This window comes from Chiloscyllium plagiosum, unplaced genomic scaffold, assembly GCF_037043375.1.
Source record: "Chiloscyllium plagiosum isolate Xiang-an unplaced genomic scaffold, Cpla_swu_hap1 HiC_scaffold_19, whole genome shotgun sequence".
NCBI lineage: Eukaryota > Metazoa > Chordata > Chondrichthyes > Orectolobiformes > Hemiscylliidae > Chiloscyllium > Chiloscyllium plagiosum.
In genome coordinates, this window is record NW_028270157.1 from 34,736,127 (window position 1) to 34,808,215 (window position 72,089).

A 72,089-nucleotide genomic window follows, 5' to 3' on the forward strand; every position below is an offset into this window, starting at 1 on the left:
GTTATTCATAATGATTTCCCTCAAACACTCAATCCAACCCTACTCGCTATGGACTCTTGACCATCCCTCCCAATGGAAACTGACCCAATCTTCAACAACAGGTACCCAACCATTTACCCTACCATGGACACACAGACCTCTGAACCCTGTGAACTCTGACCTAAACACCCTTTCCCATTGATACTCAACCCAACCAACCAAACAACTGCCACCCATGGGTATCATTCTTGCACTCCACCAGAAACTCAAAACCCATCCCTGACATCTATCTCCCCCACCCTCTCACCCCCTAATCTGCTACCTGTACCCTTCCATCTGTGACTGTACCTGCTAAACCATCCACCTGGCACCCTACCCCTGACCTCAATAGATGCCACCTACGCATCCACTTACCTTACATCTGTACCTTCCCTCAGAAACTGTCAGGGGCTTTGGGTCCTTTACTTACTAGATTATAGCAGATACTATCATAAGGTGGGGAGTGGTTTTTGCAAGGTCCACTCTAATGTCTCTTGTGTGTTTTTCTGGACACTTATCTAACATAGGAACCTGTATCAGATACCAGATGCAAAATTCCTGTACAGGTACGTAGCAAACATTTTAGATTACATTAGATTAGATTACTTTACAGTGTGGAAACAGGCCCTTCGGCACAACAAGTCCACACCGACCCGCCGAAGCGCACCCACCCAGACCCATTCCCCTACATTTACCCCTGCACCTAACACCACAGGCAATTTAGCGTGGCCAATTCACCTAACCTGCACATTTTTGGAGTGTGGGAGGAAACCAGAGCACCCAGAGGAAACCCACGCAGACACGGGGAGAATTATCTGATCCAGGTCAAAAAAAAGATTCCATTCCAGATTGGAAGTTTCCGGACCATTTTTTTATGCACTCCAAATACATTTCACATGGTGTTCTGGTCATCCTGTCTTGACTATGGAAATATATGTATTATTTAAAAATAGACTTTGATTTTATCATTTATACATCATGAATATTTACATTTTTGCTGCTTGTCCACGCTCCATCCCTTCAATTCTATGATATTCTTAATGCAAGCTTCTTTTTACAATTGTGTGGTGATAAGTCTGCAAATTCCTCTGCATCCCCCTGTGTTGATATTTCATATTTTGTGATGCAACTTATGTTTCGCAGAGAATTATCAGAGGTCTGAAACAAAAACAGAAATTGCTGGTGAAACTCAGCAGGTCTGGCAACACCTGCGGGAAGAAAACAGAGTCGATGCTTCGAGTCCAGTGATTCTTCATTAGAATTGCTCTCCAGCATCCACAATTCTTCATTTTATAATTATCAAAGGCCTCAGTGTGATTCATTAAATCCAGACCTCAGGAGTGGAGGGATATTTCATTGTCCAGGGAATATAAAAATGATCAGCTTTCAAGCTCAGCATTTGGAACCATAAAGCCTTCAGATGGTATTGTTGACTCAGTTTTTGCTCTGATTTTCTGTAATTGTACATTATATTGTAAACCTCTGAACTGGTTTGACTGGGGTTGCAAACAAATACAGCACTTACAGGTTGATAGCTTGACTGCAAGTTATCTAATCATTATTTCAAAGCCATTATCTCATGTTGACAAGGTTTATTACCACAATAACTTTGATTTTAATTCTAATAGTAATCTATGATATAGCTTCCTCTGAGAACTTAATTTTGTCTGCCTGCAGCTGAAGGCCGCTACAACCTCTTTACCTAATTATTGGCATGCTCCCAGGTTCCTCCACCTGCCTTGCACCTTCGGAAAACCCAAACTCATCCAAACTTTCATTATTCATATCCTAACTGGGACTAAATCCTCCACATCCATTATACCTTTGTGTGCTGACTTGCACGATTCCTCACTCAGCAATGCTTAAATTTCAAATTTCTTATTTTTGTTTTCAAATCCCTCCAAGGTGCTGCCCCTTTGTATCTGTATAATCTCCTTCACCCCATCAGCTATCTGAGATTTCTGTACTCCTTCCATTCTGGCCTCTTGCTCTTCCTAATTTTCTTTTGCTTGATCAATGGTGGCTGCAACTTCAGCTGCCAAATCCCTACAGCTTGGAATTCTCTCCCAAAACCTTACTGCCTTCCTCTCCTCCTGTAAGATGTTCCATTAAACATACTTATTTGACCAAGATTACATGGCTGGGTGCAAAAATACGCTTTATAATTTGCCTGTGAACCACTTTGGAACATCAAAGGCATGACAGAAATGCAAATTTCTGTCTGTTCACGATTTTAAACTAAATTATTTCAAAAAGCAATCTTACTTTATCCTCATTGCAATTCAACTGATTAGCTTTGGTAGAGTAGGTGAAGGAGGTGCAGCACAGAGTTATGTGACAGTTAGGTATTGCTGAAACAGAAAGGAAAACAGTTCTGAGGGTAAACTAATCATAAAATCATAGAATCCCTACAGTGTGGAAGCAGGTCAGTCAACCCATTGGGCCCACACTGACCCATCCCAACCCTGTAATCCTACATTCCCAATGGCAATCCACCTAGCCCGCATATCCCTGGACACTGTGGGTCATTTAGCATGGCCAATCCACCTAACCTGCGCATATTTGGACTGTGGGAGGAATCCCACGTGGACACAGGGAGAATGTGCAAAGTCCACACAACAATCGCTGAGGATGGAATGGAACCCAGGTCTCTGGTGCTGTGAACACTCACAAACTTGGGCAGTAGGGGAAAGAGCAGTTAAGGGAGTAGATTGGCTCCTCTCTTTTTTTTTAATCTGCTCTGAACTAGTTGCAGCAAACATTTACGTTTTCTCTTTTTAGCACACTGTTGTCACACTGCATCAAAGCCTAATTAATTAAATGAAAATAAAGAGACCAATTTCATAATGTTTTGAGCAAAAATGAATACCTTTAGAACTTTTTTTTCAAAGGACAGTAAACTAAAAGTAAAGTCACCACTGTCCCAGAGGCTCTTTGGGCAGTTCTTTCATTAGACAGAGACAATTGGTGGTGAGTTTAACCTGAGGATTATCTGACAGGCAAAGGCTGGACCTTAATGTAACATGAGCCTGTGTGGGATCATGGACGCCATTTCGTCCAGCTATTAAAGTCATGTGATGAAAGTTGAGTACTAATAGAAATCTTTCATTATAATCATAAAAATACCAAGAGAAGAGAAATGTTGATCACTAATGAGACAGATGCAGAGCTGGATGTATGGAGCAATGGAAAAAGAGAAAATCAGGAACTAGCACACCACTGGGCAAGAGAAGATCATCATATCAAAAAAAGAATGTGGCCAAGAGGGGATTGATATGCTAAGATTAACTGTTGTGGAGAGAGAGAGAGAGAGACAGAGAGAGAGAGATAAAAAATGGCCAAGTGAGTGAATATGACAGCACCAGGACCAAAGAAAAGAAAACGACTAAAGAGTTAATGGAAAGAAGGCAGGTGACTTAAACATAAAGGGATTAGAAGAGGAGAAAATGACTGACAGGAGGAGATGAAGAAAGGGGATCAACCAGCGTTGTGGTAACCCCAACCAGGAATAGGAGAAGTACAAAGAACAAGATGAAGACAAAAAAATTAAGGTAAATTTGACTAATCAGGACTATAGTAATCTGGAAATTTTGATTCTATTATCTCTATCTCTGAAACATTGCCTCCTGTTGATATTATTAGTGGGTGAATGTTTAACAATTTCATCCACAGTTTCTCTCTCCCCTCACTTTAATCGATGCATTCATTCATCTAAAATAATAAACACTATCATCTCAATTTAAATAGCAATGATCCATTAATATTGATAATTATCATTCCTCATTGCATTGCCTTATAGATTAGAAATGTTGCTGCTCTTTAAAGCTATTTTACCACTTGCATGAAACTGAACTCTACTGGATCCCTCAAAATAACTGACTTTCATTTCCACTGCTTTCTTACAATTTTAGTATTAGTCACAGAGAGGTGGAGAACTACAAGACAGTAAAGGCCCTTCAGCCCATTGAGTCTGTGCCAGTCAAAAACAGGTCACTAACTATACTAATCCATTTTCCACCAAATGCTTCTTAGCTCTGTTCACCTTGGCATCCATGACTTGGAGATGCTGGTGTTGGACTGGGGTGTACAAAGTTAAAAATCACACAACACCAGGTTTTAGTCTAATAGGTTTATTTGGAAGCACTAGCTTTCAGAGCGCTGCTCCTTCATCAGGTGATTGTCTGATCACCTGATGAAGGAGCCGCACTCTGAAAGCTAGTGCTTCCAAATAAACCTGTTGGACTATAAGCTGGCGTTGTGTGATTTCAAACTTGGTACACCTTTGCATCACAAGTGCACATCGTAATACTTTTTCAATGTTAGGAGGGTTTCAGCGTCTACCATCCTTGAGTGAGTTCCAGCTCCCACCACCCTCTCAATCCCCTCTAAACCTCCTGCCCCTTACACCAGGGAAAAGTATTGTAAGTTGATTGCTAACTTAATCAACATAACTAATTTTCACATCCTGGGACCTATTTTATCTGTTTTGCCTAGTTCTCAAAGGATGGTAACAATCCAGAGATGAGGATAGTTGCTTCACTTTCAATTGATTTTAATTTGACCACCCCCATCAAAAACCAGTACTGCTTCCAACACTGTTTTGAAAGAACCCAATTTCTGGTATACAGATGGTCTGCTTGTTTCTGGTGATAAATTAATTTCAAAATGGTTATTGCATACAATTTCAGGTTTGAAATGGCCAATACCATGCACCATGCATGCTTAGTCTATTGCAAAAGCGAGTAAGCCAAATAAAACTGGCAAAAGTCTGTCAGGCACATGTGCTACCTGAACTGTTGAGCATTTTCAGCACTTGATTTGAAGTCAAGTTTGATATGATTTCCGTGGGAACACCACCCTGCCCCCAACACAAGATATGGAAACAAATGCAGGTGTGCAGACAGGTTAGCCTCAAGAAGCTGTGCATGGAAGGAATTGAATCGGAGTTTGATGGATACCTAGCCTCAAGCTATGAGTAACCAATTAGACCACTTAGAAGGCCTATTAATGTGATTCTCCTGGCACTGACAAGAACTTGAGGTGCCATGCAATGCCCCATTGATGCCAAAACATTTCTCCTCATCACCCCACAGCCACAATTGCCATAGGGCCACAACTGTAGTAGCAGGTCATCCTGTGGAAGGGACCAGGCAACTACAGTCTCTCTGTTTTCCTAAAGTTTGAAAACCAAGCACCTGCATCTTCAGCCATACCCTCTCAATTGGATTTGCCGATTGCTGGCGGTGTGCTTATTGTTCTTTGAGCTTTGGAGATCCATCTACCACCTTTAACTAGATGGTAGCAATTGGCCGTTTTCTCCTTAATTGCCTGTGTGTCAAGTGCTGACTAGATTGGGATTCTGATCCCAAAATAGAAAGTTAGTCTTGTTCTTTTCTGTTGGAGATTGTGTTATTATGTCAGGCAAATTCTGCTTACTCCTCCAAGCTACTGACTTATTGAGTCTGGCTTGATCTTATGAAATATTTTCCATCCAATTAAATATGAAAGTTTTCAACAATTTTTCCAGTTTGACAGTTGGCTATAGTGTGTAATTTCTGCTCTGACTTCAGTTGTCAGTCATTTCGCTGGGTCAAGCCTTTCATTGCATTATATTGACTTCGAGATTTAGTTTCCATAATTCATTCTGCCCATGAAGCTAAGTGTTTCCTGCTGATATCCTGTTTTCATCTGGGTTTTGACATTGATTTTGAGATTTTTCTTACGCTGTTTAATCAAGTCTTCAGAAAAAGGAATTTAATCCATTGCTTTTGCGACTGGACAAAATAAATGCCAAAATACAAAAAAAAAGCAAGTTTTTTTTTTAGCTTTTCTGTCTCCGGCACTCTGAAAAATGCAGCCTGTTGAAGTTGGTCAAAACTAATGCTTGATCACAGGAGGTACATTAAACCAATTTTGTCTTCAATCACCCAATTGCCCCATGTAATAATCACAATCCTACCCTGGAGAGTCCTTGTTGTAAATGACAACTTGCTTCGGAAAGTTCAGATTCCACTATTGTGTTGCAGCTAGTTGGTTGTCATTGTATTAAATGTGACATTGCAGCTTATTCACAAGGCTAAATTTATACACCAGTCAGATATTGAATACTCCTGTACCAATTACAAATACTCAACAATTTCTTTGAATTTTAAGTGGTTGCACATGGCTACAAAAATAAGTACAAAAGAAAATAGTGGTAATAGCCAGTGTTTTGCAAATACAAGAGGTGTTTAATCTTATTTAGTTTGAAATAGAAATATAATCTCTCAGTATGTACACAAAACTCATTTTTTAATATATTCTTCGAAGGACAGGACCCAAAGTATCCCTACTAGAACATAATTGGCTTTAAATTCAATACAGTTCATTATTTTGATGAAACAGGTCATCCAGATGAAAGCAAATAATCACCAAAATCAAAATGGATTTTTATTACCTCTCTATGGATATAATTATTCCTCAGTGAGCATTAAATATACCAAACAAAATATCGAGAAAGATCAATCTTTCGTGAATCAGTAAATGCACAACATCAAATTACAGCCATTATTTCACAATCAACTGTGTACAGTAGAATGGGAAAATCTGAGTGGTAAAAGATTGTAATTATTGGATGATTCCTTATTGTGCAAGGCCTGCCTGTCTGCCATCCCAACCTCAAACCATAATTCACTCGGTAAGCTGTTAGTAAGCACAGTTTTGAGCAGGTTTTATGAAATGGATCCTTGCAAAGGGAACTGTCACGAATTACACATATAAATAAATGAAATAAAAATTAGTCATGGATAGTGTCCTGCTGGCTCAGGCATAAAATTGCTGTGCGTAATTGATCAAGTGATTTTCAAACTTCAAGGTCAAGAGGATTCTACCTGTGCAACATTGAGATATTTCCAGGTATCTCCTGTTTGAACTTCTAAAGAATAGTGTCAGATAAGTAATTACATTTCTGCAGAAAAAATGTTCAACAAATATGAAGCAATTGGATAAATGTAATATCTTGCAAGACTGCATGTACAGCCCAGCTAGTTTGGTTTTATAAAAAAAACTTGTGAATGAAATACATTTTATCTGTATCTAGATATGTTAAACAGCTATGCAAAAATGAAGCCCCTGCTAATTACAATTAGGAAAGAAGAGAGTGCAATCACAGAGATGTCCAGCACGGAAATACAGCCTTCGCTCCATTCACGCTGACTAGATATCCCAAATTAATCTCGTCCGATTTGCAAGCATTTGGCCCATATCTCTCTAAACCCTTCCTATTCATATTCCCATCCAGATGTCTTTTAAGTGTTGTAATTATACCAACCTCCACTATTTCCTCTGGCAACTCATTCCATACACACACCACCCTCTGCATGAAAACGTTGCCCTTAGATCACTTTTAAATCTTGATCCCTCATCTTAAGCCTATTCTCTCCAATTCTGGACTCCCCCACTGCAGGGAAAAGACCTTGTCTATTTACCCGATCCATGCCCCTCCTATATAAGGCCACCCCTCAGCCTCCAACATTCTGGGGAAAACAGTCCCAACCTATTCAGCCTTTTGATACAACTCAAACCGTCCAACCCTGGCAACATCCTTGAAATTCTTTTCTGAATCCTTTCAAGTTGCACAACATCCTTCATATAGCAGGGAGACCAGAATTGCAGACATACCAATGTCCTGTACAGCCACAATGTGACTTCCAAACTCCTATAATCAATGCACTGATGTCCTTGAAACCCAGGAACTTTTGGAACACTGAGATCAAATAATAAAGACACAGTATAAATTGTGGTGGTTGATCTGTCAAGTTGCTTCAAATTCCAAAGCAGTATACTATTTTCCACATTTTCACACATCCCAAACAAAGGATTTCAATCAGAAATGCTCCAAATCTTTGGGCGGCACATGACATAGTGGTTAGCACTGCTGCCTCACAGCGCCAGAGACCCGGGTTCAATTCCCGCCTCAGGTGACTGACTGTGTGGAGTTTGCACGTTCTCCCCGTGTCTACGTGGGTTTCCTCTGGGTGCTCCGGTTTCCTCCCACAGTCCAAAGATGTGCATGTCAGGTGAATTGGCCATGCTAAATTGCCCGTAGTGTTAGGTAAGGGGTAAATGTAGGGGTATGGGTGAGTTACACTTCGGCGGGTCGGTGTGGACTTGTTGGGCCGAAGGGCCTGTTTCCACACTGTAATGTAATCTAAATCTCCAGAGTATGACCAAATCCAGAAATGATTGCTAGGTTGGCTTCAAAAACAATGGGAACAAATTTTGCTTCATCCAACTTCCAGGCAACATTGATCTTGCATTCAAAATTTAGACTTTGATTGTTCAGAAGATAGTTATATCATAAATGTTTTGTTCATTCATTTGGGGATATGGGCATCAATGGCTGACCAGCATTTATTGCCTATTTCTAGTTGTCCTGGAGTAGGAGGTGGTGAGCTGCTTTCTTGAACAGCTCCCAACCACTTGAACTATTGACTCAGCCCACCTTGCCTTTACAGAGGGAATTCCAGGATCTTGATTTAGTAACAGTGAAGAAATGGCGATATATTTCCAAGTCATGATAGTGTTTGACTTGGAAGGGAGCTTAACGTTGGTGGTGTTCCAATGTAACTGCATTTATCTAGGTGGAAGTGATCATGTGTTTGGAAGGTTATGTCTGAGGATGAATTACTGCAGTGCATCCTGTGGGTAGTACATACTGCTGTTACTGAACATTGATGATGGAGCAAGTGGATGCTTGTGGATGTAGTGCCAATCAAGTGGGCTGCTTTGTCCTGGATAGTATCATGCTTCTTGAGTGTTGTTAGAGCGGCACTCTTCCAGACAAGTGGGGAGTATTTCATCATACTCCTGACTTGTGCCTTGCAGATGGTGGACAGGCTCTGGTGAATCAGGAGGTGAATTACTTGCCACAGTATTCCTAGTCTCTGACCTGCCATTGTAGCCATGTGCTTATGTGATGAGTCCAGTTGATTTCTGGTCAATGGTAACCCATAGGACTTTGATAGTGAAGAATTCAGTGATGGTTACACCTTTGAATGTCAAGGGGTGGTAGTTAGATTCTCTCTTATTGGTGATGTTCATAGCCTGGCATTTGTGTGGCATAAATGTTACTTGCCATTTCTCAGCCCAAGCCTGGATATTGCCCAGATTTTGTTGCATTTAGATATGGACTGTTTCAGTATTTGAGGAATGGTGAATGGTGCTGAACATGGTGCAATTATCGGCAGATATCCCCACTTCTGACCTTATGCTGGAGAGAAGGTCATTAATGAAGAGCTGAAAATGGTTGGGTCAAGCACACATTACCTTGAGGAACTCTTGCACAGATGTCCTAGAGCTGAGATGACTGACCCTCAACAACCACAACCATCTTCCTTTGTGCCAGCTATGACTCCAACCAGCGAAGAGTTTGTCCCCTGATACCCATTGATTGCAATTTTGCTGGGCATCTTGATGCCATGCGTGGTCAAATGCAGCCTTGATGTCAAGGGCTGTCACTGTCACCTCAATTATTCCTGACAATACCCAAACAATATTTTCTTTGCAGCGTTTACAATATTTAGAAACTATATAAATACCTTTTCTTTATGGTCAGGGAGTGTTTTTTTTTCCCCAAAGCATTTGGAAGAATTGCCTCCTGTCTCTTTGGCATTGTGACTTTAGCTTTGGAATTAATCAGCTGTTCAGTCAAGATACAAATCAGCGTTTGCAAAAAAGTTAAGGATTCTTTAGTAACCATCTTAAGAGACCAAATTTGGGCAGGAGCTGGTCGTAATCATCAAACTTATCAGTGTTAAAGTCAATTTAAGACATTTGTTCTCTTTCTTTCTCATATGAAATATAGTTTACAATCAAATTACACAAATATCGAATGCATTCATTCCGCTATGGGTGAATAAAGCTCACCATCTTTCAGGAGACATTATAACACAGTAATGGAAACTTTAAAAGGTACTATCTCACACACTCTCATCATTGTAAGGCTGAAAGAATTTATTAATGGTCTTATAATATTTATTACATCACATAATGCGTAACCATGATCGATAAGTGACTCTGTAATGCAATGCATTACAATCCACAGATACGGTCAATATCTTGGTTCCTTGGCCATGGTACTGATGGCAGCAGTTGTAAAAGTTGGCAAATTCCCTACTTTGACACTTCTGGTACAATGGGAAAGAAGGAAAGCAAAATTAGAAAATGATTTTAAAATTTGCTATTGTGAGAATATATAAAAGAACATGGAAATTGCTAAATGAAACACATATGCAATTTCAAGGAGGAATTAAATAAACTAGTTTCCCAGATATTGTCTGTATCTAGCTGTAAGTGTAAACCAAAAATGTAATATTATCTACAGCATATGATCTTTAGCAATACTTGAATTTAAGTAACATTCCAAACAGAGTTAGAATTGCAAATGCTTATCAAAATAATGCCTCAATGGTTCATATTTAGTTATCCCTATTTTCCCAGAAAATTTGAGTAGATTACAGATGCAAGGAGCAAGTTTAGTCTATTCATTCTGACCTCCTAAAAGATGAAAGGAAACAAATGGGAACTTTTTCACAAGAAGCAGAATGCAAGGCATGATTTTGGATCTGGATTGTTAAACAAGACCAAAAATATCATGTGAAGTAATTTTCAAGTTGTGAACTTTTAATTTTGGTGTACAGCTATAAAAGTATTGGTTTTAGTCCAAATATTATCAAGTGCAAGCTGGGGAACCATAACATCAGTGCTCTGGAGATCAGTGATTGCCCTTAACTATAGCTAACTATGGTACAGTGTACAGTGCTATGGACTAAAAGTAGCTATGTACAAATTGTAGATTTTCAATTGAACATTGCAATATGGTTTATCATTGAAATCGTCAAATTGATGCCAACACTATCACTGCCCATATGTCATTCCTCTGTCAGTAAGCCCTAGCACTAATCCTTGGCCACAACTCTTTGTGAAGTCCAGCTTGGGGAATACAAAGGTCTCCTCATTTACCAGAAGCTCAACTACTTCACTCAACTCAGCTTGAAAGGCCCCCAACTCTTTTGGACCCAGGCATGTAACCAAGTAGCCTCAACCTGAAATGAAGCACAAAAGCTGAGTAAAGTTTACATGAAGCCACAATGCCACCTCATTCCTAACTTTGTTTGTCCACAGTACTCATGGACAACTCTAAAGGCCATCCTGTAAAGCCATGGCAATGCAAACCTTGATGTACAAAGAAAAAAATTAAAATACTCAGTGGGCTATTATGGTCACCCAAGACATCAAGGAAATGCGCAACAATTTCCAATTCCTATGTACAAAAGGCATCACAGTGATGTGCTTTGATATTCCTGACACGATTAACCAACTGAATATCAAATTATAGGTGGTTTACATTTAACTGAGATTAAAATGATAAGAACAAGAAAGAGAATGAAAGAACATGGCAAACAAAGTTCCACATTTCTTCTTAGTAATCAATCTATAGAAAGAAATATGGCATTAATATTTTGCATTTTTATTCTTGTTTATTAACGACCAAACATATTAATGTTCATTCTTTTGCCATGCTACTTCGGTCATTAAATGATTAGACTCTAAAGTAAGTTCAAAGATCAAATAGATAAAAATAAGCATGTTAACCTTAAGCAGTCCCATGATTATAATTTCATCGAAATACACTTAAAATGATCATAATTGTCCTCATTTTCTTTTTTATCTAAAGCCTAACTAACAGTTACTTACAAATTACTTACACAATTCAATATCATCTAGAGTAAACAGAACAGTTTTTTCTCTGATATGTAGTAAAAGCTAAAGGGGTCAGAGGAAGTAGGCCTAGAAATACTGAGGAACAGGTCAATGGTTAACAATAAAGCTTCACCCAAGTTTTTGCTTGTCCATTTAAAGGATGTAGCACCAACTGGGAAGTCTATCTTTTAGAATAATCAGTTCCTCAGCATGACATCTGTTGAGTGCAAGAGGTTACCACACAGAAAATAAATCTAGAATATTTCAGCATCCCATAGCACTACTTAAAAAATGCAACTAAGCACCAGAGAATATTTGTGTTCATTACAATCTACGGAGGAATTACCACTATCTACTAAGAATGTCCAATATTCAATAATTTACAACCCAGCCATCACATGTAGGTACCAAGATAAGCAGAAAAAAATCCAATTTTTAATCAATGTATGAATATCTTCCTTTTTCAGTTAAATTAACTGAATATAGATCAAATAGATAATAAGTTGATCAATGTACAATGATGGTTTTGAAAAGATTGATGGATTGTAATGAGTCCTTTGATACATTTTTATTTTAATCACAGCCAATTTAATTGCAGTAGGTCGCAAAGAGATATTGTTCTACTCAATTTTCTTTAATTCTAATTTACCATACAACAGCAAGCTCTACTTCATAGCTCTAATTGTCTTCACAGCTGTCCTAATCATTTTTTAAAGGTCAATATAAGGTTCCATAAACTTTCCATGTTGCATGGCAGCATCCAAGATACGTAATCATCGAGTTAAATAGTTAGATGTTAAAACTAATAAAGTAGCGTAATGAGTATGTATGTAATTTTAATGAGCAAACAAATGTCCTTATAGTCTATAAGGCATAAATACTTAATTATCTACTTCTAAATCAACCTCTTCATGGAGAATTGAACATGACATTTTTCATGCAAGAGGTATAAAATGCAGTTATATTTCAACAGTAACAAGGGGGTTTTAACCAAAGGTTATTTTTATACTTACAAAATAACAACTAGTAGTTCCTTTATTTGTACATTTTACTAAGACCCATTGTGTTTTCATTTATATTCCTTTTGCATTGCAGCAGCATTTCAACTATAATAAAAAGGTTTTAATTTTAAGAATGTTAATTGCAACCCTTTCCAATTTCACAAGGTGAATACAAAACATGACTAGGAAGACTTTAATTACAGTATAAAGTTCATAAGTGCAAATTACTTTTCATTAACATCAAAGGTGCATTATACAGATGTAAATTGTTGTGGAAGAAAAAGACTTGAGTTTTGTATTTTATGACCATACAACAATCTAGGGCATTTGTGTGATATAAACAAACTTCATCATTCAAATACAGAAGGCAGAAAAGTTATTGAAGTAACAGAAAATTAGATCTGTTTTTCAATAAAACATTTTCAATGGCATAGTTACTGAGGCATTAAACTGCTAGGTAGAACCATCTTCTTTCATGACTTCTTGCCAAGTACTACTAGTGTTGTGTAGCTAGTGTTGGTGCTAATTTTCTAACACAGCATTAAGTCATCCTCTTTTATACATTTGATGTGGTTAAACGTGAAGGATTGTGGCCTGTCATCTCGCATTATAACATAAAATGAATTTTATTTAAAATTAACTTGAAGTAGAATGAGGCATACACCTAAGACAACATTCTGCTTTTATTCACTCTACAAAAATAAGGTTTTCTCTTATTCAAAAACTATGCAGCACTCAAAGAACCAATAGCACAATATATTGTATTATTACTTATAAATACTAGAAAGGAAACCAGAAAAGTGTACTTTGGTTTCCTCTTTCTTTTATTGAGCATACCTTACTTGCTAAGGTTCAGAATAAAATTCAAATTATTAAAATAAAATCTACAATTTTTGATTAGTAGCACAATCTTGTAAAATCTGCACCTGTAGAAGTTGACTTTGAAAAACCAGAGGATCTACGTCAGATGGTGTAACGTTCATTCTGATTTCTCATGCACTAGGACTTCACAAACCAACAGACATAGATTTTATGTCACTTTTCTTTCTGAGAATTTTATATCCATCTGAGTAAATTTAAGTCCAAATATTATTGCATAAACAAAAGCATAATCTGAAGTACAACTGCACGTGTAACTGTTTTTCTGATAACAGATGTCAGCTCCATAACAACTTCAATCTGCAATAACGGATTCAGTGAATATTTGTTTGCTTCAGCAAATCTATAAACTGTGGGCTACAGAGAAGATTACTTTAAAAACACTTTCATAACGAGCAATGCAGTGTACATTCTGACAGTTGTGATTGAATCTCTTTCAAACATTTGTCTTTGCTTACCATAATAGATGTCAGTTGTTCTGAGGCAGTTCAAGTATGAGCTTCATATCAAGAATCAGACCTGACTCTTGCATTCCTAGAGATGTCATTCACTGAAGTTCTTTGTTGTTTAAAATCAAAGTTAGGCACATCAGCACCTGCAGCTTTCACATACTTTGGACAAAAACAACTCTTAATTTACTTGCATGGGACTGAAATATTTCATGTTGAGTTGTTACTGCTAAGGGGACTTACTGTCAAATAACAAAAAAGAACTTATGCCATTTTTGAGAAGACTTTTTTATTCCTGTAAAGAAAACATGGCACAAACAAACACCTTGCACAGCAGTAACGAGGATGTACTGCCAGACTGATGTCTTATTAAAAAGCTTGTGTCTGAAACATGTTAACTTGCTGACAGAATAAAAACTGTTCTCATGCGAAAATTTTCAGTTATAGAACAGTCTCCTCGGCTTTCACAATTAAAAAAAACAGCAGGAAATATAACGTGAAACGCAAACAAATTTAGCATTCTTATGTTCATCAAAAATCATCTGAATTTTCTACATCATTAAAATATTGTGCTGTGAGATTCCTTCAGGAATATGATTATATTCAGTGTTATGCTTTGATCACAGTTTTAAAATGAGACATTATAGATTTTTGTTGTGTAAATAACTTCACTCAGTAATATACAATGTTCAATATTATTTTATGATTTCTTTTATGAATGTATTCACATCTAGTCTGATGGCTATGTTTAAACCATACTACTAAACCGGGATGAATCTTTTACAAAAGTGATCAAATATGGTTATTGTCAATATTGCTTGTTTATAGATTGAATAGTTTAAAATGATGTTCTGTTTTATGGTAATGGTACATGAAACCAACCTAACTCAAATAATTTCAGTTGTCTGTGACAGTGATTGGTTTTTTGTGAACATCACCAATGCGTAACATAAAAAAGAAATCAAGTTATCGTTTTTACTTACGTCAGCTCTTACTGAGGTTCTGTATATGATGGATATGGATTTTCTTTGCTGTATTGTTCTTTGTCAGTCTTTGTAATGGGTTTAGGATACATGACAATGGTATAGTCAACCGTACAAACACTTGAAAAAGACGTGGATCAATAGTATATTTTGGTAATGTGCGAGAACAATGTTCTGCAAAGAAATAGGCACAGATTCACACAGGTGACTCAGCCTCTGACTTTTAAGTAGGATATCTGCAAAGAGCACCAGGTTTAATCACAGTATGCCCAGTTTGAAGCAGTGAGGGACGAAGGGTATGAATCAACCTGTATCTCTCTGTCACATCCCTAGCAGCAGATTAAATAGGAGCATTTAGGGAGACCAGCCAACAAATTACCCTACTTTGTCCTTTTTCTCATGGAATGATGCATGTGTATACTGAAGAGGGATGGAAGTAAAAGCATCAGCCTAAAACAGAGGCAAAGACAGCTGTTCCATTTTGCTGTGCTATCACATTGTTTACTAATCCAATTTATTAAAACCAGCCCATTTCTTTGACAGGTACCACTACAGATTTATAACAGTGATATGATATAATAATGAAATCTAATTTTGCTAAGTATAATAAAGCAAAATATAGCAAAAATTAGAAGGTAGATTTAAAAATAATATCCCATCAACACATATTTAGAAGCTGATTTTCCACTGCTGGTCTCAAATTGTTGATGAAAAGCAAGAGCAATGGAAAGGAATTATGAACCATTCCACCCCTGAAATTCCTCTTTGGCTTTTCCAGGGTCTACACCAGAGAAGATAGAGTATTGTAAATTACATGTGTCCTGCAGGTAGATATCCTCTATTAGTAAAAGGCAAAGAGGCAATCTTCTCCCCTGAAAACGTGGTGCTGTTAATTCCTGGGTTACACTAAAGGAGCAAGTGATTGATCTAGAAGATCAGGGTGGCATTATCATGATAGAGCTCTAGCTTTGTCAATTCAAACTTAAAAAAAAACTAATTCTGCTGATTAGGCCTTGTCGTAGAATGTTGTTAGTCATTCACACTTTGTGATGAATGCTCTGCTTAACGTTGTGCCAACTCTCACGTTTTTATGATAACTTTTACTGGAGGCAGTAAGAAAAAAACTATGAGACATCATTACAAACTTTGAGGCTTTTAACTAACCCTCACCTCACTAAGAATCCTTCACAATGTCTGGGAAAAGGACGATTCACAGCAACTACCTCTCAACCAGTTTTGAACAAGGAACACCTTAACTTTCATGTCCTTTCCAAATAATGAAATACTAATGAAGTAGGATCATTGTGGCAATGAAGAAAATGCAGGATCCAGTTTTTGTAGACAACAATCACAACACGTTACGTGATAATGGTTAGGTCAACTACTGCGAATATGTTGATTGAGGGATAAATATTGGTCAGAAAAGAGGTACAGCAGCAGCAATAGTGCAACTCCACATCGCCAATGTTGTATTTACTGTATGCACTTGTCAATATTAACGGCTGTCTAGGTTTATTCAACATATCATTTCATTTGCATGACATTGTCATCTTTTACTATAAATTCTGTGTCTTACGATCCTGCTCCACAGCTATCTGATGAAGGAGCAGCACTCTGAAAGCTAATACTTCCAAATAAACCTGTTGGACTAAGCTGGTGTTGTGTGATTTTTAACAATATGAACTGTGAGAAAGCATGTACATCTATACTTTTATAAAGAAGAATTACAGACAAGTCATAACAGCTATTTAAAAATGAACACTCTCTGGAACGATACATCTGTATTGATACAGAACAGGGGGCCCACTCAGTAAGTGGGCTCCGCTGAAGCCTCAGCTAAATATATGGATGGTAAACTTACAGACCTGTATATATGAATGATTAATTCCGATCTTTGTATGTAAAGAAAGGTGTGCCTATGAATGGCACCACCAATTGTACAGATCATCAAAATATTTTATGAATAAAGTATATTTTTGAAATAAAAAGAAATGTCTGTATTGATACTAAAGTCATGATAAAAAGCTTAAGATAAGAATACAAGAAATGAGGTAAAATGTATTTTCATCTCAAACATTATCTATCTGACAGTGGACTAAGTGTTGGATTTCTTGAGAGAATATTCTGCATAAATACTTTGTGATCCTCAAACATAATGGAGCAATCCATCAGCTAGTAATTGACTCCTGTCTGGCTTCCCTTCACAGAGACTGATTGGGGGTTTGGATTGGATTTACATGCAACACCTGGTAGAAACCACATGGGGAGGGAGTGCAATTTAAATTGAGAGGGTGGATTATATATCCCTTTCTGCAAAGCAGTGGCCTCCTCTTCAAATATTCACACCAAACTCTGATTAGTTCATAACGCCCAATGTGTTACTTTGACCTGAGGCCTGATCAGGGGAGAAGTATTGGCTTCCCTAACAGCAAAAAGTGCAGGACACAGCAGCCAGAGTCCCTGTCAGTTAAGTTACATTTACACTTCTTACAGACTTTCTTCTGGTCCAGGAGGAATGGAAGTGCCCGGATCCACAAAGAGGCCTTGGACTTCTCCAGGATTCCAATTTTGAAGACCTTCCTTTCGTGAGGGACTCTTCTCTTAGGTCTTGGGATTAAAATATAGCAAGTCACTGTACTATTCATCACTCCACTGCGTTCCCACTCTGGAGCTAGACTTTGGCTCCATGTCCCTCTTGTTGCACCCAATGTGTTAGGAATCATTTCATCATCTTTGGCTTCAAACATTCTTACAGTTATCAATCCAGTTTGTGTTCAGTTACCTCAGCATTGTAAAGCCATTTTCACATAAAGTTTCTTTTGATAAGGTACTATCTTCCACATAGCCATCAGTGGGGAGGAAGGGGAAGAAACTGTTCGAATCTCATCTCTCACTTGAAGCTTTTTACCTTCAAATTAATCAAGTGATTATCCATCAATTAACTGTATATTTATTTGTGGTCCCTAATATTTTACACTGTAGTCCCTCAGCATTGCACTTCGCTGAGACAGTAGCAGGGTGGTGTGATCTTGGATTATGGTTGTGCTATGTCTGAGGAAAGTTCCATGTAAAAAGAAGTGTGAAAGTATTCCACTGAAAATATTTTCATAGAATCCCTACAGTGTTGAAACAGGCCATTTGGCCCAACAGGTCCCTACCAAACTTCCGAAGAGTAACCTATTCCCCTACCCTACTACTTTACATTTCTTCTGCCTAATGCCCCTAACCTACGCATCCCTGAACACTGTGGGCAATTTAGCATGGCCAATTCACCTAACCTGCATATCTTTGGACTGTGGGAGGAAACCGGAGCACCCAAAGGAAACCCACGCAGACACAGGGAGAATGCACAAACTCCACACAGATAGTTACCTGAGGTTGAAATCAAATCTGGGTCCCTGGTTCTGTGAGGCTGCAATACTAACCACTGAGCCATTTTGCAACCAAAATCTTTTAACTATTGTTTCAACAACTTTGGGCCTTTGTAATCAGTGCATCCACGTGAAGAGTCCAAGAAAGCTTGTTGTAGATGACCACTCCCAGGAGCTTGACACTCTTTACTCATTCTACCTCTGTGCTGTTAATGTGTAGGGGGGCATGAGTAACACCCCACCAAAAGTCAATAATGAGTTCCTTGGTTTTGCAGGCATTGAGAACTAGGTTGTTCTCAATTTTTCCAGATCTTCCGCCTCCCGTCTGTAGCCTGTTTCGGCGACAGCTGAGATTTGACCGACTCTGGTGGTATCATCAACGAACTTGTAAATGGTATTAGTCTGGCATTTGGCAATGCAGTTATGGGTATACAGTGAGTAGAATAAGGGGCTGAGTATTCACCCCTGGGGGGCTCCAGTTTTGAGTGTTAGTGACGATGAAATATTGTCCCCAGTCTTCACTGATTGTGGCCTGTGGATCAGGAAACTGAGGATCCAGTTGCAGAGAGTGGGTAACTTATACCTGGAACTGAAATAAACTGTTCCTTTCTGTTTTTAACACATTACATGGAATTAAGTTTCTTACTGCAAAGAGTTCAGATGTTGCCAACTACCAGTGGGTTGTTTCCTTTTTACTTTTCCAATCAGGGAACCTCTAATCCCAGAATTCTCTTGCCCGGGAAGGTAACACTGTAGTCTTCTTCCCATACTCAAGAATATTTTCCCTGCTTAAGGTACAGTTTTAGCTGGGTTCTCTCATGTAGGGATTGGTTTGTTTAGTTGGCTGGATGATTAGTTTACAATGGAGAAAGTGAGGACTGCAGATGTTGGATATCAGAGTTCAAAAGTGTGGCACTGAAAAAGCACAGCAGGACAGGCAGCATCCGAGGAGCAGGAGAGTCAACATTTCGGACATAAGCCCTTCATCAGGAACTTCATCAGGGTATGCCAGAAACGTCAACTCTCTGCTCCTTGGATGCTGCCTGACCTGCTGTACTTTTCCAGCACCACACTTTTCGACTCGATTAGTTTGCAATGCGGAGTGACAGTCAATTCACACATTGGCTGAAGTTAAATGAAGATCCCACCTTCTCAACCTCACCCCTCACCTGAGACAGGGTTGCCTTCAGTTAAAACTCCCTGGCAATTTGAGAGAGAAGCCCTATGGTCCTCAGGGATTATGGTGACTTTATTGTCCCTTGCTGGTTATCTTTCTTGCTCTCTACTTCTGAGTTGAATATCAACTACACACAATCTAGAGACAAATTACTGCAGATGCTGGAATCGGAACTGAAAACAACAAATGCTGGAGATCACAGTAAGTCAGACAGCATCCATACTGAGAGCAAGCTAATGTTTTGAGTCTAGATGACTCTTCATCAGAGCCGAAGTGAAGTGCAGAGGGGACAGAATTTATGCTATAGTTTTGAGAGTGGTGTTGGGGTTGATGGAGACTTTCAAGTGTGGCAGGAGATACACCATTATTCTGCCATTCTCAAATTTCATCACTTAACCTGAACTATCAACATCTTTTCTCCACCAGCACCCTGTACCACTACTACCACATCCTACCCCACCCCTACCTACTATAACATAAATGCTGTCCCTTCCATACTTCACTTCAGTCATCTTGACTCGAAACGTTAACTTGCTGTTTCTCCATGGATGCTGTCTGACCTGCTGTGATCTCCAACATTTGTTGTTTTCACTGCAACTTTATCTGTCAGTCAAGAATCATAGAATCCCTACAGTGTGGAAATAGACCCTTTGGCGCAACAAGTCCACACTGACCCTCTGAAGAATAGCCCACCCACACCCATTCCCCTACCCTATTACTCTACATTTACCCCTGACGAATGCACCTAACCTACACATCCCCAGACAAAAAGGAAAATTTAGCTTAGCTAATTCACCAAACTGCACATCTTTGGATTGTGGGAGGAAACCCACACAGACACAGGGAGAATATGGAAACTCCACACAGACATTCATTTGAGGGTAGAATTGAACCCCAGTTGCTGGTGCTGTGAGGCAGCAGTGCTAACCACTGAGCCACCATGCCATCCCATATGCCTGGGTTTAAGAAACATATAATGTGATCTTAAAATGGCTTCTTTCCCACGTTAACAGGAAAGGCATTAACTTTATATCCAACCATAAAACCTAGTTAGGTATCCTTGATCTCAAATTCATTTCATCCTTAAAGTCAAGAAATAGCTTACAGTTTACAAGCTAGAGTCTACAACACCTTTCTGGGAATTTGGGAGACTTGGGGCATGATATTTACCCTTCCCTGGAGGTGATGAGAAGGGCAAGTAATTGGGGAATCAGTCCCTGAGAGGTGCTTCCCTCCTTTCCACCACCTCAGCATTTAGGTTTTGGGCAAGACAGTCCATGGGTGACTTTCTCAACCTACAGCTAACTAAGGCATTTAAGTGGTCAAATAATGGCTACTTCAGAATGTCAACCCACCACATAGCGTGAAGACATCTATTTGCCCCAATCTAAAGATAAGTCAGGGAAAGGGTGAACCTTTCAAAAACTAACCTGCCCTGATCTCCAATCCTTCTGCCTGTTCTCTCCCTGACCTCTATCACTCCAGATCACCCCCTAAAAGAGACTTATCTGCTCATTGTTGCAACTCATTATGGAACAGCACTTTGATGGTGAGGCTCCTGATTTCACGAGAAGCTCACTGGGTTGGCACTTAAGTATTTAATTAGTGCTTGATGCAATGAGCTGTCTTGGTTGTGAACATTGCTGGCTGGATCAGTATTTATTGTCCATTCCTAATCAGCGTTGAGAAGGGGGCAGTGACCTGCTTTCTAAATACTGCAGTCCACACACTGTAGGTAGACCCACAAGGTTGTTAGGGAAGGAGTCCTCACATTTTGACCCAGTGACACTGAAGGAATGGCACTATGTTTCTGAGTCAAATGGTGAATGACATAGTTGGTGTTCCAATTTATCTCCCACCTTTGTCCTTTTAGGTGGTAGTGGTCATGGGTTGGAAGATGCTAGTAAGGAGCCGTGGTAAAGTTATGCAGTGCATCTTGCAGATAGCACAAGTTGCTGCTACTGAGCAACAGTGAGAAAGGTGATGAATGTTTGGACATGGTACCAATCAAGTGAGCTGCTATGTCCTGAATGGTGTCAAGCTTCAAATGTTTTTGGAGTTGCAGTCATCTAGGCAAGGGGGGAGTGTTCCATAACACTCCTGACTTGTGCCTTGAAGATGGTAGACAGGTTTTGGGGAGCAAGGTGGTGAGGTATTTGTTGCAAAATTCTGAGACTCAACCAAATCTTGTAGCCACAGTATGTATATGGATTGTAATTGTCCTGTTCTGTGTATAGAGGATGTACCTGGGCACTTTTCCACATTGTTGAGTAAATGTCAATGTTGTAGCTGTACTGGAACAGCTTGATTCAGATTGAGGCAGTTTCTGGAACACATACCTTCAATACTATAGCTGGAATGTTGTCAAGGCCCATGCCTTTGCAGAATCCAGTGGCATCTTTATCATGTGTACTGAATCAAAGTGGCTGAAGACTGGCATCTGTGATGCTGGGGACCTCTAGAGTACTCCAGGATTGATCATCTATTGGCATTTCTGACTGAATATGTTTGCAAATATTTCAGCCTTATCTCTTGCACTGATGTACTCGACTCCCTCATCATTGAGGTTGAGATTGTTTGTGGAGCCTCCTACTCCAGTGAGTTGTTTAATTGTCCACCTGAGGCTCTCCATCTTTAAAGCCCCACAGCGATTGCATGGAGTTTATAATCCCAGCCTCAGGGTCTACTCATTGTAAATTTAGGAACTGCTGTCATTGTTCCCAAGTGTAAATATCTTGCAGCTCCCTCTGAATAAAACAATCTGAGACTTCCTCAGATCTCTAACAATTAAACCACTCAAGTGCATTGCAGCACAGCTCACAAGGCCCCTTTCATCTCCCTACACTTAAGCTACTGTCCCAAAATGCAATAATCTTATAAACAAAACGATAAAATCCTAAAATTCAATAATCTTACAAACTTGAAAATTGAAATGTTAGCTTAAATTGGCAGAGAACTAGGTTATTTGCTTAATCATTGTATTTTAAGTTCATCTTGACTGTACACTTCTTTAGGTTTCACTGTCATGGAAACCAGGCGAGAGAAATAATTACTTTTCGATAAATTGAGTTGTCTTAAACAAAGGACCTTGCCTGGTAATGTATGAAGCTGTATTTTCATTACATGTTGATTATCTGAGTTGCTTGTGTAAATACAGGTATCTGTTAATATGTGGGATCATTCGACATGTCTTCAGCGTACAATATCGCAGTTCATCAATTTAATAAGGGGGATGAAAAATTGGCAGGCTTCATGAACAGGCCTTGGCATAAATAAATGGAGAGATAAAGCTTGACTGGGATGGACAGTTGAATTGAATTGAATTGATTGTCACGTGTACCAAGGCACAGTGAAAAGCTTTGTCTTGCGAGCAGTACAGGCAGATCACATATTTAAGTAGCATAGATAGTAAATAATAGTTAAAAAGCGGCAAAAACAAAAATACAGGTATATGCGAATGTTAAGATTTTGTGAGTCCATTCAGTATTCTAAAAAAGGTTCGGGTCGAAACTGTTTCGAAACCAGCTGGTGTGTGTGTTCAGGCTTCTGTATCTTCTCCCCGATGGTAGAGGTTGTAGAAAAACTTTGCCAGGGTGGGATGGATCTTTAAGAATGCTGGCGGCCTTTCCTTGAGAGCGGGCCTGTAGATGGATTCTATAGATGGGAGGTTGCCCTTTGTGATTGTCCATTCTGAGTCCACCACTCTCTGTAACCACCTCTAATCTTGAATGGTACAGTTGCCAAACCAGGTAGTGATACATTCAGACAGAATGCTCTCTATGGCGCACCTATAAAATGTGGCAAGGGTATTCGCCATCATGCCAAATCTCCTCAGCTGTCTGAGGAAGAAGAGATGTTGTTGGGCCTTTGTAACCAGTGCATCCACATGTAGAGTCCAAGAAAGCTTATTGTGAATGACCACTCCCAGGAGCATGACATTCTCCACTCGTTCCACCTCTGTGCTGTAAATGTGTAGGGGGGAGGCATGAGTAACATTCCGCCGAAAGTCAATAATGAATTCCTTGGTTTTTGTAAGCTAGGTTGTTCTCAGTGCACCATTTTTCCAGGTCTTCCACCTTCGGTCTGTAGTCTGTTCCGTCGCCATCTGAGATTCAGCTGACTATGGTGGTGCCATCAACGAACTTGTAAATGGCATTCATCTGGTATTTGGTGACGCAGTCATGGATGCAGTGAGTACAGTAGGGGGCTGAGCACACACCTGTGGGGACTCCAGTGTTGAGTGTTAGTGGCGATAAAATATTGTCCCCAATCTTCACTGATTGTGGCCTGTGGGTCAGAAAACTGAGGATCCAGTTGCAGAGAGTGGAGTTTAGTCCAAGATCACTAAGTTTAGTAATCAGTCTCGAGGGATAATAGTGTTGAAGGCTAAACTGTAGTCAATGAGTAAGATTCTTATGTAGCTGTTCTTGGTGTCAAGAGGAGTGAAGGGCAAGTGATACGGCATCTAATTTGGATCTGTTGTTCCGATAAGCAAATTGGAGTGGGTCGAGAGTAGGGGTGAAGCTGGAGTTGATTAATGGCATGACAAGCCTTTCAAAGCACTTTGTGATCACTGAAGTTAGGGCCACAGGGTGGTAGCCATTGAGACATGCTGCATGAGCCTTCTTAGGCACAGGGATAGTTCAGAGCTGATAAGCAAAATATGAGATAAGAATATTGTCAAAATCAGTGCAAAAGTCTGAAAGAACAATGGCATCAAAGCCAGGTGGATAAGCAGGAAGCTGGAAGAACCCAGCAAGCCAGGCAGCATCAGGACGTGCAGAAGTCAATGCTTTGGAAGGGTCATACCTGAAAGGTTGGCTTCTCCATCTCCTGATGCTGCCTGGCTTACTGGGTTCTTCTAGCCTCCTGCTTGTCTACTTTGATTTCCAGTATCTGCAGTTTTTTTTAATCTTTACCAAAGCCAGGTGACCAACCTAAAGTGTAGAGAAAGAACTCGACACCCCTTAAGGTAATCTGAAAAAAGTAAATCTTACGAAGATCAAAAGGTCTCATCAATAATTTATCCAGCCATCCACCTCTGAGAAAGCCTATAAATAAGAGATTGCCGGATGGTCCACTGCAGGAGATAATGGAAAAGAGCTTTGCAAGAAAGTTCCAGTCAAACGTTTCAGACTCAGCTTGCCTGGTACCTGTTCCTTGCCAGTGTCTTACATTTTTGTTGTGTAACTAATAATGTTAACTGGTCCATTAGTGATAATTCACAATTAACTTTAAGTTTAACTCAGTCTATTCCTCAAAGGTTAATATTTTCACAGGATAAACTATAAAGTATATTATGATTTAAAGACATTTTGAATATTAATCTGTGATTCATTGTTTTTAATCTTTGAGGTACTGTTTCCGAGAAACATCAATAGGTTCCTCCAATTAGACGTGTCTTAATTTTATCTTCTACTCAGTTAATGATAAATAACTGTTAAAATTATAAATGAGTAGATCCCTTGTGACATTACTGATGAGCACACCTTACAATGTTTACAAAGTTTGCTCAGTGGTGAGCACTGCTGCCTCACAGCACCAGGCACCTGAATTCAATTCCATCTTCAGGCGACTGTCTGTGTGTGGAGTTTGCACATTCTCCCTGTGTCTGCGTGGGTTTACTCTGGTTTGTTCCCACAGTTCAAAGATATGCAGGTTAGGTGGATCGACCAAGCTTAATTGCCCTTAGTGCTCAGGCTAAGTGGGTTAGTCATGGGAAATGCAGGAAAAGGATAGGGGGTGTGATGCTCTTTGGAGGGTCAGTGTGGACTCGATAGGCCAAATGGCCTGTTTCCACTTGTGGGGATTCTAAGTAACGTGAGTTCTGATATTTCCTAAATCCCATTGAAATTGAAACACAACAACTCCGCTGAAACAAGAAATCACATGACTGGCTCAAGGTAAAAGATTTGAGCTATTTTAATTAAGCTTCATGGTACAGCAAATACCATAGCTGCTGCTTTACAAAGTTTGCTTAAGACACAAAGCTCTGCTTCTCTCCCCAAAATCTCTTCTAGTTATTTACATGGTAAAACCATTATTAGCTTTTCTAGTTTTCATTACTAGGCTACAGTGTATGATTAGGACACAAATAGAATATTTGTATCTTCTTCCCTCACTAATATATTACAATATTCTTTCTCAGTAATTACGATGTTTTCTTTCTTTAATTCCCACTTTACTGAAATAGAAAACAATCAAGCAGGAACTTTTCCCAATAACATGCACCTGAACACTTGCCTTGGTCTGACAGCATCCAAAGCAATACAGTCTGTCCATAATATTACTTAACATCATACATTGTCTAAAATTCCATAAAAAAATATTCCTTGCTCATTTTATTATTTGCTTCTTCCACTCGGTACCTTTATAAATGCCTATTTGAAGATAGCTTCTGAAAGGAATTTCTAATAATAAATAATTCTATGGAAAGTGATTCTGTACTTTGGAACTCTTTGTTAGAACACTTCTTAATTGAGTGCATGATATAAATGTTTATTTGAATCAATATAGAAACTCAAAGTCAAACCAAAGTGATCTGAGCATTTGATTTGTTGGTTTTGTTGTATGGGATTTAGGTAACACTAATTTAGGAATTTAATTTTTTAAAAATGACTGCTGCTATTTTTATTAATTTCTATGTACCCAGCAAATGCCATTATCATTATAAGTATGCTGATGTCGCATAGCTCAATCACCCTTCATTTCACCTATTTTAATATTGTAACAATCTATCAAAGCATGACTCATCATTTGCCTTCCTAATTGCTTGCTTTACCTGCATTACTTAAAAATTTTATAATCTTTTAACAAAAAAAGGGATATGAAGGCAATTAGCCAATTGTGTTTTACCTCAGTCTTGCCTCAGCACCAAAGCTTTGGTGGGATTATATCTGGAATATTGTGTGCAGTTTTTCTCTATATTTAAGGAAGGATACACTTGCCTTGGAATCATTTCACGTCTATCAACAAAGAGAAGAGATTGTGACTAGTTATTGAATGTGCAGACGAAGCTACTGGGAAGTTTGAAGTTCGGGATTAAATGCTTAACATGTTTCCCAGGAAATGAGACTCATAAATTGAGGATGGGATCAAGGAAATGAAAGTAAGAAATCACATTACAAATTCTAATAGTGAGTCTGAGTGTGACTCCTACATTAGAAAACAATCATGTTTAGAAGAAAATGTCTCCAGCTGCCTGAGAGGGAGATCTTTCAGCAATAGTCCCAAAAGATATTGATATACTGCAGCTTGAATAAATGACACAATGAAAGGTGGGCTATATAGCAATTTAAAGATAAGGCGACAAGCAGAAATCGTCCGAAGACCGAAGACCGTGAAGTTTTAGTGGTAGCCAATAAATTAGTGGATAAACTAATAAGAGAGATAAAACAAAAGGAATCATATTGTATACGAGGTATTTGAAGTTTACTGTAAAATACCAAATAGGAGACAGACAGTCAAGTTTCATTGATGAATTTGTATAGGAGAACGTCCTTGCAGGTTGATCTTATGATGCTAAAGCAATGCTAAGGGCTTGGGTTTTAAAAGTGACTGGGTGATACAGACATTAGACTGGACTGGACTGTCCCACAATGGGGAAAATAATTCTGAAAGCATCTTTCCCTCGATTAGTCACATATTGATGGGAGTGTGGATCAGTTGATATAAAAGGGTGAAATGTTTCTACAACTGCCCAGGGAGTTGAGTAATGCAGAAGGGAAACTATGAAAAGTAAATAAATGTATTTATTGTGGAAATGACACCTTGACAGTGTGGCATTTCTTCAGTATGATTTGTTTTGTTGAAAGTAGGCGTTGTTCAACTAAATTGATTGCACATGTTTTATTAGTATACAAAAGGAAATATTTCAGCTCTCTTCATGATGCTTGGTCAAGTCTTCTTATGTGGTGGTTTTATGGAATTTGAAAAATTACTAACACAATTAAAATGGAATTTAAAAATGAAGTCAGACTTCATGTGAATTTTAACATAATGATTTAACTATTAAACAGAATATGTCTGGAGTAATTTTGAATAAGAAATCCCATTCTGTTAGACTATCACAAAAAGTCAATGAAACAGCAGAGCAGTTGCAAGGCTTCCATGGTCAATGGCATTGGTTTTGCACTCAAGACAAGATAAATTCTGATTTTATTGCATTGGAAATGAGTGTTATGATGAAACACATTAAATGTGAGCATGTTTTAAGGGCAAATAAAACATTTTAAAGAAAATTAAGAGAAATGTGTAATGAAGATTCTATTCTCGGGAGAAATAATTATTTTTAATAATAATGATGTGGAGGTGCCAGTGTTGGGCTGAGATGGATGTCAGAAGCCACACAATATCTGATGAAGGAGCAGCACTCCAAGAGCTTGTGATTTCAAATAAACCTGTTGGACTCTAACCTGGTGTCATGTGGCTTCTGATTTTTAATGATGTTTCACATTCTCATGGCCATTCAATTGCAGTAGGATTCAAAATACTTTTGATGAGTGAAAATAAGAAGCTAGGAAAGTAAAAAGTGTTGTTAAAGTACTTTAACTGCAGAAACAATGGCTTTTAAGGAAGCAGCTAATGTGAAATTCTAATTGTCAAATATTTTAAGAAAAATCCTTTATAAGCAGTGTACCGAAAATATCTTGATCAATTCTTTCACAGGATGATGGATTATTTCAGTATTTGCTGCCCATCTCTAATTGTACTTGAAAGGGTGGTGGCTATACACATTATCATTCCTGTAAGATAACATTGAATTAACATATGACTAAGTGAAAATGGATTGACCTTGTTAGCATAAAATGAAATGTTAGAGAAAATGGAAATCCTGAAGATCAAATGGGTTGATGCAAGTCATCAATCATCTAATTGGTTAACATGAAGGAGTGCTTGTATCAAAAGATTACCTGGAGTCTTGGAAGTGAGCATGTTATATGTAATGCTTTGTTTTATAAGTTCATAAGAGCAGAATTAGGCCATTCGGCCCGTCGAGTCAGCTCCGCCACTCGTTCATGGCTGATATGCTCCTCACCCTCATTTTCTAGCCTTCCCTCCATGTCTCTTCAATCCATTACCAATTAAAAATCGGTCTAACTCCTCCTTAAACTTATTCAATGTCCCAACATCCACCACACTTTGGGTAAGCAAATTCCGCACATTCGTAACCCTGTGGAAGAATCAGTTTCTCCTCAACTCTATTTTAATTTTGCTACCCCTTATCCTAAGACTATAAATGCTCATCCTAGAATGCCTCACAAGAGGAAGCAGCTGCTCCACATCTATTTTATCCACACCATTTAACATCTTTAACACTGCGACTTCCCCTCATTCTTCTAAATTCCAGAAAGTATATGTCAAAAATATTCAATCTCTCTTCATACAACAAACCCCTCATCTCTGAGATGAATCGAGTGAACATCCTCTGAACTGCCTCCAATGCCACTACATCTTTCCTCAAATAAGGGGACCAAAACTAAGCATGATACTCCAGGGGCAGTCTCACCAATGCAAAAATAGTTGCAAAAATACTTCCTGACCTTTATATTGTCAAGAGAAAGAAGACGACTTCTGTTAGGATGAGACGAGAAGACTCAGCTAGGGCACTTGAGAGTTACAAGCTAGCCTGGAAAGACCTAAATAGAGAATTAAGACGTGCCAGGAAGGGATATGAGGAATTGGCAGATTGAATCAAGGAAAACCCTAAAGCTTTCTATAGGTATATCAGGAATAAAAGAATGACCAGGGTAAGATTGGGGCCAATCAACGTCAGTAGCAGGAAGTTGTACATCTAGTCCGAGGAGATAGGAGAATATGTTTTGTCAGTATTCACACTGTAAAAAGACAATGTTGTTGAGAAGAATACTGAGATACAGGCTACTAGACTAGACGGGATTGAGGTTCACAAGGAGAAGGTGTTAGCAATTCTGGAAAATGTGAAAATAGATAAGTCCCCTGGGCCAGATGGGATTTATCCTAGGATTCTCTAGGAAGCCAGGGAGGAGATCGCAAAGCCTTTGGCTTTGATCTTTATGTCGCCATTGTCTACAGGAATAGTGCCAGAAGACTGGAAAATACCAAATGTTGTCCCCTCATTCAAGAAGGGGAGTAGAGACAGCCCTGGTAATTATAGACCAGTGAGCCTTACCTTTGTTGTGGGTAGAGCATTGGAAAAGGTTATAAGAGGTAGGATTTATAATCATCTAGAAAGGAATAAGTTGATCAGGGATAGTCGACACAGTTTTGTGAAGAGTAGGTCGTGCCTCACAAACCTTATTGAGTTCTTTGAAGAGGTGACCTAATAGGTAGATGAGGGAAAAGCGGTTGATGTGGTGTATATGGATTTCAGTCAGGCGTTTCATAAGGTTCCCTGCGGTAGGTTATTGCACAAAATACTAAGGCATGAGATTGAGGGTGATTTAGTGGTTTGGATCAGAAGTTGGCTGGCTGAAAGAAGATAGAGGGTGGTGGTTGATGGGAAATGTTCATCCTGGAGTTCAGTTATTGCTGATGTACAGCAGGTTTTAGGGCCACTACCGCTTGTCATTTTTATAAATGACCTGGATGTGGGTTTTTGAATGGTGGGTTAGTAAATTTGTGGACGACACTAAAGTCGGTGGAAATGTAGATAGTACCAAAGGATGTTGCAGGTTAGAGAGGGTCATTGATAAGCTGGAGAGCTGGGCTGAGAGGTGGCAAATGGAGTTTAATGTGGAAAAGTGTGAGGAGATTCACTTTAGAAGGAGTAACAGGAATGCAGAGTATTAGGCGAATGGTAAGATTCTTTGCAGTGTAGGTGAGCAGAGAGATCTTGGTGTTTATGTACATAGATCCCTGTAGTTGCCACCCAGGTTGATAGGGTTTTTAAAAGACATATGGTGTGTTAGCGCTTATTGGTTGAGGGATTAAGTTTCAGAGCCATGAGGTCATGTTGCAGCTGTACAAAATTCTGGTGTGGTCACACTTGGAGTATTGCATCCAGTTCTGGTCACTGCATTATAGGAAGGATATGGAATCTTTTGAAAGGTTCAAAGGGGATTTACCAGGATGTTGCCTGGTATGGAGGGAAGGTCTTATTAAGAAAGGCTGAGGGACTTGAGACTGTTTTTATTCAAAAGAAGAAGGTTGAGAGGTGACTTAATTGAGACATATAAGATAATCACAGGGTTAGATAGGGTAGTCAGTGAGAGCATTTTTCCATGGATGGTGATGGCTAGCATGAGGGGACAATTTAAATTAAGAGGTGATAGCTTTAAGACAGATGTCAAAGATAGTTTCTTCAATCAGATTAGTAGGGGCATGGAACACACTGTCTGCAACAATAATAGACTCGCCAACTTTAAAGGCATTTAAATGGTCATTGGATAATCATATGGATGAAAATGGAATAATATAGGTTAGATAGGCTCAGATTGGTTCCACAGGTCAGTGTAACATCAAGGGCTGAAGGGCCTGTACTGCGCTATAATGCTCTATGTTCTATATTCTATTCCCTTAGCTATAAGAGCCAATATTCCATTCACTTTTTTTATTGTCTGCTGTACCTGTATGCTAGTTTTCTGTGACTCATGATCGAGTACACCTAGATCCCTCTGCACCAGAGCACCCTGAAGTCTCGCCCATTAAGATAACAGGTTGCCTTTCCATTTTTTTCGGCCCAAATGCATGACCTCACACTTATCCATGTTAAACTCCATCTGCCACATTTTGGTCCACTCTCCTAACCAATCTATATCCATTTGTAAGGTTCTTATTTCTGCACTGCAATTCACCACCCTGCTTATTTTTGAGTCATCCGCAAATTTAGTTTTGAACTGCTGTTTGTGAACAGCATTTATTGCATTTCTTTTAAAGAAAAACAAAAGAGAAAATCTGTTAATAGTAATCATTAAGGTTAAGTGTTGAGTTGACCTGATTGGATAATCACTTACGGAAATAAAAATAAACATTGATACCAGTCGTGGGTTGTAGACTGAGAAGCTACCTATTTGTAATGTTTCCTTTTGTGAATAACTATAAAACTGAGTTAAGATTGAATGCTGGTATTCCAGTTCACCAACAGCCTCTAAGAATGTTAACAAAAGCATCTCCCATTTATGATGTGAAGGCTGCTTAAGTACTACAGCCTCGGTGCAACTGGTGCTATCCTTACAGTTTAGGGCGTCTTGCTGAGGTGCAGTCACTTAACAGTACGGTCAGCATTGGCACCATGCTGCCATTATGTATATTAATGTGGAGTGCAACATTCATACGTTGCCTGCAGTGGAAGCATCAAGCAAATGCAATTCCTGTATTACATCGCTGTGTAGTTTTAGTCTCCAGGAGTTCCACAGAGAAAGGGCAGGCTTTCCAGCTGCAACAAAATTGGCAGAAATTTAGTAACATGGTTAGCTATCCTTCCTCTGTGCTTTTTTAAAAACTGGTTTTACCAGATAGTATTAAAATTAATGGAGGTCTAACCTCTCATATCTACTCAGGCCAAGCCCCCCTGTACATCTATGCATTCCTGAAGCAGCATGACAGAATGATTTCACAAGTGACAAAAAAAACGCACTACAACTCAGACATAAATAATAATTTAACAATACTTATTACCTGGAAATCCACCATAATGATCTATGTATTGCTGAATTTTGCAGCCTGCTTCATTTTGGTACTCTTTGTCCAAAATAATTGTAGAAGTTTTTGTAACATTTTATTTAATTATAGGCCTAACATTGCCTTAAACATTATTTTTAGTAACTACAAGGGCAGAATTTTCCAATATTATTTTTAAACGTTGGAGTTTGTATGTTAGATAGTGACCAACACGTTGCCCCCACCATCGGGATAACTCACCCAATCACTTGCCAATCACCTTGAACAATATACTTATAATGCTTGACTGATTACAACTGTCTGCAATTCTGATTATAGTAAAATCCCTGGATGAAAATCAGACAAACCCCTCAACCAACAGTGGTGGTATCTGATGAAGAGTTTATGCTCGAAACATTGACTCTCCTGCTCCTCGCATGCTCCCTAACCAGCTGTGCATTTTCCAGCACCACACGTTTTGACTCTGATCTCCAGCATCTGCAGTCCTCACTTTCTCCGAGTGGTGGTACCTCTGACTGACCACAGTCCCCTTTAACTTTCAGACATGGCCATTCAGTTGAGGCACATGAAATGTGTTTGCAGCATAAGGTGCTCATATATACTCTAAGTGAGACATTGGTGTCCCTCGGTGCCATACAGCAATATGTCCACCTTCTTGATGGTGCCATGCTCTGAATTGTGCCAAAATGCTTGCCGTTCTGTTGTCGCTATATAACTTGGATGAGACTGTATGAAGAATGGTTAGTAGGTTTACAGATGACACCAAAATTGGTGGTATCATAGACAGTGAAAAAGATTACAAAGGAATCTTGATCAATTAGGCCAATGGGCTGAGAAGTGGCAATGGAGTGTTAATTTAGATAAATATGAGATGTTACATTTTGGCAAGATGAACAAAGACAGGACTTACACAGTTAGTGGCAGTGCCATGGATAGTGCTGTAGAACAGAGAACCAAGTGTTCAGGTACATAGTTCATTGAAAGCTGTGTCACAGGTGGACAGAGTGGTAAAGAAGGTGTTTGACATGCTTACCTTCATTGCTCAGACTATGGAGTTTAGGAGTTGGGATATAATGTTGTAGTTGTACAAGAAATTGGTAAGGCCACCTTTGGAGAACTGTTACAATTCTGGTTGCCCTGCTATAGGAATTGGAGAGGGTGCAGAAAAGATTTACAAGGATGTTGCCGGGACTTGAGGGTTTGAGTTATAAGGAGAGGCTGGATAGGTTGGGACTTTTTTCACTGGAGCATAGGAGGTTGTGGGATGACCTGAGAGAGTTTTATAAAATCATGAGGGGAATAGATAAGTTAAGTATCAAAGGTCTTTTCCCCAGGTTTCAGAGTCAAAACTAGAGGGCATACTTTTAAAATGAGAGGAAAAAAATTTAGAAAGGACCTGAGGGACAATTTTTTCGCACAGATGGTGGTTCAGAAGTGGAATGAACCAGAGGAAGTGGTAGAGGCAGATACAGTTATAATATTTAAAAACATTTGGACAGCTCTATGAATAGGAAAGGTTTGGCAGGTTATGGGCCAAATGGGATTAGTTTAATTTGGGAAACTTGGTTGGCATGGATGAATTGGACTGAAGGCTGAGATGATGCTGCTGACCCAAACGTTTCTGGCTCACAGTGTCAGAAATACAGCACAGCTGGGTTTTAAATATGGTACCAGCAGTGTTAGTGCTGCAAAGTCCCGCAGTGGTGAGCACTTGCACCCCTCTGCCACATAATTCCATGAAACAAGTGCCAAAGAGGCCAGTCACATAATTAACAAGATAAAGGGAAGATTGAGAGAGATAAGTCAACATGAGCCAGTGCAGACCACCCTCCATGAATATCATTCAAACAAACTTTGCCAATATATGGGAAAATTCAGTGCAAACAGTTCATTATGACAGTATTTTGGCTTCAGGTCACTTATGGCTATCATTAAAAAGAGAGCTATCCTTCAATAACATCTAATAATTAAAGTGCTTTACGCGTGTATTTGCTTTTAGTGATCTGTTTTAAATTATCTTTAGTGCTTATGAAATTCTCAGAGAATAATATCAATGAAATAAAAGATTTTAATTTCCACTGTGTTATACATCTGTTCTATTAAGTTACTTAAGCCTAACTAAGGATTTTTCATGAAAATGTCTCATTAACAGCTTATGCCTAAACATAGATTAGATTTGTTAGCTTTGTTTCAGTAAGAATTCCATCTGAAGTACCATCCATGTTTGATAAAAAGGTTTCAGCAAAAATATTCAAAATACATAAAGCTGATAACTAACAAATGTGCACTTGAAACATGACTTGACAGAACCGAGAATGTGTGTGCTATAATAAGCACTTTTCAATAATCACAATGGCCTGGTGAAAAGAGAGAATGAAATTTTATGGTCTTGATCTGGTTTAACATCCAATTAATACAAATTATTCTATATCTTTCTTCAAACTTCATACAACATCTTCATACAATATACAAAATCTGAAACAAGATTTGCTGCCAATTTATAAAAGAGCACACAATTTGTAAGAAATAGACTTAAACATTGGTGGTTATGATGATCTGCTTCTTACAGGAATATATTGCAATTTTCCTTTTATAGGTTACAATAAGTGTTTAAGCAGAACATTGCAGTTTTAACAGAGACTCTCTTTTTATAGGTATACTGTTATAATTATGAGACTTAAACCATTTTGGGTTTGTAGCTTTAAATTCAGAGTATATGAAGGAGTCATGTGATCTTTTCTGTTGTCTACTCGACAATAAACTTGAGCAGTTGGTTAGAGATCAAAGGAAGGCTTTGACTGGTTCACTGAGAAGATGGTGCAAGGTATTCATGCTTGGACACAATGGCAGTAACTTGAGTTCACAATGAGTTGATTCTGCATTTTCCAATATCTCAAAGGTTGATATCAGTTGTAAACAGTTGTGCTGTAAATGGTTAATTTATTTTTGATATAAAATAAAGTTGTGTTTAATGATCACTAATTAACATGTCTCCCTGAATATAAGGTTAATGTGTTTCACATTGTCATGGGGAAAGAGGGCTGACAGCATCATTTTTGAAATCAGGCTATAGGCCTCCCTATAAGTCAATTAGTATCACACAATATCAGAAGTGCAATGTAGTCAGCAGAGACAAAGACTGGTTGGCTTTCTGCTTTACCATAGCTGGAGATTTATAGTCAAGAATACTCACTTTGCAGCTTTCCAAGGATTCCAAGAAATTCAGAGATTCATCCAGACTTGGCTGTTGAGAAGGTTGTGGGTTGTTGAGAGGGGAGAATCAATAGACATTTTTTGCTGGGAGATACAAGGAACTTTTTGAACACTAAGGACAGAGCCTGGAGATAAAACTACAACTCTGAAATGGGATGCAGGAATCTATTGAAAATGGAGCAATTGTGGAATACTTGCTATAATTTCACAAAGAGTGTAATGTGTGATACGCACAAAGGAAATATCCATCTTTGTAATTTAAATTATCAGTTATCCACAAAAAGAAAATAGCTTTAGTTAACAGGGTTTTAAATCATTTATTAGTGTAAAAGTCTTAAACCATGAATCTTGACATGCCATTTTTCAGCTATTAACTAGAAGTTCAAATTTACTCTTAAAAATTATGGTCTAGACAGAGATTATAACAGGACATATTTTTGAGTTTGTAGGATGTATCTTTCATATGGAAACAGATACATTTCCATCGGCAAAACCCAGTCGAAGCAACAGCATAATAGCTCTGACATTGATGATTAGCATAAATTTCCTGACAGATATTTGTTATTCTTTAGAACATATGATATATTTTTCAATTAATAAAGACTTATATTTCAATATTTGTCCCATTACTTGAAAAAATTCTAGGTATTTGGAGAAAATAATATTGAAGGTGAGATTGATAAAATCATAGAACTAGGTCTGATTGAATTTCAATATTTTCTCCAGTGACAGATTATTAAGAAATAAAATAATACACTATTTCACATTTAGTTTTATGGTATAGGCTTGGTTGAAAATGTTGTTCCACATAGCATTGATATTTTATGTCTGGGAGTCTCAAAAGTCATATTCATGCACACAAAAGAGAACTTAATGATTAGTGACAGCAAACAATGTTCTACAATTAATTGAACAGCATGCTTCCACTTCTATCCATAGCCAGAACTCCATAAAATAAACAGAATATCTCCCCCGTGACTTTAAGTTTTGGCATCCTATAGCTTATGTCACTGACCGGAGTCACCACTATGTTAATTTTAACAGCAATCGTTTTACAGAAATGAAGGATATGAGAGAACTCCTCTCCCAGTGAACTGATTACACATGAGCATGAATAAAAATTTTGCAGTGAGCGCATACAAGGGCAGCTTTCCTTATTGTGGATCATGTCAGTAACTTAAATTCAACATTGGATTTTAAAAATATTGCTGCTGAACACAATCCTTTTTCAAAGGATAGACTGTTCTACTTATATCAAGATGGGTAACTTCACTGACTGGCTATTAGCACTATTTTCTCATTTTGATTAAAAAGATGTCAGCATCCAAAAGTTTTGATCTCATTATCATACCTAGCTGCACAGTAAACTTTAATTTAATCCAAACCGACAATATGCTTTAATAATAACCTTAGAGGACCACAAATGTTAATTTTACATATCTTTCCTATTGACAAACTAGTACGAAGATGTGTCAAACTACAAAAAGAATTTAAAAAGACTTCTCAGAGAACTCTAAACTGATTTAAAGCACTTTTGAAATGCAGTCACTCTTTAACAGTGTAATAAGTAGATAAGCTGCATTGGTGATATTGATCGAGGGATAAACATTGGCCAGGACTTAAAATTACCTCACCCTGCTCCTCCTCAAATAGAATTATTTTGCACCCATTTGAGCAGGTAAATTGTGTCTCGGTCGAATATTTCATCAGATGCCAAAAATGAAAGGGAAGCAATCTAATCTACTTTATCATTAATTCACAAATATCAACAACATTATGGATACTCATAATTTCTAACAAATTTCATGCAATTTTTGATTTATGCAATATCTTTCACTGCCAACGAAATATGTTAGAAATGAAGTTACCATTATAATGTGGAAATGCAACAACAATTTGACAATTTCCAAAAAAAAAAGCTTAAGTAACTTGACAGAGGCCAGTATCCCATTGCCAAGTAACCCTTTACTTTCACGTGGGGAGTCCTTGACACTGATATAGATTCCTCATAACCAACTGTCAGAGTTAACAGAACCTCTGAGCCTCCTATTTATATTTGTCTCCCTGATTGGGGCTGTTAATCTGGTCCAATCAGGGAACTCATATTCTATGAGGTCCACCTGGTCTACTTTATTACAACCACTACATCTCTCCCCCGAGGATTCTGAGGACATGGGTTGGTTCTTTCTCTTGTAGCTCCTCCTGGGACAATTTAGCACCAGGTAAGATTTCTCCAACTCTGCCTCTGATATGGGCAATGTATAATGTGCAGTAGCTCACCTCTTCTGCCTGGAGGATTTCGGAAGAAATTAATTCTCCTCTTCAGGTGGAAATGGTGTTGAGTTGGCAACATCCTCCATGCCCATCTCAGATTCCGAGCTATCTTCAATGTTTTATGGACAGAGAGAACCCATGGGTTACGGAACAGTTAGATAGGCAGTCAAAGGAGCCCAACATGTTTTGCTCCCACATTGTTTGCGAATTTGCAGCTTTCATATGGTCCACGTGGTTGTTTAGGACCGTCACACCTACCTGAACTTTATACGTCATTGCACCTGACCTCGCATCAACCATGCCTCTAAGCCATGCCTTTAACCCATGTAGCCACTTGGATACAGAATTGGCTCAAAGGTAGATTAGATTACTTACAGTGTGGAAACAGGCCCTTCGGCCCAACAAGTCCACACCGACCCTCCGAAGAGCAACCTACCCAGACCCATTCCCCTACACCTAACACTATTGGCAATTTAGCATGGCCAATTCACCTAACCTGCACATTTTTGGACTGTAGGAGGAAACCGGAGCATCCGGAGGAAACCCACGCAGACACGGGGAGAACATGCAAACTCCACACAGACAATTGCCTGAGGCGGGAATTGAACCCCGGTCTCTGGCGCTGTGAGGCAGCAGTGCTAACCACTGTGCCACCGTGCCGCCCAAGACAGAGGGTGGTGATGGATGGTTACTCTTCAGACTGGAGGCCTGTGACCAGTGGAGTGCCACAAGATTGGTGCTGGGTTCACTACTTTCCGTCATTTATATAATTGATTTGGATGTGAGCATAAGAGGTTTAGTTAGTAAGTTTGTGGATGACACCAAAATTGGAGGTGTAGTGGACAGTGAAGAAGGTTACCTCAGATTACAACGGGATCTTGACCAGATGAGCCAATGGGCTGAGAAGTGGCAGATGGAGTTTAATTCAGATAAATGCGAGGTGCTGCATTTTGGGAAAGCAAATCTTAGCAGGACTTATGCACTTAATGGTAAGGTCCTGGGGAGTGTTGCTGAACAAAGAGACCTTGGAGTGCAGGTTCATAGCTCCTTGAAAGTGGAGTCACATTTAAATAGGATAGTGCAGAAGGTGTTTGGTATGCTTTCCTTTATTGGTCAGAGTATTGAGTAAAAGAGTTGGGAGGTCATGTTGTGGCTGTACAAGACATTGGTTAGGCCACGTTTGGAAACTTGTGTGCAAATCGGGTCTCCTTCCTATTGGAAGGATGTTGTGAAACTTGAAAGGGTTCAGAAAAGATTTACAAGGATGTTGCCAGGGTTAGAGGATTTGAGCTATAGGGAGAAGTTGAATGGGCTGGGGCTGTTTTCCCTGGAGTGTCGGAGGCTGAGGGGTGACCTCATGGAGGTTTACAAAATCATGAGGGGCATGGATAGGATAAATAGACAAAGTCTCTTTCTTGGGGTGGGGGAGTCCAGAACTAGAGGACACAGGTTTAGGGTGAGAAGGGAAAGAAACTTAAGGGGTAGCTTTTTTCATGCAGAGGGTGGTGCATGTATGGAATGAACTGCCAGAGGAAGAGGTGGAGGCTGGTATGATTGCAACATTTAAAAGTCATTTGGATGGGGATATGAATAGGAAGGGTTTGGAAGGATATGGTTCGGGTGCTGGCAGGTGGGACTAGTTTGGGTTGGGATACCTATAGATGAGTTGGACCGAAGGGTCTATTTCCATGCTGTACATCTCTATGACTCCATGCATGGCTGTTCCCATGGTTCCAACACCAAACTTCATCTTCTGAAGTAAACACTCTCTCTTGCTTGGAGGAGTCTCGTGTCTGGCGTTGGCATTCCTGCTGCAATTTTTGCACTCTTAACTCACCTCCCCCGATCCCCGCCCTGGTCAGATTGAACCCAGTGCGGAATCTTCTCATGAGCAACTCTGTTGGAGCATGAGGGGTGGTCCTATAGTCAAATAGGAACTGGGACAGTTAGGTATCTAGTGAAGCTGTAGACGGTTTCTTTAAGGTGGTAAAAACAATGACTGCAGATGCTGGAAACCAGATTCTGGATCACTGGTGCTGGAAGAGCACAGCAATTCAGGCAGCATCCGAGGACAGGCAAAATCGACGTTTCGGGCAAAAGCCCTTCAACAGGAATAAAGGCAGAGAGCCTGAAGTGTGGAGAGATAAGCTAGAGGAGGGTGGGGGTGGGGAGAGAGTAGCATAGAGTACAATAGGTCAGTGGGGAAGGAGATGAAGGTGATAGGTCAGGGAGGAGAGGGTGGAGTGGATAGGTGGAAAAGGAGCTGGGCAGGTCGGACAAGTCCGGACAAGTCAGGGGATCGTGTTGCTGGAGGTTAGAAACTAGGATGAGGTGGGGGAAGGGGAAATGAGGAAACTGTTGAAATCCACATTGATGCCCTGGGGTTGAAGTGTTCCGAGGCGGAAGATGAGGCGTTCTTCTTCCATGCGTCTGGTGGTGAGGGAGCGGCGGTGGAGGAGGCCCAGCACCTCCATATCCTCGGCAGAGTGGGAGGGGGAGTTGAAATGTTGAGCCACGGGGCGATTTGGTTGATTGGTGCGGGTGTCTCGGAGATGTTCCCTAAAGCGCTCTGCTAGGAGGCGCCCAGTCTCCCCAATGTAGAGGAGACCGCATCGGGAGCAACGGATACAATAAATGATATTAGTGGATGTGCAGGTAAAACTTTGATGGATGTGGAAGGCTCCTTTAGGGCCTTGGATGGAGGTGAGGGAGGAGGTGTGGGCACAGGTTTTACAGTTCCTGCGGTGGCAGGGGAAAGTGCCAGGATGGGAGGGTGGATCATAGGGGGGCGTGGACCTGACCAGGTAGTCACGGAGGGAACGGTCTTTGCGGAAGGCGGAGAGGGGTGGGGAGGGAAATATATCCCTGGTGGTGGGGTCTGTTTGGAGGTGGCGGAAATGTCGGCAGATGATTTGGTTTATGCGAAGGTTGGTAGGGTGGAAGGTGAGCACCAGGGGCGTTCTGTCCTTGTTGCAGTTGGAGGGGTTGGGTCTGAGGGCGGAGGTGCGGGATGTGGACGAGATGCGTTGGAGGGCATCTTTAACCACGTGGGAAGGGAAATTGCGGTCTCTAAAGAAGGAGGCCATCTGGTGTGTTCTATGGTGGAACTGCTCCTCCTGGGAGCAGATACGGCGGAGGCGGAGGAATTGGGAATACGGGATGGCATTTTTGCAAGAGGTAGGGTAGGAAGAGGTGTAATCCAGGTAGCTGTGGGAGTCGGTGGGTTTGTAGAAAATGTCAGTGTCAAGTCGGTCGTCACTGATGGAGATGGAGAGGTCCAGGAAGGGGAGGGAGGTGTCAGAAATGGTCCAGGTAAATTTAAGGTCAGGGTGGAATGTGTTGGTGAAGTTGATGAATTGCTCAACCTCCTCGCGGGAGCACGAGGTGGCGCCAATGCAGTCATCAATGTAGCGGAGGAAGAGGTGGGGAGTGGTGCCGGTGTAATTATGGAAGATCAACTGCTCTACGTAGCCAACAAAGAGACAGGCATAGCTGGGGCCCATACGTGTGCCCATGGCTACCCCTTTGGTCTGGAGGAAGTGGGAGGATTCAAAGGAGAAATTGTTAAGGGTGAGGACCAGTTCGGCCAAACGAATGAGAGTGTTGGTGGAGGGGTACTGTTGGGAACGTCTGGAGAGGAAAAAACGGAGGGCTTGGAGGCCCTGGTCATGGCGGATGGAGGTGTGGAGGGATTGGATATCCATGGTGAAGATGAGGCGTTGGGGGCCGGGGAAACGGAAGTCTTGGAGGAGGTGGAGGGCGTGGGTGGTGTCTCGAACGTATGTGGGGAGTTCCTGGACTAGGGGGGATAGGACAGTGCCGAGGTAGGTAGAGATGAGTTCAGTGGGGCAGGAGCATGCTGAGACAATGGGTCGGCCAGGGTGGTCAGGCTTGTGGATCTTGGGAAGGAGGTAGAACCGGGCAGTGCGGGGTTCCCGGACTATGAGGTTGGAAGCTGTGGGTGGGAGATCTCCTGAGGTGATGAGGTTCTGTATGGTCTGGGAGATGATGGTTTGGTGATGGGGGGTGGGGTCATGGTCAAGGGGGCGGTAGGAAGAGGTGTCCTCGAGTTGGCGTTTGGCTTCAGCGATGTAGAGGTCAGTGCGCCAGACTACCACTGCGCCCCCTTTGTCCGATGGCTTGATCGTGAGGTCAGGATTGGAGCAGAGGGATTGGAGGGCTGCGCGTTGTGAGGATGAGAGGTTGGAGTGGGGGAGGGGGGTCGACAGGTTGAGGCGGTTAATGTCCCGGCGGCAGTTGGAAATGAAGAGGTCGAGGGCAGGTAATAGGCCAGCGCGGGGTGTCCAGGTGGATGCAGTGTGTTGGAGGTGGGCGAAGGGGTCCTCGGAAGGTGGGCGGGAGTCCTGATTGTGAAAGTAAGCTCGGAGGCGGAGGCGACGGAAGAAGTGTTCGATGTCACGGCGTGTATTAAATTCATTGATGTGTGGACGGAGGGGGACGAAGGTGAGTCCTTTGCTGAGGACTGATCATTCGTCCTCAGTGAGGGGGAGGTCTGGGGGGATGGTGAAAACTCAGCAGGGCTGGGAGCTGGGAGCTGGTGTGGGTGTAGAGCTGGGAGTGGGGTCGGAGCCAGTACTTGGAGTGGGTGTGATGGTAGGGGGAATGGGGGTAGAGTCATGAGCAGGGGTAGTGTTCCCCTCGGGGTTCTGGGGGGTGGGGATAGTGACAGTGGGGTCTGTGGGGGGCGTGTCAGCAGAATGCAGGTGAGTGGCGTTGGTGGGGACGGAAGTGGTGGCAGACACGGCAGTAGGGGTGGCGGAAGTCACTGAGCGTGTGGCATCGGCGATGATGTGAGGGCCGGAAGTGGCTGTGGGAGTGGCCATGATGGGGGCAGAAGTGACATCATCAATCAGCGTGGGGGTGGTAGCTGCATCAGCCGCATGGCTAATGGTGTTTCCGAGGCCAGGGGAATCTTCTGGAATGTTCGAGGAGCGCTGGTTATGGAAGTGGGTAGATAAAAGTTTGTTGTACTTACAGTTTTTGATGTTTGAGATGGAATTGAAATACTGTTTGTTGAGAGTATGAATTCTCCTGAGGATGTAGTACAGAGTGGGTCCTTTGCAATTCTGAGAGAGTGTGGCCCTCAGCTGAGGCAGGGCAGACTGTAGAGAGGTTAGGTACCGGCGCATTGCTGCAAGCGTGGAGCGGAGGATCTTGATGGAGAACCGTTGCTGGTGTTTTTGAATCTGTTATCTGTACTGTTTGTCCTGTTCGGGTCCGAACTCTGCTGGTTTAAAGGTGGTCCGGAGTCCGTGTGGGATGAGTTGGTTACGGAGGCAGGCACTGAGGAAGCAAATGTGGCTGTGATAGCGAGTTTGTTTCAGGACATGGTTGAAGAGCTTCAGGGCTGAGGAAATGACCTGGGAGTTGCAGTGGGAGAGAGACTCCCTGAGATTCTTGTAGAGAGAGGAGGAAAACTTCTTCAAGGCAGGCATCCTTGCAAGAGGATTCGCAGTAGGGTTAAAATCAACGAGGTAAAAACAATGACTGCAGATGCTGGAAACCAGATTCTGGATCACTGGTGCTGGAAGAGCACAGCAATTCAGGCAGCATCCGAGGACAGGCAAAATCGACGTTTCGGGCAAAAGCCCTTCATCAGGAATAAAGGCAGAGAGCCTGAAGTGTGGAGAGATAAGCTAGAGGAGGGTGGGGGTGGGGAGAGAGTAGCATAGAGTACAATAGGTCAGTGGGGAAGGAGATGAAGGTGATAGGTCAGGGAGGAGAGGGTGGAGTGGATAGGTGGAAAAGGAGCTGGGCAGGTCGGACAAGTCCGGACAAGTCAGGGGATCGTGTTGCTGGAGGTTAGAAACTAGGATGAGGTGGAGGAAGGGGAAATGAGGAAACTGCTGAAATCCACATTGATGCCCTGGGGTTGAAGTGTTCCGAGGCGGAAGATGAGGCGTTCTTCTTCCATGCGTCTGGTGGTGAGGGAGCGGCGGTGGAGGAGGCCCAGCACCTCCATATCCGCGGCAGAGTGGGAGGGGGAGTTGAAATGTTGAGCCACGGGACGATTTGGTTGATTGGTGCAGGTGTCTCGGAGATGTTCCCTAAAGCGCTCTGCTAGGAGGCGCCCAGTCTCCCCAATGTAGAGGAGACCGCATCGGGAGCAACGGATACAATAAATGATATTAGTGGATGTGCAGGTAAAACTTTGATGGATGTGGAAGGCTCCTTTAGGGCCTTGGATGGAGGTGAGGGAGGAGGTGTGGGCACAGGTTTTACAGTTCCTGCGGTGGCAGGGGAAAGTGCCAGGATGGGAGGGTGGATCGTAGGGGGGCGTGGACCTGACCAGGTAGTCACGGAGGGAACGGTCTTTGCGGAAGGCGGAGAGGGGTGGGGAGGGAAATATATCCCTGGTGGTGGGGTCTGTTTGGAGGTGGCGGAAATGTCGGCAGATGATTTGGTTTATGCGAAGTTTGGTAGGGTGGAAGGTGAGCACCAGGGGCGTTCTGTCCTTGTTGCGGTTTCTTTAAGCCTGCCTTCAAAGTTTGGTTCTTCTGTTTCTGTCAGACCATTGGATGATGAATGGTTTGGAGCTGTCCTTATATGGTAAACACCATTTGACTCTCAGAAATACTTAAATTCCCTGCTGGACGATGGCCTGTTATCAGGGATAAACACTTCCGGGAGGCTGCATATTCTAAAATATGCCCAGTTTTCTATTGTCGTCCTTGTATTTGCTGAATGAACTCTATGCACATCCAGCCACTTTGAATGGGTGTCCACAATGACTAAAAACATTGAGCCCATGAAAGGACCAGCATAGTTGATGTGTAACCAAGTCCAGGGTTTACCCAGTCATTCCCACAAATGTGGGGGAAGCAGCTGGTGGTAACTTTTGTCCTTGTTGGCAGTCTGGACAATTCTCCACTAATAGAGCGATATCTGCATTCAATCTGGGCTGCTTGACATAACTTCGAGCCACCAAACCTGTGAGGATGTAAATTTGTAATCTTCATTTTGGAAACCCATGGATGACCCCAGTGGTGTTCAGTCCGAATCTGGCGACGGCCTTTGCTTGGGCCAGTCACTCTTGTTCCCAAAATAATATGCTAATCTCTACTGTAATCTGATCTCTCCGGGTCCAAAAAAGGTTTCAACTGTATTTGTGACAGCCCTCTGGTTTCCCCTCTCACCACCAGCTGTTTCATTTTGCCAGGACTGAATCTTTCTGTGTCCAAACTCTGATATTGTCAGCTGTGACTGACAATATCAGAAGAAAGTGAGGACTGCGGATGCTGAAGATCAGAATCAAGAGTGTCGTGCTGGAAAAGCACATCAAGTCAGTAGCATCTGAGGGGCAGGAGAATGGATTTTTCAGGTAAGAGCCCTTCATCTTGTGACTAGATGTGTATCCAGAAAATTTCCAACCATTACGGTTCTTCCACTGACAGTACCATTGGTTGTGTACCTGCCAGTGGGAGATAGCTCAACACATCCACATTTTCTACTTGGCCTCCCAGACTTAATGTTCGCACTTAGTATTCGAGCCCACCGCTGAATTCTACCCGAAGCTATGGGCAGCACTGCTTTGTGCTCTTTGAGTACATCTAGCAGGGTTTCGTGGTCCATTATTATTACAAATTTACATCCTCACAGGTTTGGTGGAACGTCCTGACTCCAAATATGGCCACCATCCCTTCTTTCTCTATCTGGGTATATTTACACTCTGCACTAGCCAAGGTTCTGGATGTATACACTATTGGACATTCCTCTCCAATGGGCCACTTATGAGCTAATACTACCCTGATATCTTTCGGAAGGAATTACATATCAATACCAGATCTCACTTAGCTGTATCTTCACTTCCCTGAAAGCTGTGGTTTGACTATACAAACATTTCCAAGGCTTACCATATTTTAGGAGTTGATGCAGAAGTGCCTGGATGGAGACCAATTCATGTATGAAGTTTCTGTAATAATTCACCAGCCCAAGAAAAGATCTGAGCTCCAATACAGACGTGGGACCCAGGGAACATTTGATTGTCCTCACTTTGTCTTCCAATGGGTGTAACTCAATCTTGTTGACTCTGTCAGCCAAGTAGGTCACGAGGAGTACCTGGTACATGCACTTTTCTCTAAGACATACGCTCACCTGGGAGAAACATCTGTGGACAATGTCCAAGTTCTCTAAGTGCTCCTTATTGCTCTTCCCTGTTATTAACATAACATCTGGATAAACGGTGACCTGGGGTAAACCAGATAGGTTCTCCAATGTCCAATTGCACAGGCTGTTGACACCCCAAATGGTATTCTGGATTAGTGGTGCTGGAAGAGCACAGCAGTTCAGGCAGCATCCAAGGAGCTTCGAAATCGACGTTTCGAAGCTCCTTGGATGCTGCCTGAACTGCTGTGCTCTTCCAGCACCACTAATCCAGAATCTGGTTTCCAGCATCTGCAGTCATTGTTTTTACCCCAAATGGTAGTCTCATGTATGAATCCCTTATGGGATTGTAGCATATTTTTGCAAATCCTCCTCATCTAATCGCAATTTCAAGTACGCATGGCTCATGTCCAGCTTCATGAAGGAAAGCACCCCCTGTCAGCTTTATGTATAAATCTTCTATGCAAGCCATTGGGTATTTATCCAGCTGCAAAATGCAGTTTACTTTTTGTTTAAAATCCCCACAAAGGTGAACCAAACTGTCAAGTTTCAGTTGGTACAACTGGTGCTGCCCATTCCACAAACTGGACTGGTTTGATGATTCCTTCGCTTTCCAGACTTTTGATTTCTGCCTCTACGTTTGTGCATAATGCAAACGGCACTAGGCAGGCCTAGCAGAATTGTGGAAATGCTTCCTCGTCAACATGCAAGTGGTCTTGCTTCCTCTGATAGTCCCTGGACCTTCCTGAAAAACCTTTGGCTATTTAATTAGGACCTCACTCAGGTAGCTAGTTTCTAACTGAAAAATGTCACGCCAATCTAGGTGAATCATTCTCAACCGATCTTGCCCCATCAAGCTTGGGCCTGAGCTTTTACCACAATCAATGGTAGTTGAAGCAGCTGTTTCTCATGCAAAACCAGAACTGAACTTGTATCCTTAATCTGTAAAGGCTCCCCATTATAGATTCTCAGTCTAACCAAGGTCTTGCACAAACTTCAGGGTTTGAGTCCAGAGTAAAGTTTGTTAAGGATTGGTTCTGCAATCACTGAAAAGGCCATGCCAGTATTCACCCCCATTAGAATCTGCAGAACATTTAATAGACGCTTATTTTGATTGGTTCTGATTTTAATGATGCTAAACAATTTAATAGACTTTGCTGGGTGTGCGCTCTCCTGGACACTGACCTATGAGTTATCTTAGTCAATTTAGGCATAGTGCGACTCTTCTGCTGTCTCGAGTCTGCACACCAGTAGCAACTACAATAGCTTGCTGGCCCAGATACTGAAGAAAATTTTAACGATTTGGCCAAGGGTTTTGCTGTGGGCTGACCTAGAGTCCCTCTGTTCAGAATATGTCCTGAGTGTGGCTATGCAATTGCTTTCACTTATGAGATGTTTCCCAAGCTCAGTCAGACTGGTGAGGGTGTCCAATTCTAACTAAATACTCTGCAACTCATATGCTCCACTTGCCACATTTTCCAATGATGAAGCCAGTTGTAGTGACTGTTTGAAGTCGAGATGGGCTTCAAGTAGTAAGCACTTTTCTGTGGTTACATCTTTAATCCCATATTCCAAATGGCTCTCAGCATCTCATTAAGGGTTAAACCAAAGTCATATGCCTCTGCCAGTCATCTTAAACTAGTCAAAAATCCCAATGCGGATTCCCCTGGTCCTCAAATTGCCAAGTAATACCGAAAGCATTTCAGAATTAGAGGTGGCTTGGGGTCGTAATATTCCTCAGCTAAATCTGTCACTTCTTGAAAGGTTTAAGTATCTGGTGCTTCCGGAAATGTTAGACTCCTAATAACTAAATTGCCAATTGCCTGCCCCTCCTCCGTGGCTACATCCTAGCCTGGGTGTCCCTGGAGAAGGAGCAAGTGGTATCTACCAACACCCTTAAGCTGCTCATGGAGAGGTGGCCACTGCAGGCAGTAAAATGTTTTATTTCCCCCTCCAACTCTATTTTGATTCAATCCCTGCCCTCCCTTTTACTTTTTTGATAACACAGCATTGCCCTTCGTTGAGAGGGACATTGCTTGTCACTGGCCACTCAGGTGTTTCCTTTCTTGAATTGAATAAAGGTTTGCACACCTATTGTCTTTCACTGTCTCTCACACCTGCACACACATAACGTAAGAGCTGGGGAAAACATAAGCACTACTGCAGTTAGGTATGGGTAAAAGGAAGAAAGCACTTTATATTTTTTTTCTTAAGTGTGCAACAAATGACTTTGCAGTTTGTGCCAGATATCCTATCATTAATTTGTCTCCACCAGATTATTAACCAGATGCTGATAACAAGGATTTGTCCTAGTAGACACTAACTGGAGGTAATCAAAATACAGTTCACACTTCACAAAAGAAAATAAATCCAAGTGCATGAAAACAACTGAAGATAGTAACATTCCATCCAGATATTAGCTTCATGTTTAAATCTCTATTCAACTAGGCCTAATATAAAGGAAGAGGGCTTTATCACTACTGCTGCTGACATTCACCTATCAACATGGCATGAACTAATTTTATTTTCTGTATATCGTTGGAACTAGAATTGGATGCTGAAAGATAATGTTGTTACATCCCGTACTTAGAAAATATCATACCCTAATGAAGAATGAAAAATGAAACAATTGTAGTTTTTCAGTTCTTGAAAATGCCACATTTCATCAATTTAAACTTTTAATCTGTGCATTGGAAGGATTATAGTTATTATCAATTTTTAATGAACTAGAGAACATCTCAGTAAGAGATATTTTAGGTCTAACTAATAATAATATCTGCAAAATTTAGTTAACTTACAGATTTGAAAAATCCATTTTTACATCAGTAGTTCCATCATGACCTAGAATATTTGAACAGTAACCTCCAGATTTTCCAGGAGGCAATTAAATCTCTCTATTCATTAAACACTAAAATTGAAAGCACAGGCAATTAATCAATGTAGGGGAACTGATTATTTACTAGGCCCCTTCTGCTGAATATAAGTGCAGTGTTCACGTTTATGCCAAATGTTACATGTTGAAATATTAAATTACAGCAAATAAAACAGTGAGGAAACTTAAAAGGAAGTTTGTTACTAGTGATCATGACATTAATAGTCATGTTATTAAAACTTAATTTTATTTTACCATGGTAAAATTAGAATATCTGGTTAAAAATGTAGAAGTCCTAAAGCACAATAAAACAGATATCAATAAAGTACTAAAAAATAGTCATATTGGAGTCAAAATGTCAACTTAGTTCTCTGTTCATAGATGCTGCTCGACCTGCTGAGTTTCTCCAGCGATTCCTGCATTTATTTCAGATCCCCAGCATACTTTTTTTCGTAAATAGATAAATATGATAGCTTAAAAGCAGAACATTGGTACAAAGAGAAAAGAAAAATGAAATGTTTGCTGCTTCCTCTTAGGGTGAGTAGGGAAATGTTGCCATGTAGTATGTTACAAAGTACATATTAGATCCACCAAAACCATCATATTTTCTTCTGCCATCAACACAATTTTTTCTTGGGTCTCGGTCCCCACGGCAAATAAAAGGACCGAGCTCAACATCCACAACTCCTAATTTCCAGTCATCTGTTATTTTAAATTTCTGTCCAAGTATAACTCTGATGTATTCTACACTTTTCCAATTAAACTCAATGAAAATAAAATCTCATTTTACAATTAGGCACCTTATAGCCTTCCAGATATTAAGTACAGCAATTTCAGATCATACAAATGGTTCCCAATTTCTTTTGTTTTCCTTGTGAGGTATTTTACTTTATATATGAATGGCAACTGTTAATAATGATTTTGCTTTTTTCCCCAATTTATGTCTGGTTTGGCCTCATCTCTTTTTTCCTCTACTTGCCACATTACTATGCACTTCTTCTGTCTTGACCAATCATCCTTCATATCATTTAATCTCTCCTACCTTCCACCCTATTACTGACATTGTTTTTTTCCCATCTGCCGCACCCTCTTTTCCCTGCCTCACTGTTTGCTTCAAACCTGTTACATCTCTAATTTTACTTCCATTCTGACAAATAATGATCGACCTCTACAATTAGGTCTAACTCTTTCCACAGATGTTGCCTGACCTGCTGGATATTTCCAGCATTTGCTGTTGTTATTTCATATTTGCAACATCCATAGAACTTTGCTTTCTCTGACTATTTATTTTGTAAGCACAGCTAACCACATTTCAAGGACATTTTTGCTGTAATTAAAAGCAGCATCAGTAGTAAACACTAACTGTTTTTTGGAAAGCAGTTAGAAATTGGGATTTTATAATATCAAGAAATGCTTGGATCTTTTTGAAGAACCACACAGGAGTAAATCACTTATCATATTCTTTATTTTTTAATCTATGATGCTGTGTCAATTTTAAGTGGGTTGACCATAGTTTAGACGTCACTGCATCTGACAGGTAACAGCAGCTTTAAAACAGTGGTCAAGTGTCCAGTTCTGTTTATTGAATTTTCTTTTCTCTTTTCTGACAGTTATCTTCTGCAGTAGTTCAACACCCGAATTTTTTTTTGCTATCTCAGTCTTTTTTTTAATCAAAATCACAAATTCCAAACTCTGAAGTTCAAATATTTGAAACAATATATCTTTCAAACATATTGGAAAATGCATCATAGCAATAATAAATGTTAGCAATGTTGGCTGAAATTAACTGAGTTAAATACCTATTACAACCATAGTATGTAGTTTTACAGCATAGTTTGTGTGCTGCATTGAAAGTGGCAACACTAACCAGATATCCTAATGATACAACATTCTAACAGAATTAGTGGTGAGATTGTAACAATTGTAAGTCATGCTAATGATAGTTTTCCTTTATTACTGTCACAGCCCAACAACTTCCTCCATCCACCACCAAATAGAAAAGAAATCAAATTTCAAAGCTAACCAAGTTTCTACTGCCTGTATTTTAGTCACAGAACATTTGGGAGATAAAGTGTGATTCCAAGAACTGGAATGATAGAGATCATCTGAAAAAGCATTGCTCTTTAAAACTAATTCAATATTTTTTTCTCTTTTAGATGCAAATTATATTTTGAAATCAAGCAAAGACTTTCAGAAGAATAAATGATGGGATCGTAAAATGATTGAGTTTTAGATGACTTTGACTTCACCATGCTCTTTTGTGGATATGAGCTTGAATGAGAGGGGAATAATGAAGTTAAGGCAATATGTGGTTCGGGCAGGAAATGAATAACAGTGGAGTAATAAATTAATTTGGTAGAGAAGAGCTATGGTTAGCATTAAGAATGATGGAGTAATATGAAATGCAGAAAATTTTAGGCAGAAAGATAATTTGAGGTAATTTGAGAGAATGCCACTGTCATCATGAATTGAATGAATATCAATGCTAATATTTTTTGCTGCTGCAGCACATGTATGGAATGAATTTCGAAAGGAAGTGGTGGATATGGTACAGCTACAATGTCTAAAACACATTTAGCTAAGAACATGAATAAGAAATGTTTGGAGGAATATTGGTCAAGGGCAGGCAGCTTGGTTTGGGATTTTGGTTGGCATGGACTGGTTGGACCAAAGGTTCTATTTCTCTGCTGTATAATTGTATAAATTGTCACTCCTATAAGCTGTATCTGTGGATTGTGCTACCCCATAGATTTAGGCCTGCATAATTGTCTCCTCAGTGATTCAATCTACCATTGGATGTCGGTATGACACTTTTGAAGATGCTCTATGCTATCTTTATCTTAGAAAATTCTTCTCACTCTCAAAAAGTCCTACAAACTCTTCATTAACATTCTAATATAGATTATACTGTTTATAACTCTCCAGTGCAGTGCTTCCTCTTCAAATCCCAATCACATGTCTCTGCTGATATCAGAGTACCATCACCATCTATATCATCAGCATTAATATATTTATTTCCCATTATACAACAGAGGAAATGGGAAATGAGGTGCCGAAGACTGTCATGTACATCTTTAATGCAACATGCACCAGAAAATGCAACCGGAAACCCTCAAGTTCCTTTTCTTTCAATGTCAGTCAGCAGTACGCACCTGAGAAGCAAAGAAGATAAAGACAAAGGAAACTGAAAGGACAGAAAGAGAAGCGGAAACACAATTGTGCTAAGGCAGAATTAGAGCAAGTTTTCTCACTTAATCAAATATAAATCTAGCATTGCATAAATTAAAATATAAATGTAGAGATACCTTGTAAGGATGCAAGCATGGAAGTGGAACATAAATCCCACAAAAGCATTTGTGCATTATCGTGCACTTGCTGTGTGCATTCACAATCTTTTTTAGTTTATGTCTGCTTCACCATTTTGAGAAACATCCTTTATGTCCAGAACCCAGGAGAAGAATTTTTCTGAGCAACAATCATGACAGAAGTTGTTGCCCTACTTTGTGAGTGATTGAAACCTAACTGGCCATTCACTCACACTGTAGGCAAAACATAATGAAGACTTAGTACCCATCAATTCTTATAAGTCTGATAAACCTCAGATTTGTCAATATTATTGTGGATGTCTCATTCAGAGCAACAGGTTGTTTTTTAATATGACTCTTTTTGCCCAAATTATCTATTGATTCAAATAATTATGATCACAGGGCTTTTAATATATTTTGTAATCAAGTTATCACAAATTAAAATGCAATACAAATTAGAAAATAGTATTCTATTTAGCTAAATAAGATCTAAATTAATTTCAAATTCAACTTGTTGCATGATTAAGCATTGATAAGGGATTACATTATTATATTTAACTTGAACTGAGCACACAGAAATAGAGGGTAAAGGTTCAAAATTAATGAGATTAATCAATCGAAGAAATTCCATGACCCCAGCAATGGTAAATGTATGGGAAATATTCCCAGCAAAAGCAGTTAATGTCATCCATTTGCTTCCTGAAGAGCAGCATAAATAAATGAGGAACAGAATTGGAAATTAAAGACTGAAATGACTAAATGTTCCATCGGACAAAATAGTCCCTCATGCTACCAATCTTAAGAGGGGGTCATAATTTGTTGGGTAGATCAGGGAGGTTGGTAAAGAGAAATGGGTGTGTTGGGGGACGGGGGGAAGCAGTGGGGAAGAAGACAAAAGATATAGAAAGGACGTCTGGAGTTTTGTTTGATTACCTTTGGGGAATATTTATGCAGAAGTTTTCCTCATGAGATTAATTAGATGCAGTAAAACCCACAATAGTATGGATTTGAAATTGCTGGTGGAAGGAAGGCCTTGATTAAACTGAATTCCTTTATGTTTTCTATCCTATGGGAGATGGGGAGGGGAGGAGGTTGAGAGATTCTGGTAAACTTAGTTCTTAAATCCAGCTGATGGCCACAGCACAGATCATATGTTCTGTCTGAAATTATGCTGCAGGGTTTCGACATGTGAACTCAATATTCACTATATTATTAAATATTGAAGTATTTTATTTGAAACACATACTCTGTTGTTTTAAAGAGAGTACGGAATTGAAAAAATTGTGTAAAACATTCATATACTCATTCTATTGGGTAATATACATAAAGACATCTGCAAACAAGCATCATGGAGAAACAGTTCATTTGATACAAATCAAAATAACTTCTTAAAAAATTAAAGCTTTTTCCTGAGTTCTAAAGGCCTCAAGGATTGACTCTCACTTCCTTTTCTGTTGCTTATTTAACATATTATGAACAAGTCCAAAGGGGTGAATAAATTCCTCTCTTTATGCTCCTGGGATTACTTATGGCCCGACAAGAGTTCGAATCTGTTTTAAAACTGTGACCCTTTTTCATTCAATATGTACTTGACTACATGCAATGCTATTTAGGAACATGGGAGCAGCAGCAGTCCATTTAGCTCTTTGAGCCTGGTTCACCATTCTAGATCGCAGATGATCATCTACCTCAATGTCTTATTCTCATGCTATCTCCATGACCTTTGAGGTTTTAGTAACCAGCATTTATCAATCTTGGTCTTGAAATTAATCAACAATTGAGCATCCAGAGCTCTCTGACGTAGAGAATTCCAATGATTCACGAATGACTGAGTGGAGAAATTCCTCCTTGTACAAAGAAATAAGTCAAACAGATCTCAGGTTGCCTGAAATTAAAGAATTAGTTTTATTCTAAACTCACTCAAGTAAACTCTGAAACTTATTAAAATACAAAAACTGTTCTGAATTCTATAAAATACAAGGTGGAAGTAGAGTTGAAAAGCATAAAATCTTTAAGTAAAAGACTGTTATGAGGTTTCTTTGGTGGTCTTGAAGTTCGCTGGCATTGTGCTTATGTAAGCTAATTGCAGTTTTTAACAGTCTATTTTTATGGAGACAACCATTTTCCAGAGTTGGTGCTAGTGCACTTTAAGTTCCTTTAACTTTTAAATTCTCTATCTGTGATGTATTCCAACATGTAACAAGGGATCTGAGCTTAAAACAAAACTATTGAGAGGAGGAGTTGTTTCTATTCTATCCTGCAGGATATCTTGATGTTACTCCTTTTTTTAAACAAATAGACTAAGTTATAAGCATAGATTGTTACAAAGGGGACCTTGAGTAGTGTCATTGAAAGAAACAGGGAAGTCTTCAGCACCTTTTTGCATTTTTGGTGGGTTCAGTTTTAGTGGATTTCCTCCATCTCTACGAGTGTCTCCAGATGAGATGGCTGCCACTGACTGTCTTTAAGCTTATTTTATCTGCCGCAATCAGATCAAACAATATCAAATGTGAAATGTGGAACTTCTCCTGTTAAATCAGATTACAGATTATTTTAGAAATTTGACCTTGGTTGTAGATCAGGTAACCTCTGCAGATATTGTAAGAGTGTCCTAGCTCTGTTACAGGAATTTCTTTGAAGTGGCCACCCTAGATATTAAATTAGTCAATGGGAATAGTGATTAATAGTATCTATTACAACTTCAAGACAAATGCGAGTAATTTCTTGCAATAGTGTTGAAGCATGACTTACTTTCATTGTATATGAACTCATGTGGAGTTGTACACATGAAAGAATGGGGTATTAACCTCCTGGAAAATGGTTAACAACTATTTTTTTGCTTCTTTACTAATACAAAATGTATTATATGATTAATTGCGCATTTTGTCATAATTAAAATCTCTTCTCAATCAAAACATGTCTACCATGAAGACAATAGACAGAAATTTATGGAGGGAGGGTTCTTAGCAGATAACATCTCCGCGCACACCCCCACCCTCCACACCCACGCCCCCCCTCCCCTCTATACCAGTTGAAGAAACATTTGCATTGAGCCACTAAACAAATAATGAGCCTGCCATACAGTAGACAGGTGCTGTGGGTGAGCAAAATGAGGGCAGAATGGGAATTCCGCCTTTTATTGGGAAGGGGATTCCATCGTCCGGGGCTACGAGCCAATGACATTGGCTGGGGGCTCCAACACTCCAGACAGTGCCAGATCTCCATACCAAACACTGCAAGCAATCCTCTGATGAATCCTGGATTGCAGTAAATCAGGGATTTTGCCCATCGGAAGGACAGACCTATCAGTAGTGGCAAAGAGTAGTATACAGTCAGAAGGGATTTGCTCTGGGAGTTTTCAATGTTGACTCTGAATTCCATAATATCTTATGACATTCGGTCAAACATGGGAACCTCCCACTGATTACCACGCATCATTCTCTTAGCTTCAACGTCCCCCTACTCTGTGGCACTGTCACCATGCTAAATATGATACATTTGGAATGCATCTAACAACTCAAGGCATGGCAACATGAAGCACTGAGGGCCATTGACATCGTAGAATCTCTAGAGTGTGGAAGCAGACCATTCGGCCCACCACGTCCACAATGACCCCCCCAAAGAGCATTCCACCCAGACCCATTCCCACCCTATTCCTATAACCCTGCATTTCTCGTAGCTATCACACCTAGCCTGCACATTCCTGGATAGTATGGACAATTTCCCATGGCCAATCCAGCTAACTTGCACATCTTTGGAATGTGGGAGCCACCCGAAGGAAACCCATACAGACATGGGTAGAATGTGCAAATTCGGAAAACCAACTGAGGCTGGAATCGAACCTGGGTCCCTGGCACTGTCAGGCAGCAGTTCTAACCACTGAGTTATAGTGCCACCTCAACTGCAGCAAAATTGTACTCCAACACAATCTGCAACCTCATGGTCCAACATACCCTCCCTCCTCTAACATTACAGTCAAGCCAGTCATCAATTCAACAGAGTGTAGGAGGGCATGTTAGGAGCAGCACCAGGCATACCTAAAAATAAGGTGTCGGCCTGGTGAAGTTACGAAACAGGACTACTTGTATGCCAAACAGCATAAGCATCAACTGATAGGCAGAGCTAAGCAATCCCACAATTTATGGATAAGATCTAAGCTGTTCAGTCTTGTCACACATAGTCATGCCACATGTAGTTATGAAAGGTGGTGTTTGGAGGAGGCGGGTCCACAAATATTCCCATCCACAATGATGGAGGAGCCCAGCATGTCAGTGTAAAAGGTAAGGCTGAATCATTAGCAATAATATTCAGCCAGAAGTGCTAACTACTGATCCATCTTGGCCTCCTTCAGAGATTACAGTTTCCAGTCTTCAGCTAATTCAATTCACTCCTTGTAATACAAAGACATGGTTAGAGGTACTGGATATTACAAAGGCTATGGACCTTGAGAACATTCCAGCAATAGAACTGAAGTCTTATGCTTCAGACCTTAGCCAAGCTCTTTTAGCTCTGCGATAACACTGGCATCTATCAGACAATGTAAAGAATTGTGCAGGTACATTCTGTACCCAGAAATCAAGAGAAAGCCAACCCAGATAATTATTGTCCCCATCAGTTTACTCTTGTTCATGAGTAACATGATGGAAGGGGTCATCAATAGTACTGTCAAGCCATACTTGCTTCGCAATAGCCTGCTTTCTCACACTTAGTTTTGGGGCTGCCAGGATGATTTGGCTTTTGACTTCACAACAGCCTTGGTTCAAACACTGAGAAAAAGGTCTGCATTCTAGAGATGAGCTTTGAGTCTTTACCTTTAACTTCAAGGCCACATTTGACTGAATGCAGCATTCAGGACCCCCAGTAAAATTAGAGCCAATCTAATCAGGGAACATTCTCCATTGATTGGAGACATTCCTGATGCAAAGGAAGATGGTTATAATTGTTGAAGGTCAATCATTTCAGCTCTAGGACACCTCTGCAAGAGTTCCTCAGGGTAGTGTCCAAAGTCCAAGCATCTTCAACTGCTTCATCAATAACATACCCACCATCATAAGGTCAGAAGTGGGGATGTTTGCCAATAATTGCTCAATGTTCAGCTCCATTCGTGACTCCTCAAATACTGAAAAGTCCATGTCCAAATTTAGCAAGACATGGACAATATCCAGGTTTGAGCTGACAAGTGGAAAGTAACATTTTCACCACATAAGTGCTGGCAATGCCCATCACCAATAAGACAGAATCTAACAATCACCCTTTGACATTACCATCACTGAATCCCTCACTATCCACATCCTAGGGGGTTACCACTTACCAGAAACTGAACTGAGCCAGCCACATAAATACAATGGCTATAAGAGCAGGTCAAAGTCTAGAAATCCTGCAGCAATTATATAATGCCTGACTCGTAAAGCCTGTCCAAGTCAGGAGTGTGATAGAATGCTACCTCACCCCCCACCCCTCACCCTGCTTGGATGAGTGCAGCTCCAATACTACTCAAGAAACTTGATACTATCCAGGACAAAGTAGCAATTTGCTTGACACCACATCCACAAACAGTGATTCCCTCAACCACTGACACACAGCAACAGCAGTGAGTATCATCTATAAGTTGTACTGCAGAAATTCATCAAGGCACCTCAGAAAGCACTTTGCAACCCCATGGCCATGACCATTTAAGACAATGGCAACAGATGCAAAAAAGCAGCACCACTTGCACATTTCCTTCCAAGCAACTCAACACTGACTTGGAAATATATCACCATTTCTTTAGTGTTACTGGTCAAAATCTAGGAATTCCCTCTCTAATGGCATTGTGGATTTACACACAAGACATGGAATACAGCGATTCAAGTAGCAGCCCATCACCAACACCCCCTCCTCAAAGACCCCACTAGGTTGGGCAATAAATCCTGACCCAGCTAGCAATGCCCACATACCCTGAGCAAATATATACCATTATTCTTTAGGATTCAGCAGAGTACTAATTGTATTAGAGTATATTAATGCTCTATTTGCACTTGCTCCTGAGTACTGGGCCTGAACTTTTAATCAGCGATCATAACTGGACATTTTAGTTACTTCCTGGCTATGGCCTCACTCATACATCACAATTTTCTAAGTTTCAGGCAACCAAAGGCCAGGAAGCAGAATCACCACTCAATCCAGGAAGGCAAGTGAGAGGACTAAATGGCAAACTCTCCAAGGGATGGATGGCCTAGTGCTGCAGCTATGGCCCAGTGGTTATTTACCACTACAGAAGTGGGGATTCCTTGTGTGATCAAGCACTATCCTGATGCCATCCTGTTCCGAGTCATACAGGTCAATGTGGGTTGCCTGCATTTCCATTTGGAAAGCTGATTTGATGTGAGATTGAGTCTTAATAGGCTCCTTAATTACATTCAATAAAAGGAAAATAGTTTATTAGTGGGTCACCACTCTGACACCAAACCACTGTCCCTCTGGATCAGGATCTGGATCAGACCTCTGATGGTTTTAAAAGTTCTGTCTCTGGTGTCAATGAATCTGATATGCCATCATCAAACCCAAGTTTTACAGCCACCATTCGGCTATACTGATGGTCTGCGACAAACTAGCCCTATAAATGCACACATTTTTCCAACACCTCAACCCAAAATGCTAACTGTTAACATTAAGGGAAATGTATGTGGGATTTTGGTTCACATTAAAGGATTGAGAAGAATGTTGAGGAAGTACCTCAATGCAGTAGAAGGAGTTACGTTTATTTAACTTGTCTTTAGTACACCTTGAAATCAGATAAAAGCCTGGCTTTTCCAGCAATTCCTTCACACCCCAAATCAACTGGCATTGAATGGAAAGTGAGCTTTTCACAAATAAATGCAGATTCTTTTATATTTCTATCCTTTAGTGCCCCCCAACAATAAGTGTGTATGATGTCAGAGAAAATTAAAGCTTTAGTTGAACTAACTTTTCATTAAAATACAACTCTTGCTCACTGGTATTAAATGTACCAGCAAAGTATATTTTTAAAACCACAAAGCTCAAAAAGAATGCAAATTTTATTAGGAAATTAAAGGAGATAATACTATGGAGTTCAAAGTCTGGATAAGTGCAGAGAGTCAATTGGTAATGATTTTTCCAAGTGTGAAATACGATTTATAAACACTGCAGTGCACACAAGTAAAAACAATTGTCAGAAATGAGTCAAGAATTTCTTTTTCCTCTGGCCACAATGTTTTATCTTCACAGATGAGAAACATCTTTCAGCTCTGAGTCTGTTGATTACAGATTCCTACCAGTTCTTTTGCAACACAGGAAAAGGCTGTTTAAACGACACAGCAAAGCAAAATGGTTAAATTTCGGTAAAAGAGGACATTGAAATGAGTTAATCACTGAACAATTTTTTTTAAAATCAAAAATCACATGCATGGTGGGTCAGTAGTTAGCACTGCTGCCTCACTGATCCAGAGAGGCAGGTTTGATTCCAGCCTCAAGCAACTATCTGCATGCAGTTTGCACATTTTCTGCGTGGGTTTCCTTTGGGTGCTCCAGTTTCCTCCCTTGGTCCAAAGATGTGCAGGTTAGGTGGACTGGCAAGACTAAATTGTCTATAGTGTCCAGGGATGTGTAGGTTAGCTGGATTAACCATGGGAAATATAGGGTCACAGGGATAGGGTAGGGGGTTGAGATAGATGGGATGCTCTTTGAAGGGTCAGTGTGGACTTGTTGGGCTGAATGGCCTGTTTTTACGCTGTAGGGATTCCATGATTTGTCCAAGAAAGATGAAACAAGTAAATTAAAGGAAAAAAGGTATGTTCATTAATTCCTAGCACAGGCTCAAAATAAATAGATCTCTTCCCATACTTACTAGCAAACTGATTAGCATTGGGAAGACTGGCTAAAATGTGTACCATTTAATTTCCAAACTTCACAATTGGGAATTATATTTCAGAGATTGGTGTAATTGATAAACAAAAAGATAATATTTTGTTGCCTGGTTATAGCAACAGATAAGTATGATTCATACAGTTCTTTAATTATGTCATAAGTTGGCTCAGTCAGCTTTATTCTCCATGTACTACACTGGTACAGTATTGCCAACACAGCAATTCGTGAAACAAGCAGCAAAATTACTTCTCATGAGATCTCTGTGCTCATATCTGGGTCTGTACCTTAAATAGAATAGTGTATCTTTTTGACAAAGCTTCTTGCCATATGCCCTTATCTCTTCCTAATGATGTTTGCTGTTATTATCATTATTTCCCCTGAAGTACTATACACTATTTTACTGCAAATTGACAAGACCGAGTACATACTCAAGCTAGCTAAAGCTGCTCATCAGAGACAAGTACAGAATATTATAGGAAACACACATCTACACCCACACAGTTTGTTTCTAAGCAGCTCAGTTCTCCAGAACACTAAGTCTTTCCACACTTATGCAAAGAGACTGGCTTTTTGCCAAAGCTTGGCTTCTGTTCAAGTGTTCAATCTGTTTAGAATTCCCAGGTGCAAATGTATTTTCAAGCCTATTCGTGGTTATTTGCAATTTCTCTGCTTATTGCTTTGAAATGTGAACAATCAGCTTGCTGCATGTTGTAAAGTTTTTCCACATTAGGTAATTTTTATATGGTCATGGGCTATCAATAAACCATTCACAGACACAACAATCATGCCTTCCTGGGACAATTTCAGTGGTGGCTGTGTTACTCAAATATTTCAGAAACATGCATGTGCAATGTGTATATATAAGCATTAGATGAAGTTGCACTACATTATAGGTTCTATCCAGCCTGGCTGGAAACACACAATACTATTTCTAAAATTAATAGCTATCGGTCTGTTTATAGAAAACTTGGCTCAACACTCCCAAACTGGTAAACCCCAAGATTCCACTCTTCCTTAAGCACACCATTTCCTCCTTTTCCTCATTTATAGATTGCTCTCCTTTAAAGAAATATAAGACAAAATGTATAGCTGAAGACCCTTTTACGTCCCAAGAAATTGCTTTACTATCAGTTGATTACTGATTAAATGTCGTCACTGTTCTTAAGGCAAAAGCAATATCAACTTACACAGAAGTCCTCAAACAGGAGATGTGCAACTCATTTGTTTGAATGGCACGGGTTGAAGAGTGGATGTTGACCTAAGTATGAAAGGATCTCCATGCTCGTCATCAAATAATGAAGTTAATGTTTTCTCCAGCGATCAACTGAAAAGAATAAAATTATCACTTCAGTCTCCCACTATAAACACTGCACATCTGCCACTAAATCTACTGTCATCGCATTGCCGTCCTTTCAGCTGCTCACTCAGGATAAACTACGCCATGAAAACTTTTGATTTCTGTCCAATTCTCAGCTCAACTACGATCTAATGCCCTAAGCTCAGCTATATTAAACCTGAAATTCATCCTAAAGATTAATTTCTTCACTGTTTTGCTAACTAATCTTCCATCATATACAATCTCTAACAATCTTTAAAACTCTCAGTAAACCTGTCTTGTCGAGGATCCTGCCACTTCCTGATATCCAATCTCTGCTTCCCCACAAAGGGATTTTAAAATCTTCTTCCTTATGCTCAATCCTTCCTTTCCATTTATCTCATCAACTCTTTCCAGTCTTATATTCCATGACACAGCATTGGTTTGGGCGGTGCTCTTGTGTGTTCTCCCTTCCGCTGCCTCACAGTACCAGGGTTTGATTCCATCCTCAGGCAACTGTCTGTGTGGAGTTTACACATTCTCCCTGCATCTGTGTGAGTTTCCTCCATGTGCTCCGCTTTCCTCCCACAGTCCAAAGATGTACAGGTTAGGTGGATTGACCATGCTGAATTGCCCAGAGTGTCCTGTGACGTGTGGGCTAGGTGTGTTAAACATGGGAAATGCAGAGTTACAGGGATAGGGTGAGGGGGGGATGGGTCTGGGTGGGATGTTCTTCACAGGTTGGTATGGACTCGAAGGGCCAAATGGCCTCTTTCCACACTGTAGGGATTCTATGATCTTATTTGGCAATATGAACTTCAGCTGTCTTAGCCTTATTTTCTCAATATCACTGTCCACTCCTTGTCTCTTCACCCATAAAAGTTTTGTAAAATTAATCTTTTTGACAATGCCTTCAGTCATCCCTTTCATATTCTCTCTGTTGTCCTTTTAGGATGTCTGTCCCTTCGGGCATTTTAACCCGAAGGCACTGCAACGTATTTTCCTGCAAAAATACAACATTACTGCTATTGTTTACGTAGAATATCTGATAAAAATAACAAGGTGGGAACAATGACCCAAGGTTTAGGGTTGATCTCTGCAATGCAAGAAATCTGCTCATTTGTTCATAGTTGAATGACTACTGAAACTTCAATGCCTGAGATGAGTACATCCTACTTTTGCACTAACTATCTCTTCACATCAGGCCCTTTCTGGTATGACAACTGTATTCTGTAAGAGGCAGTGGTGGTGGAGTGGGCGGGGGTGTGAGAGAGCTAGGGGTTGGGTAGGTAGATTTCAGCTCATTTGGCTGGATGAGCACTTTGCAATGCATGGTTCAATTCCTGCATTGGTTGAGGTTACCATGAAGGACTCTCCTGCTCAACTTCTCTCCTCACCTGAGGCATGGTGACCCTCAGGTTAAACCACCACTAGTTGTCTCTCTCTAATGAGAGAGTAGCCCTATGGTCTTGTAAGACTATGGTGACTTTACTTTCCCTTATTAGACAATAGAAGAGAAGCTGCTAAGAATCTTTTTTGTTAAAGTTGATTGTTGATGAGAGATATGACTGTTATCTTTTGATTTTCTGAGGAAGTAGCAGAAATAACAATGTTCCTTTCAGTGAGGAATGAATAAATTTTGGCTGGCTAGTCTGGGAATAAATTCTGGATGAAATGGGCTCAATGGATCAAATGATGTATTATCACTTTTAATCATGGTTTTAAATTCTCCCCAATCTCACTCTTCCCTATGTCTGTAATTGTCTCCAGCTTTCTAACCTTCGAAAATAGCAGTTCCTTTAATTTTGGTCTCTTGAGTACTCCTTATTTTAATTGCTCTATTGTTGGTACTTAGCTGCTGGTACTTACCATTGTCTACCTAGCTGTCTAATGTCCTCTCTAAAACCCTCTAGCTTCTTTCAGTTACTCCTTAAAACCTGCCTTTTTGACCAAGCTGTTGGTGACTTGTCCTCCAGCTGAATGTAGCATAGTGTCATATTGTTGATTGTCAATGCTCCTGTAAAGTTCAGCTGAAGGTTTTACTCCAATAAAGATGCTATTTAAATACACATTGTTATTTTCAGTAGTGAGTTCTCCTCTTTGAGTCAGAAAGTCGTAGATTCAACTCCGAATCAAGAGACTTGAGCACAAATAAAAGCTGACAGTCCAATGCAAAACTGAACTTTCAAACCATATATTAATTTATGTCCTTAATTGCCTTCCCATATAAAAGGTCCCACAATACTATCTTGGAAAATTGCAAGGATATTCCTGCTGGTTTCCTCATCAATAGTTATCAATAAAATAAATTATTTGATCACCACATTGCTCTTTGGTAGAACTTTTGATGTGTGAAGGTTTACACCTCTTTGATCCAAACAGTACTACATTGATGAGAGTGGCTTCAAATCATCTGGATTTTGTGTATGATGCCATAAAAATTGAAGTTTTTCTTTATTTTACAGACTTGTAGTTTTTACATTTTGGGTCAGATGTCTGCATCATCAACTGTCAGGATTCAAAAAAGATCAAAGTCAAAGGGATGTTCTCAGAAGCATTGGATATGTTATTAATGAACTTACAATTCAAATGAAATATGCTAATGATTATTGCTTTCAAATGCTTCACTTGCCAAAAAAGCAACTTAATGTGGTTGAAAGCACTTTTTCCACATTTCTTTTAACAGCCTCAACATTTCAAATTCCACTTGTTTCAATATTTCAAATCTTCCACCTTCTAGTTTCACTCCTCCTTGAAAATTTGCAAATATATATCATGAAGACAATAAATAATTTCCTATTCCATTTAAATGCCAACCTAGTAGTGTCCCAATAAGTTAAGAACATTGTATTTATGATTCTCAGTTCTTGAAATAGGGCCAGAAGGCATTTACCTTTTCAGACAATTTGTATATAACTTGCTTGTTTAATGAAGAGTGCAGACAGAATTCCACTCCAATCACTTGTAGATTAATGCAAAATGTTTCATTCGGAAGAACACTGAATTATAATTGTGCATCAAGATTCATCTGATGCTTGAAAGCTTATTAGTGGACTTAAATTCATTTGAGAAAATACTTCGCACACAGAGTTACACAGCACGGAAACAGACCCTTAGGTCCAACAAGTCCACGCCCACCATTTTCCAAAACTAAACTAGCCCCACTTGCCTATGCATGTACTTCTCCAAATGTGTTTTAAACGTTGTAACTGTACATAAACTCACCACTTCCTCTGGAATTTCATTCCACAAACGAACCACTCTCTGTGTAAAAGAATTCCCCTTCATGTCTTTTTTCAATCTTTCTTGATCTTGTTGGATTTTGTTCTAAATCCAAGTTTCACACAGCCCTAAATATTTTAACTATCTATCAAACTATACACCCTCCCCCCCCCCATTTATATTTTTTTTTTGCCTTAACTCATCCTTTTTGTGCTTTGCTGTTCATTAATAATGGACGCGCACTTCCCTCTCTCGTTATCCCCCATTTTGTCCATTAATCCTGGTTCATTTGTCTTCAACTATCACATTCCTCTACATGTTCCTCTTTGCCACATCTTTTCTTATCATTTGTGTACCTCCTTTACCTTCATTTCTTACTTGCCCTCTCCTTCATCCACTCTGTCTTATGAATTTGCTTTCCTGATCACCTTTTGCTCACTCAAGTACCAAAAATACTTCTTCTACTAGCCTCCTGCTCAGAGGGACACAAATGATAATCATGAAGAAAAGTAAACTATGATTGCATTTTCTTTGAGAACCATAATACTAAATAAGGAAGCAATCCGGGTTTACCAAACAAGGGTCCAAATGCACGATTTATATCCAGGAAATTGCTTAAAATTAGTACAAAATGGTATCAAAAGTATTTTCTGCAGAAACACTAAATTAGCCATTCAGCAAGAATATAGTCCATCTTCTGTCACTAGTGTAAAAGGATATTTAAATAGAAAATAAAAACTCTTGTTATATTTATCTGCAGAGAACCAAATGCTTTCATGGAAAGAAATAGTTCAGTCCCGGCAAATTAAACTCTGCATTTACCATTGAGTAATATTTTTAAAAAGAGAGGCTTTTGATTCCACATCTTAAAATATAATCATATAGAATTTTATTTAAAAATAAAACAAAATAAAAGCTAGGTGGAGTAGAGCCAATTGCTTCTTAATAAATCCACTTTAATCACTAGTGAATGTACAGTGACATTTGCACTCAAATGTTGCATTGATCTGCTGCTAAACGTAGGTTAATTTTAAATCATGTTTAATTCTCTCAATGACTGATACAAGAGAAATCATTTATGGGAATGACTGAGTCAGTCAATTGAGTTGTTTGAGTCTTGTGCCTCCAATGTGTAAGATAGCTGTAGTCATTAGTTCAAAACCTCTTGGGTGGACTTGACACAGGACCCTCACAGCTGATAAATCTCATCTGTCAGGTTATGTTTTCTCTGAGTTGGTTCTCTGACAAGAATATGCTGACCTTTTTAAGGCACTATCTTGTGAGACTATAATATGGATTTCATCAAACTCATTAGGAGTTCTAACTATATAAAAGTTTGCACAGCCTCTAAGTTACCCTCTTGGACTGTGCCAAGAGTGCAGCTATGAATAAGTCAAACTCCTTGACAAAATTGCATTTGTAGCTTTTTGCATTGGGTGTATAAACATTACTGGTTGATAACAGGTTTTCAAATTGATGTAAATAGAAAGGCCACAGAAAAAACACTACATCAGCAAAATATACCTACTATCTCATGGTTCGGCACCTTTATTGAGGAATATGAAATCTTTAAATTCTAAATAAATGCACAGTACAGAAGTCTCAATGTGTTAGAATTTCATCTTTCCAATTTGTTGATATTTTATTGTAAGTGCAATTTCTGACTATTTTCTATTGCAATCATTATAGCGGGCATGTTGAAGTTAATCAGCATGTAAGAGGGAATATGACAGAACATAGGATATAGGTATAATGTAAAATCACACAAATGTTACAAGTATTAGTGCTAATCTAATTCATGAAGGATGGAAGCATAAGCAAACAGCTGTTTGTCTTTGTTTTTGGGTGCCTCACATCTCCATTACTTCTCCAATCACCCATGCATGGAGATTTTCTCCGCTGCCTAAAGTCCCTTACTTTATATTCTGTTTCATGTGGACCTGTATGGAGTACTAACATTGCATTAGAAAAATTTCCTCTATTACAAAATATCATTTAAAGTTCTTTTTCTAAGCCATGGAGTAAAAGCTCACATAAATATTATCCATTTGCTCCTAACTTCTTGAGCCTTAACACATTCATTAATAATGAATAATGCTTTCACATTGTCTCTGTAATCTTATCTCATTTCCCATCTCATTACTGATGCAAATTTGATAGGTTGAATTGCCCCTTCAGTTTCCTGTTTCTATAGTTCTCCAGCTGCCTAAGCAGAAATAAATATCTCTGAACCATTGAACTAATAATGAATTTTGTGATGTCAAAACGATGCCTGAATATCCCAGTTATTTCACTGCTAAGGTTATCTTGGCTTTGTGCACCTTGTTCTGGTGGCATTCCTTTGTATTCCATTTGAACTGATACTATTTGTGGGATATCATGTCTATTCAAAAAAATTATCATCAAATGACAGATAGGTAAGAGTTGTGTGGATGTTTCATATTGTCAATTGTGAAAATTAATGTAGTTTATAACATACCTCACCAAGTCTTTGAGGAGGTGTGATTTAGCTTTTAAAGCACAATGAAGGTGTTAGATTTTGTCTGGATCTATAAGTTACTTGAACTGTAACAATGAAGGAGCAGGAGGCATCAGTACAAAGAACAAAAATATAAGTTAGATGATAGCTAGGCTCCCCCCACCCCCCACCCCACCTTCCCCCAACAGAGAATCAGCAAACTCTGGGATGATAAACCTAAAATTGTGCGAAGTATGGATTCACTATAAATGAAAGGAAAATACATTCTTGAGAGTTAAAACAATATCCAGTTTTATAAGCTAGGTTGGGGATCATTATAATTGGTGTTACACCTATATGTTATTTAATTGCCAATGTTGGATAAAAATCTCCCTGAATCCTGTTCCATAATAGGTCTGAGGGTTTTATTCTGCCTTATCTACCTCTCCAGGATACTGTATGTTCGGGAAGGAAGACGATGATTCATGTTGTCTTAAAGGGACATTGGTTGGCCTCTTATCTATTACTTAATTTCATTTGAATCTAAAGATGCATATGTCCTTCTCCCTAAGAAATAAGCTACTTTGAGATGGCATTTCCTTCAATGTTCATAATTTCAGAGACATCATTGTTACCAGAATAGGATGCAATTTTATTTAAAACTTAAACATTTTCTACTAAGCATTTCCCCAGCAACGTTAATACCTTTCAGTAGCCTTACAATCAAAAGATCTGTCCAATATTAGAGCAATGACAGTTAGTCATTATTCAGTCACCCAGTCACTAATTATTCAAGAATGACTGTAAACCAGTCACAATTTTAACGAGCTACTTGAAGTGACATCTTCTGAAAGTTAACAACTGCTCATACATATAGATTTGGTATGTTTGCCCCTAGTAAAGATCAACAAAAGCAATTATTTCTGATACAATTTTTGTTTATAAGCAAGACTGATCTTTCTTGACAGATAGGCAATCTTTTTAGTGTAGAAAACATTAATCATCAAAAAGAATTGGTTATTCTCCTTTGCAGAGCAACCAATCTTGGGAACGAGGTGTTGATTTTCTGCAAGAAACAGCCCTCCCACAATTAGAATCAGTTGATTTTGGCAGGTAGCTATTCAGTAACTGCATGAAAAATGGTGACAGAAAATAAGTTTAGGTTGTCACCTCGAAGATTAAAGTCAGCTAAAAAGATGAGCATTTTGACAACGGCAGTGCAGAAATGTTTTCCGTAACTACAATTTAATAGAGATCCATGGATTTTGAAAGCAATCGTGCATGAACTTATCTTCGAGGCAGATGAAATAAATGCATTCACAACTGAATACATTGCAATCAAAAATGTAACACTATCAGTTCAAGAATTATTTTAACTGAGAAATTGACAATTTCAGATAATACATAAATAAAAACCATAGTGTGCAGTACCCCTTGCAAACTTAATTTTTCATCAGTACTATACGAATCTCACTGTAAAAATCACTTACATAATTTTCCTCAGTAGCTATTGTTAACCATGCTGTCCAATTTTGGGAAGTCTAATTAACACTTCAAGTGGTTTTAGGATGAACGTTTTACTTTTTCCTTTATTCTATCATGGGATATAGGATTGACTGACAAAGTAAACATTTATTGCTTGTCCTGATTGCCATTGAACCAACTGACTTGCTAGGTCATTTCAGGGAATAGTTAATAATCAGCAACATTCCTTTTAGTCTGGACATAACTCTTGATTCCCACACTGATTAAACACGTCTTTCTCAGCTTTGAATTTATTTAACAACTAACCTCTACAGTCCTCTACAGTAAGAAGTTTGACATATTCATCACCCTCAAAGAAGAAATTCCACCCCCATGCCCAACTTGCAAGGGTGACCTCTTACTCTGAGATAATGCCCTCTGATCTGAGACTCTTCCACAAGTGAAAACAGCCATTCAGCATCTTCCCAAGCATCTTGCACATTTCAATAAATTCTCCTCTCATTCTTCTAATTTTCAGTGAGTACGGGCCCAACCTACTCAATCTCTCTTGATAGGAAAATCCCTCTTTGCCCAGAATCAACCTACTGAACCTTCTCTGGACTGCCTCCAATGCCAGTACATAAGGGGATTAACCGTTCACAATCTCTAGATGTGGCCTGATTAGTGCCTTGCACAGCTTTGACAAGACTTCCCTATTTTTATACTCTATTCCTTTTGAAATGAAAACCCACAATCCATTTGCCTTCCTTATTGCTTGTAGAACTTGCATGCCACCTTTTTGTGATTTATACCCAAGAATTCCAAATCCCTCTGCACTCCTGCTTTCTGTAATCTTCCTCCATTTAAACAATATATTGCTCTTCTGTTCTTCCTGCCAAACTGCAAAACCTCAAATTTTCCCACATTATATTCCAGCTGTCAAGTTGTTGTCCATTCACTTAATCTGTCTATTATCCCTCTGCAGACTCATTGTGTCATCCTCACCACTCGCTTTCCCACTGTTTTTCTATCTGCAAATTTATCATAGGATTCATTTCCTGTACTTAAGTCGTTAATGTATGCTGAAAATAATTCTGGCCCCAGTATTAATCCCAACAGCGCACCCCTAGTTAAGGTTCTCATCCTGAAAATGCCCCTGCTCCCAACTCTGCCTTCTATTAGTTAGCTAAACGTCTACCCACATTAATAGACTATTAACAACATGATGGTTCTTCTCTTACTATGTAGTCTTTGTGTGTGGTACCTTCTTGAATGCTTTTTGGAAATACAAACATTTTGCATCCACTGGTTCTCCTTTATCTATCCTGCTTGGTACCTGTTCAAAATCTCTCATAAATTTGTTAAGTATAATTTCCCCTTTATGAAGCCATGCTGATCTGTCTTTGTTTATATTATGTATTTTTCTATTTTCTGCTGTTACATCCTTTATAATGGACTGTAACACTTTCCGACGACCCAAATATTTTCCCATGTGCTGTGGTACATTTGATCCAGCAGAAATTGATAACTTAATCCCATTACTCTAGGTTTGTCTCAGGTTCTCAAAGGACAGTGCAATAGCCAATTGAGCTGGTCAGCTTCTCAGGCTTTATAGCATTCTACATGAATCACAGTGGACATCTTGTATTCACACAAATTTTAAACCTTTCTGTAAAGTTTATGTTCACAAAATATTTATGGAACAATATTTCAAATGGCAATTTTCAAATTTAAAAAAAAAACTATCTAAAGTGATGCTATCTTATCCAAAATATAGCAAAAATACATTGCAATGCCAGCTAGTGAAAATTGTAATGATGAAAATTGGATCAATCAGCACATATACTCCTGAAAAGATGGCAATCATATTTGTAACTGTGCTATTCAAGAGCAATTACCTTTAAACTTGGTCAGGTTCTCTTGTAAATGATATTACTGGTGACCATCTGCAGTAATAAGCTTAGAAACGACTTTATTTTTACTAAGAATACAGTATTTTCACACTACAGCCACTGGGCATCTGTTATCCACAGTTTATTTCTGTGTTCCTTCCTCATAAAAAAAAGCATGCATGGAACTTAGAATAGCTCTATTTTAAAGTCAACATGAATTTATTTGTTATTTTTTGCAATGCTCTTCTCTTTTTGTTAAGCCACCTGTGTTATTCCAATATTTTTATTCCAATCTATTAGTTACTTATCTATATTTTTGATCCTAAAGCATTCTAACTTTAATTTTCAGGTCTCAATTACAGACAATGCTGCTCCTCCAGGTTTGAGGAACTTTTAGAAAATGAAAAAGATAATTTGTCTCGGCATTCTGTTGCCAGGATCTTTGATACTGCCACAGCTTTGCCTGGTAGATTGAAGATTATACACTCCTAATTCAGTCTGATTATTAAATAAGATTTACTTCCCAATGATCATCAGGATATGATGCTCTCTGATAAATTAGGCTCTCTCGCTACGGGCATGCAGCCTTTCCTTTCCTGAATACAGACAAGTAAAAATGACACCCCTGCCAGAAAAGCTTTGAAACAAGGGCCCGAGAGAAATTTATATTATTTGATATTAAGCATCTTCTGAAAGGTTTAATTGAAAGAGGTAAGTCATGGCAGCAGAGCTCAAAGCCATGGTTTTGCTCCTGCTGCTAAATGTTTCCAGTGTCCAGCATGTGTGCAGCATATCTCCAGCTGCAGCTCCTGGGAGCCCGGGTTTCAGAGCTGGAGAAGCAGATGGGGACACTGGAGCATCCTCAAAGCTGACAGAATTGTAGATAGCACATACAGAGAGGTGGTCACACTGTAGGCTAAGTCCACACCAGCAGAGGAAGAGGACTAGGCAGGCAGTGCAGGAATCCCCTGTAGCCATTCTCCTGAAGAACAGATACACCGCATTGCATGCTGTTGAGGGGAATGGCCTCTCAAGGCAAAACAACAACAATCAAATTCATGACACCGTGGTTGACTGTGCTGTATAGGAGAGGAACAACAATGTGGAAATGCAACAGTCATAGTGGATTCAATGGTAAACAGAATACATAGATGTTTCTGCGGACACAAATTAGACTTCAGGATAGCATGTTGCCTCCCTAGTGCTAGGGTGAATAATGGGTACAGGACATCCTGAAGAGGGAGGGTGAACAGCCAGTGGTCATGGTACACATCGGTACCAACAACAAAATAAAAAGGAGTGGTATAAACACAGAATATAGGGAATTAGGAAGCAAGCTGAAAAGTAGGACGTCAAAGACAATGGTGTCAGGATCACTATCATGTGCTAGTCAGACCAGAAATAGCAGTTAACAGGAAGCTAAAGAAGCAAAAGGTGATGGAATTACATTAGTGGTTATTAAAGAAAAATATTGGCGCAGACAATGTAGAATCAGGTAGAATTGGGGAAAAAAAACATTAGTGGGAGTGATATATAGACCACAAAACTATTGTGGTGATGTTGGGAATGGCATTAAACAAGAAATCAGAAAGGCTTATGGATAAGGAGCATTTGTAATTATGGCTGATGTTGTCGTTTTCTAGCTGCATAAAGATTGGGTGAATCAAATTAGTCACAATACCATAGAGGAAGAATTCCTACAGTGTACTTGGGATGGTTTTCTGGACCAATGCATTGTGGAACAAATTGGAGAACAGAGCATCTTATATTGGATTTTATGAAATGAGAAAGGAATAATTGGTAATGTTATTGCGAGAGATCCTTTGGGGGGTGAGAGACCATAATAGAATTCTTAATCAAGAAT